The sequence below is a fragment of the Centruroides vittatus genome, unplaced genomic scaffold, assembly GCF_030686945.1.
Source record: "Centruroides vittatus isolate TY-2023 unplaced genomic scaffold, ASM3068694v2 contig_927, whole genome shotgun sequence".
NCBI classification, from domain to species: domain Eukaryota; kingdom Metazoa; phylum Arthropoda; class Arachnida; order Scorpiones; family Buthidae; genus Centruroides; species Centruroides vittatus.
In genome coordinates this window covers 1,633,372-1,705,460 of record NW_027122613.1, presented here as the reverse complement: position 1 = coordinate 1,705,460, position 72,089 = coordinate 1,633,372, and positions in this window count along the sequence as shown.

The following is a 72,089-nucleotide window of genomic DNA, read 5'->3' as shown; positions in this document are numbered from 1 at the left end:
GTGGTCATTATTGGAGATTGTACTGTATTTTGTTTTTTAACATTTAAAATAAAAATTTGCGAAAAATAAAGAATTAAATATATTTATACGTAAAAAAATACATTAAATTTTCTAAAATTATAAAACGTAATTTTATGCATTATTAAAAATATATTCATCTCATTTCTAAACTGAAATCACTTAAAAGCTATCATTTATTAATGCAGAGAATACCAAAAAAAATTATACAATTAGTAATATGATCCGTATTTTATTTATGTAACGAGATATTTCCACATCATCAATAATAAAATATATATATGTTAATGAGCAGCTTCATGAACAATGTAACAAAATGACTTTATCTCATTCCATTTTCTGAGAAGTGTTACTAAATGACTATTTTTAGAAATCGAATATAAATAACTAAAACCAATTTCATAATGGTTAATGTCGCCCATATCTACGTATGAAAAATTTAAACAAAAATTAAATTCGATTTAAATATTTATAAAAATTAAATTTCTAAATTTAGTAATCTTAATTAAAATTTATATCATTTCTTCTTTTCTGTAACACAAATGAAATATTAATGTTTATAGAAGTTTTCTATACAATTTGTGATGTTAATGATGTAAAGATATTATCCAATGTTTGAAAACTTTTAACTTTCCAACAAATTTGTTCATTGTTTACTGAACATAATTATCTTGTAAATATTAGAAAATGATTGCTTTTGTGAAGGATAAAACTATTATCATAACATAAAGTTATTTGTAGTTCTCAGTGGGATTCTAACAATTTTCTGTTGGAAAAAATTTATCATCATCAACACCTACTGGGATAAATGAACTAACATTAATTTGCTTGATTTATAATGTTATGATAAATATATTTTAACTAAATTAAAATTTTTATTTATTTCTTTTATCTATTTTTTTCAAAAAAACACTTAAACATAAATTTAGATTTAACATTTTTATTAAATGAAAATTTATCTTATATTAAGCAAAGACATAAACTAAAAATAATAATAATATGTTATTTAAAACATGAACTTTTATTTAATTAAATTACACTTTTATGTCAAAAAATTTTAAAGAAAATAAATGACAAAAGTCATAAAATATTTGTAAAATTAGTTTTTCTATGGAAAAAAAAATTGTCTCGTATATTTGTAATTTAAATTTTTACTCATCAAAGAAAGACTTTTAAATGTTTATAATATGGAATATGTTAAATAATAATCCATAAATTTGTTTGAAATTTGAATAATATTTATAAAGTACTTTACATAAAAAACATCAAATTGTCATTATGACATCAAATGTCATTAAAAATGTCTCCTGTCGACATTTTAATATTAAATAACAGCATAAATAAATAGACGAAAAGCTGAAGTTTAAATCAATTTAAATAGTTAAAAATTATTTTTAAAACTCAATTATTTTATTTTCCTATTTATTAACTATTCAATATTATTCACTCAAAAATATATCATTTAATTTTTATTTAAATAGTTAATTGTCGTAAAACATTTCACAGACACATTTAATAATAATAATAATTATTATTATTATTTATTTAAATTAAATTATATCGATAAAAGCATTTAAAAGTAAATTTTTATTTATTTTTTATTAAGAATAATTAAAAAACGTTTAAAATTAATTTCAATTATACTGTATATAAATTTATATAAGTTAAATTTAAATTAAGTAAATATGCATTGTAATTATAATAAATTAAAAATGAATGAATCGATTATTTTATATAAAAATAAATAAATAAATAAATAAATAATAAATTTTAAAAATCTAAAAATTCATCATCGATTTGAATGGATTCGATGAATTCACTCATTTCCATAAGAAAAATGAAGTGAAAAGTGAAATTCATTTTTTCAGGTTTGAATAAATTAAAGCTGTAGTGAAAGAAGATTTAAACAAATGCATCTTTAACCAATAAATCAACATATTCAAGCTAAGAAAATATCAATCAATAAATCATAAGTTGAAAATAAATTTGATAAACAAACTGACAAAACATATACAGTAAATTTATCTTCACTTTTGAAATTCTAATATAAATGTTAATATAAATTTCCAAGTGTTGAAAAATAAATAAATAAATATAATATAATATATTCTTTCCAAAAATCAAAAAATATATTGAAGAATGATATAATATAATTTATATAAAAACTTCATAAAGTTTTTTTTTCTAATTTTGTTTTATTAGATTTAGTATTAATGCTGTAACTCATTACTCAGCATTTTTATTGAGTAAAAACCATTAAACATACATCAAACTGTCTTACAACAAAGTGTTAGATTAATCACTCTAATCTTAACCTATTTAATATTTCTCTATTGTTCGCATATATACGTATATATATTTTAAATCTAAGATTATTTCTTGTAAAATTATATAATCTATCAACTAGTGAAATATTATAAAATCTATATCCTTTCATTGAATTAAAATTTTATCTTACTTAACTAAATTTCAATATTTATTTTAAAAAAAATAATAATACCGTGTATTCAATAAATTGTATATTAAACCAGGATATTTTTCACGAGATTGGACGGTAATTCTATTAAAATTCTGTATCTATTGTTACATTTTACTTTGATAACAAATGAATTATTTTTAATTGCTTGACTCACTTCATAAAATGAGTTCAATGCACTTTATACACTTTTTATTTTTTTTATAAATTTTTTTTCGGAAGTATCTCAGTAATCAGTTTAAAAAATGTCTACGTTTTATTTCATGAAAATTTGAAAAAAATTCAAATACAAATCGAATTGTAATCTATGTAATTGATTATGTTTTTAAAACATTATTTTCGAAGTAATTAAACAATTAAAAGTTCTAAATTGTAATAAAAACAAAATTGAAATTTTAAATCTTTATATAATTATTTCGTTGTGAAACAACAAATTTTACATTTTTTTAAATGTGTTTTTATGTATACAGTATTAACGCTATTGTTAATTCACGGATCTTATTTGTGATTTATTTAAGTGTAAAATATACTTATTGACGAAATGTTACACTGCCAAATATATTTGTCTGGTTACTGCAAACTCCGCATATGACTATGTCTTAGACATATACATATATGGTTACTGTTGCGACCGTATTGCTCGATAAGGAATGCCTTAAGGTAGCCTATAAAAAAGGTCACTACGTTAGAACTTTTATTGTGTCTGTTGTTTGAAGGTCCTCGGATGCCAGTCATGTCCATGAGAGATATTACATACAACTAACGGATTTTGAGAAAGGCAGCATCAATACTGTAGTTTGAGGGAAACAAGATGGCCGTTTTGCCTAATTTCCCAAAATCCAGACAGTTTTGACTTATTGTGAGATGTTGGTGGTAATGGATACATCAAAGCAAACATGCCCGACTGGCAGACTTTGGACGTCTCAGACAGATCATCAGGACAGATGATCGTGTGATTGTGAAACAACAATGAACAGTTTCAACGGCATCTTTGTCCATCATTCAAGGAGAGATGCAAGTCTCTTTACAGAACACTAGCTCTACCTGCATCATGTGCAGGAGGCTAGCAGAAACAAATTTGCACGCATGGCGATCGCTATGCGTCATGCCATTAGCACCCCAACATCATTGTCTCGTTTATAGTGGTACCGTGACAGAGAAGTATCAATTGCTGCGGCCGGCAGCATAATCCCGGCTCTGTTCGTAATTCCAGACGAATCCCAGTTCCATTTAAGAATGAACGACCACCGTGTATAGAGACCATTGGTGAGCGCTACAATTCTACCTTTATTGTTGAGAGGCACACTTCTCCCACTGCTAACCCGCTGGTCTGGGAAAATGTCTCGTATGACAGAGGAGGATATTGACAGTACAACGGTAGGTTCAGAAAATCCTGTGCCTTTATGTGTTGTATTTCATAGCAGAGCTGCAAACAGTCATTTTCTAACAAGATAATGCTCGGCTGCACACAGCTAGGATTTTCCAGAAGTGTCTCCGTGACGTTGCTACACCTCCTTGGATTGTTCGATCTCCGGTTTTGTAACCCAACGAGCATCTATGAGATTAGATTACAGCTTCGGTCATTCAGGAGTGAGGAGTAGTAGTTGTAACATCTACGGATAAATCTTTCGTAGGATAGCATACTGTGCCTGTATGCCTCCATGTCAACTGTATTCCTCCAGGTATCTAGGCAAGAGGATTTCTACAAGATATTAAACGCTGCTTTTAAATTGTATTGTTCTTCCACAGGAATTTGTTTCCCTGCTTTGAAATTGTAATTAGTTATTACCATCATGATAACGCTTACACTAATAAAGTTTCGTTCGATTTCAAGCCTCCTTCTTGGTGCCTAACCTTTTTGTTAATGAATGTATTTCGCATGATATATTAAAAAACAAACATACAGCAAATATTATTTTAAAAAATATTAAAAGTATTTTGATTATAGTTGGATTACTTTGAATTTTGACTTTTAAAGAGAAAATTTCAGAGAAAAGCAATGGCAATTAGAAGTAAATACAGTATAAACGAAGTTTTTTAAATATAAAATCATATATTAATAAAATTAAAAGAAGATATAAAATAAACAGAGACCCTAATTTCTTAAACAAGTTAAAGAGAGACTAAAATACCTCGAAATTAAGACGCACTTCCACTTTAAATTGGAAAAATTTCGGTAAAAAATATATTCTCTAAATTCAAAATAACGCAGTAATTTAATAAAATCTTCCGGTTCTATATTAGTTTACACACTTAAAAATTACCAAATTTTGTTTTGGATGACAGAAAAAAAAATACGCAAATTTATTTTTCCAGCAATTTAAGAGTTTCAAAATTTTTACAAAATTAAATAATTTAAAAATTTAATATCCTTAATTTAATAGTTTCCTTTTATATTTTGGCATCAATTTTAAAAAATTCTAATTGTGTTTTGGTTAAGTTTTAAGCAATTTTTCTTAAAATTTCTTTTGGAATTGCACAAAATTCGTTTTAATTTTTATCTTGTTAAATTACGATTACACATTACCCTACAAGTCTTTTTTAAGAAATAGAGTTACGAATATACTTTAGGAATAATTTTTAAAATTTCCAAAAGCAGAAATTAAAACTTAATTAAAATTTTATTTTATTTTATTATTCTAATTATATGTATATATATATATATATATATATATATATATATATTTTTTTTTTCTTTTTTTCTTTCTTTCGATTTAATTCAGTCATGCTTTATTAACTTGAAACTATGTTCTTAATAAGGAAGTAGTCAACATGATTATTTTAAAAATTAGGAAACTAATTTTATTAAAAGTGTAGTTGAAAAAGAAGGAAAAAAATAATAAAAAAGAAAATTACTTTTTTTTGCAATTTTTAACAATTTCTCACTATTAAATTTTTAAATGCATTTTATAAAACTTCTATACTTTAACAAAGATTTAATGTAAATCTTTTCAACAAGATTTATTTATTTTTTTTAAGTTTAAGATTAAATTTAATTCAAATTTAAATCAGATAGAATATAAAATGATAAAAAATTTATTTTAAAGAATATAGTTTGGAATAATAGTAAGATTAATGATAAAAATTTTCGTTTAGTAAACGCTTTCAAAGATTTCCTTCCTGTTTTTTTTTTTCTTGTTTTATTTTTTCCCTTCACTTTTCTATCAGGATGATGCTGTAGATGCAGTTGCTACAAATGTATTTTGTATGACTGCTAGGTCGGCAACAATGCAATATTTCTAACGTGGAGAAGAAAACTAAGGCAATTTAGCAAGTAGTCACGTGACTGGTGTCAGTTGACTTTATCTAATTTTAACAAATAACAAATAGTCGAGTGATTCGTGTCATTTTTAAAACCTCATCTGATAGCAATGAATAATGATAAAGTTTGGTTTATATATAATTATATATATAATAAAAGTTTATATATGTCACAGGTTTTCATTCCTTTACAAACTCTTTAAAGTGATATTTATGTTGTTGTTGTTTTTTTGTTGTTTCTTTTATAATTTATTTTGTATAAGGTAATCAAGCTTAACGTTGTTTAAAATAAATTAAGGATGAAAATTCGAATACAGAACAAATGGGTATTGTTATATTTAGAAGAGTAAATATGTTTTAATGTCTTATTTATTGTTTATTAAGTCATTTAAAACGTGGCAGGTATAATTCAGTTATAAAACGTGCACCCTTATTTACATATTTTATATACAACTTTAATAAATATCGCCTCCCCTAAAATTTTAAATTGCATTATTATACTACTGTAATAATTTTTTTTTTTTTTTTTTTTTGTGAGAGATTGCTTTAATGTTTTACTGTTTAGATAGAGAAACGTGTTGAACATTTGATAAACCTGTTTAGTGTTTTTCTTGAACATTTTTTGTGCTATTTTTCATAGTTTTAACGCTTAAAATAAGTTTTATTATGTTAAATAAATCGTTAGATAAGTCAAACATTTAAATAGTTTAAACGTTAATAAATATGAATAATTAGACTGAAATTTGCATCATGAAATGGTTTAAAAAACAATTCACGTCATTTTTAATTTTAATTAAAATTATACAGAATATTAATTTATTTATAGAAAAATTTGACGTATAACTGTTACTCGAATTAACTAATAACCTTTTAAACAATAAATTCTTTTTTATTTCACTACTTTTGTTTGCATACTTTTGATAATTAAATGAAATTATCTCTTTGAACTTTAATAGGTCCTTTGTGAGAAAGTTAAACTTTCATGCAAAGCATTAAACTCTTTAATTAGAAATCCTGTCTTGGGAACGAGTAGATGGAAATAGTGCATAGCGTTATACATCATTTTGATGATATATCGTTTCTACAGGTAGTACTAAAGCAACTGTAGCTGGTAAATTCGTGTTAATTATGCATGTTAATAAATTTGTAATTATTTAGTTATAATTGGTGTTACTGCTATGACCTATTTTCTAGTAATCTTCAGAAATTAAGAGAAGTTTCTTAAAAATTTTACAAGTTTTATTAACAATTAAATAAAATGTTTCATCATATTAAAATGAACACGTGTATATATATGCAAGAGTTTCAATTTAATTATGGTAAAATATGCATAAAAGATATTTAATTTCATTCCATAATTAAAATTCAAAATCTCTTCTAGCTAAAACTTTTCAGAGATTTTATTTATCAAAATGAAAACAAAGTGAAATTCATAATATCTTCTCATGAAATTCTAATTTGCTGCAATGAACTCTCACAAATCTTCCAGTAAAGAATATTTTACGAAAAATTGCTGAAACGATTAAAGACTATATTTTAGATTCAAAATAATAATATTAAATAAATAAAAAAAAGAAGCAAGGACAAAAAGAATATTTTATTTATTCTAATATTTTATTATTTATATGATTAATAAACTAAATAAATGTCTGCAGCGAGAACTGCAGAATGTTTTCTTCTAACGCTATCACATTTCCCTATTATCTTTCTTGTTTCATTTGGTAATCAAATTGCTAATATTTGTTTTCTTTGGATGGCAAACTAATTAATTTTTTATATAATTAGGAAAAACTGGGATTGCTTTCAATAATATTGAAAATGGAAAAGGAAAATTCTTTTTCTAATATTACAATTACATTTTTCTTCTTTTATTTATTTATTTTATAAATTTTTTAATGGCTTATTAGTTGAAGAGTTTGCATTTTAATACAGAAATCATTAAAGATTGTATTTTTTTTAGAATAAAATACAAATTAAAGAATAAAAATTTAAAAAAAAAAACCTGTAAAATTCGGTTAATAAAATTACAAAAGTTTTAGTTTGTATTTTTTCTTATATATTTCTAAAATATAAAATTAAACATTTATATTTGTTTAAATACGTATAAACTTATACATAAATTAGAAAAAAAAATTAAATTGTACTCTAAATAATAAGAAAATAAAAATTTTTAATTAGGTATAGATATGTTATAAATAATTTTGTAAATTATAACATTAAATTTTATAGAATTAATTTTTTTTATAAAATTTAATTTTTGAGAAAATATTAAAAAAATTTTAAAGTTTAATCGATTACAAAAATTTAAAAATAAACAAATAAAAGAGAATTTATTTTTATTTTTCACTTATTTATCTCTTTGGTTTTAATGAAGTCTGCATAATGTTCAATCTTGTGAAAGGAGAAATTGATCCAGGACTTGTAGAAAATCATTAAACACACTTTCATCTCTTCCTTTCTCATTATTCTCTTTACATTATTAAATATTATCCCTTTATTAATTGCTCGATATTCATACTTTAAAATATATATTTATATCCCGTACCCTTCTCTATCCTCTTAAAATCAATGATGAAGATATCTTCAATAAGAAGAATAGCTTAGTCATCATCAGAGTCTGAAACAATTGTTTCCAAGATATTTTATTACTATGTATTTAAACAAAGGTTATCTTTAAGAGCATATTTAATTTGAAAAATATTATTTTTTTAAAAAATTTATAAAACAATTTTAAAAAATCGAAATATATAAATTTATTTATATATTTATTTTTTAATTCACTAAAAAAAACAGAATATTGCTTACAATATTTTTATTTTTATATAAAGAAGTTGAATCGAAATTAAAATTTTTATTTTATTTAGTTATTTTTGCTTTTTTTTTTCTTTTACTTTACAGTATTCTATGCAACGAAAAGTGCACTCTAAGAAAATGAAAGTGGAGTTTTGAGTTCAGGCAGCAGAAATGCAGTTTCTAAGGGTTTTAGGTTTCTTCTTCAATCATTTCCGCACTGCTGTTTTAAACTATTCATCATTATGGAAATGCTTCCCATTTAAATCTTGTTTCAAAAGGCCAAACAAATCAGTCGAAGCAAGGTCTTCACTGAAGAATGAATGATGCAACTTCTAAATCGAAATTTCGAATTTCAACGCTTGAAGATACCTTTCGAAATGAGAATTGTCGCTTCGAAATTAATTTATATTCAGTGTATAAGGTCTTATATATCGATCAGACGAGAATATTTTTTTAAAATATATATATATATATATTACTAAATTTTATATATTGATTATATTTAATTGTAATAAAAGAATTTTCTAAATTTCTACATCTCGACGTTTTTCTTCCTCCTCCCACTAATTACACTTGTAATGTTAATAAATTATTCTGTAATATTATTTATTTTCTGTTTATAACGCTCTTTAAACTGTAGAATTAATTCAATTATCGCTAATAATTCTAAATAATTTGATTAATAGTTGAGTATAAATTAAATTTTCTTTTCAGAAATTTTTAATTACAAAAAAATATCCGAATGAATTATCACATTTTCAACTTTATCAATTTTAATCAGCTCAAGTTTTTTTATATTCTTTATATATTTTTTTTTCTTTAAGGACAAAAACTTCATTTTTCCTACATTTCTTCTCTTCTATACTTTTGTAGAGTAGATTATTATTTACTGCAGCCATTTTACATAACTTACTCTTGAAAATTCTACAATATTTCTTTGCTCTGACTATTTTTTGAACAAAAATACAGTTTGTAAATTTAACAAGGAATGAATAACGTGAAGAGAAGAATGAATATATGTAAAAGACCAAAAAGAAAAATAATAAAGTAGGAAAAAGTTCTAAACTAACTGAAATAAGTTTAATTTTAAATGAAAAACAAAAAAAAAATTACGTATGGAAAAATCCACAAAAACGAAAGAACAAATTAAATTTGAATTATTTATTAATATACTAAATTAAAAAAAAGTACATGTACTTGGAAACAAAGTTAAAAAAAAGAGGCATATGTTTTTCTAAAATAGCTTACTCGTAACTTGTATTTGAAAAATTGTGAGATGCATGTATATTAAATTCTTAAAAAACATACATTATGAAAAGGAATGTTAGCAAAATTTATGCTTTCACATTATTGAGACTAAAAAGAGCAGTTAGGTTTGAAAAAAGAGCAACTGTCTAGATGTTTTATAGTGCTTCACCTATCTAGAAACATTTATCATTCAGAATATATTTGTCTAAACTAAAATAACTTCATTTCAAGAAAACACATTTATAATATAAATTCAATTTCATATATTTGTGTGTCGTTTTTTTTAATTTAAAAGTTTTTTTATTCTCTTCTTAATCATGACTTAAATTTCTGTTTGTAAATATTTCATCCACCTTTCGTAGCATAAATGAACAAATTTTTCCCTATTAAATTATAATAAAGAAGAATGCTAATATAATAATACATCATAATTATCATTAACGAATAAAGGTTAATAATTTTTAAAAACTTAATAGTATTTATTACTTTACACAATAATCTTTGGGGAATAATAAGTATTTTATCTGTAACCATGCTCATAATTAAAACTTTTTCTAACTAATTAATATTATCAATTAACCTCTCTATACGATATAAATTAATATTGCAAAATTTGTTTCCACCCTTCATTAAACTTATTCTTTTAATAGGTTTGCAACTTAAGTGCTCTGCATACAAAATTAAAGTATCGAACTGTCAGTGACTGTTAGAAATTCTAACAAAATTTGTTACCTTTTACGCTGTTAAATTTTGAATATTTTTTTCCGAGAAACTGAAAATTGACTCTAACACGCTAACCAGTTGCCTCTACACTTCTTCATTTTATAAGAATGAAAAAAAGGGGAGGAAACCATCCAAAAACTCACTTTCGTGCCTAACAATGATAGAAGATTGTAGCATGCACTTAGCGACTAAATCATGGAGTATATGCACTCCATATATAGCATAAGTATTGTTCAGAAGATACAGATATTGTTGATTATCTTGTTGTAGCGTGTAGTCACGAACTGCGCTATGCACCATTGCAAAAGTACTTCAGATGCATTTAGTTCCAGCTATTTCATGGTGCGTGACGTTCGAGAATAGATTTTGCATTAGTTGCCTGAATATCGGTAAATCTTCTCCACTTATGTCACCCACTAATATTGCAAAGCAAATCAAGATATACAATCATGATTATGTGGTGCATACGTAAGACCACCATCATTTCATTTGCTTTTATGTGGAGAAATTTTTCGATTTTTCACTTTAATATTTAATTTAGCAGCTCAAATTTTCTAAATTTTTTCGTATAATACATTATATTCTTTTCTATTTTTTTAAAATCAAGTATTTTATTTTTGAAAATACCATTCTGTTTAATATGATTTCAAATAAACGTACAGCATCATTTCAATTAATTTTATATTTAATTTTAGGGTTTTAAAACGTAAGAAAATAATAAATATTTAAGCAAATGGTATAAAAACTTCAAGTTTTATTAATAATTATTATAAAAGTCATCAAAATAAATTGTCTAAAATAATGATCATCATCGGAAAAAAAATTGGTTAATGTTACCTATGGTTCCAAGATGGCGGCTCGTCTCTGATTCCAGCAAATAGAAAAAAGGAAACAGTGGAGACGCACGTTCTAACCTAACCTAACCTATTCTAATAATTTTGTTGGCAATAATTATGGTAATTTATTAGAATAGGTTAGGTTAGGTTAGAACGTGCGTCTCCACTGTTTCCTTTTTTTCTATTTGCTGGAATCAGAGACGAGCCGCCATCTTGAAACCATAGGTAACATTAACCAAAAAATTTAATATCGTCAGCTTTTTCTTAATAAATATAAAATTTAAATACTTTAAAATAAATTTTAAAACTAATATTTTAATTATACGATAATATACTTTTATCTATAAGAAAATCGAATTTTAATTAAATTTTTATAAAGCGATCTAACGTTTTGAATTAACGGAAAGACCACTACATCCTCCACAAAATTCAAAACAAAACAATTTCAGAATAACAAAAATTTCTATTAAAATTTAAATTTTAGGTAAATCTGAACATATTCTATATCAATCGATTCGTTTCCAGAAAAAAGAATCGAAATAAGGTTTTAAAAAATAGATTGAAATAACTGGAAACAACAAATAATTTTTTTTTAATCGAAAAGATTTTGCAAATATTCTACTTGGTCACTATATATTAGATCGATAAAAAAAGTAAATTATATTATAAGTTTAAATTTGACTTACACCTTCATAAATTTTAAATCTGGATCAATCATTTCGTAAGAGGACACAGAATCGAATCTACTATATTTAGTACTTTTTCGAAAATATTGGATATCCAAAGTGCGAGAAGCCAATCGGATGTTTACGCATATTTTTTGGATTTTGAAGAAATTCGACACCATTTAATATATCTAAAATCTACCAAAGGATCGTGTTGAATGGAATTCGAAAATTTAGTCTAGCTATTTTCGTATGTACGCAATTCGTTGACATACTTCAGACAACTTGATTTCCATGTAAATTATTATTATTAATATTATTGCATTGTAAGTTAATTAATATTTAAATATCAAGAGGATTTTTCTGTTTAATTAAAGAAGGGTGGATGCATTATAGAGTATATGTTATATATTTCGAAGAATGAGGTAAAAATTCAAACAGAAAAATGTGTATGATCTCAATGGGAATTGAATTCCCAATTTTTGAATATATGCCGAATTTATTGATCAGATATACAATTGAGATGTATTCGACCTCTTTCCGAATGAGTACATATACAAATATAGGAACATATTATTTAATTTATAGAATTTCTCTGAGAATATATTTTATAACTGTTAATACATTCTTAACAATATAACTTAGCTTCCAATAAATTGTAAATTCAGTTCTTTATCAGAATGATATCCATTTTTGCTCCTATTTATTTGTATATCTAATATTTAATAACCAAGTTGTTAAATTAACTAACATATTCTATATACGAAGTACATAAATACAATATTGTGTTACATCGCAACAAATAATTACACTTTTTACATGAATTTACAACAAATTTAAGTTATAGACGTATAAAATGTGCTAATTATTATTTGATTTTTATAACAATTTATTTCTTATTATAAATTTTTATATGTAGTGTAAACTAGTGTACCATGCAAAGGTGTAAAGGGAGTTAGATGCAAGGGAACAAAGACAGTCTCTCTGCTTATATGAAACATGTGTATACTGTTTATTAATTTATATTTAATTAACGCTTGCATCATGCAATCGCCATATTTTCTGTTTATCTTTTTCAAATTTCATCCTTTATGAAGCCCTCTAGATTGTGGTCTCAGTGAGGCACATCCAATGTGCACCCCTCATTTGCACAGATCCGGTATAGATTTAAAGTAAAATCATTAAGATTTGTTAATATTTTTAAAAGATATCATTATTTTTTGCTACATTTCATTATAGATATCAATCAATGTTGTTTAACACAAAAAATTTCTTTGCATATATTAAATTATTTGCATATTTGATAGGCCATTTTCTTTTAAAAATATGTTGATAGATACTGCAGCTTATACTTTTGGCGATAGATAAATTTAATGTACATGCCACAAGATATAAAATAGTTTTTGAAAAATGATATAATCTTCTACCGCATGAACAGCTGATAACATTGATGTTTTCTAGCGCAAACCAGATTTTTACCTATTTAATGTAACTGCTACCTTATCTTCTTTTATTCTAAATCCGAAGAGAATCCATTCATTAAAAATTTTTATCTGCAGGATAATATTTAAAAACGTATCCGACGGAACCATTTATTCGAAAAAAAAAGAAAGAAGATAGTTGGTCATCATTAACCTGCTAATAGATGAAGCCCAGATAGTTTCCATACATGACACAGCTGAAAAGAGAAAATATCTGTTCTGAAAGCAGAGAGAATGTTCAAATCGATAAGAACATCTAGTTGTACGGTATTCCATATATAAATAAAATAAAAACGATTCTTGGTAGAGGACCAAAATAATTACATATTCGAATGAAATCATTCGCGTGCAAGAATTTCTCAAAATGAAAATTTGTATATCCGATGCAACATATGTAATTCTATCATTAAAATAATTAATGTATTTCATTTTAGCTAATTTGCATACAACATTTATTACTTAATGGTTATAATGATCACTTCCTGAAAGGGGTCAGGACGATTTCCATTATTATAATGAGCCTTAATGTTTCCTGTTTTCTCAATATAATCTACAGAAGTAAATATTTAGCATTAGAAAAATTAATTTCTCATCATGGAGTATCGGGATTAAAGACGATCAAGTTTACCTTAGAATTAAAGATTTTCTGCTATTATCATTTCACTAATTCCACATTAGTAAAACAACACTCGTTTATTTTCTATTCAAAAGCTCAACATCACTACAATCATCATCATCATCATCATCATCATCATAAATTCGATGCAGTTTCAACTAGGTGAGATACCAATTTTTTTTCTTTTTTCTTAAAGAAAAAAACATCTCCATTTATCCGTCAACGTCTCTCAGTAATAAAGTCCTAAATATCTAGCAGGCATAATTTAATTATTGGTGCTTCTAGAAAGAAAATTCACCCAACTATAGTAAATAACCTGCAGTTATGTTTTACTGACAACTTTGTACCTGATAAAAACTTTAAGCACATAAAAGCAAACTGCTGTTTTGTCTTAGAATGTATCATCAAATGCTGTTCTTGGGATGTCAACCACGTAGACTCACTTCTATGTACTTCTGTAAGCTTAACGTAACCCTCAACAAATCCCAATGTTCCAAAAGTGCCAGTCTATCGTCAACTTAATAGACTAACACTGATCAAATTTACTTGAAATGCTAAAGCACATCTCAATATATTTGCTGTGGTTTGTTTAGTTTAACATTTAAAACACTCTAGCTTTATCCAATACTGTAAATGTAAACAATTTTCATTCAATTTTTAACCGGACATTATTCTCTTTTCGGTTACTTTTTTTGTAGCTAGGCGAGGGGAAAAAGAGAGGAAAAAAAATTATGTTTGATTACTGGTCTTTCCACCAAGAAGTTCACTACCACATCATGAAAGTAGAGTGAAATTCGATGTTCTTTCACTTTGTTCCCAATATAGACTAGTTGTCCATTTTCAGCTTCGTTAGATCGTTCCCGCAAACTTTCATACTCTGCAAAACACAAAAACGTCTCAAGGCTATTCTTAGAAAACTTTCAGATAATTCCTTTCCTCTTAAAAATACTTCTTTTAAACAACCTTAAACAAGAAAAACCAAAAAGTTTCTTTTAACATTTTGTGTTTCGACTTTAATTAATGCAAATAACCTTATAAAATAAACATTCGGAATATGATCATAAATCAAATTTTTTTTCTCCGTGTTTTATTAAATTAAAATTAGAAAGCATTGAATATTGTTTTCAGTTAAGAGTAAAGTTTAGCAATATCTGTAATGAATACTTAATTAATATTAATTGGTTCACTGTACTCTTAATGAAATTTCATGATTTCTTTGAGTTACTTATTGAACATCGATCAATATGATAATTATATTTTCTACAATTATATTTAATAATGTAAGAATCTAATAATTTTTTTGTGACGAGATACATTTTGAACTTTATGTATCAGGATGTAAGAATGTGTTACATAAAATGCTCTACAACTTATCGAAGTATCGAATTCTTACTAATAAATCAAGAGTGAAGAGATATTTATAAGAGAACCTCAATAAAATATAGAATGGAAATTTAAATTCCTTCTTCTGTACATTTTCCTTATAGAAAAAAAAAATTTTCCTTATCTTACAAGCTTGACATTCCCATGCTACTATAGTGACAATGCATGCGGAACAAGTGCAACGTAAGCGGAAGGTTTTAACAGTGAACCACCGACTTAAAACGCGTTAAACCCAATCATCCAGTCAACTTCAATCTGCCTCTCTCTTCACCTTCCAATTTTCACAAGACTACCATTTACGACAAAAGTCTTCCATAAAATAATCGTTAATACTAACTGCATCTTTAGGCATTGAAGCTACAACTGCATCTTCAATGTTCAGTAATGCGTAACACTAACGAGTTGATTTTTAAAATAAAATTTTCCAATTTTAAATTATTCTTCAGGATAATAAAAATTTATGGTAAAATCTTTAGGTATTTATATTATATATTATTATTATTATTATTAAATGTTTAGTAATGGATGTAAAACACAATGGAAGATCCGGTTAATACCATCTTTAAGTCTAATTTTTGAACAGTATTTTGCGATTATATAACTCAATTTTAAAAATATTAGAAGTTAATTTAGCTTAAACCGTATTTTTAAAGTATTTTTTAAGGTAATTAAGTTTTTATAAGTAACATAATTGAGTATAGAAAAGTGAAAAGTATAAAAGAAATTTCAGTCAGAAAAAAGTAAAATATAAAACAAAAAATAAAAAATTCTGCAGACATTTTGGAGTTTGTAATGATTTCAAAGATAATTTGAATGCTATAAGGTGGAAATTATCCTTTAAAAATCCGCAAATTGTTGAAATTTTAAACTTTATCCGTATACTTTTCACGCAATGGCTTAAGGTCCCAAGATAGCTTTAGAAGTGATACATATATTCATTTCCTTTCTACAATAAAAGAAACACAGTTTTTCGCTTTTATTAACACAGTAATTCATTTTTTCTTCTTTTCCGGGTATAAAGGCGACGACGAAATGACAGATAATACATCAAGACAATAATTGCTAGGAGGTAGACAATGGCAAAAGACCCATCACATCGGCAATCAAAGAAAGTGCCATGTCTCTAAAGCATCGAGAAAAACGTGAGATTTAACATCAGTGAGTAGGGAAAAAAAGATATCTGAGTGGATAAAACAAAGATGGCAAAAATACACCTTCTTAAAGGTGTCAGGTGGGGCTTAGAATTTACTTTGCGACATCAACCCTTGCTTGTAACAACAAAACAACTGCCAAACGGAGAAAAGGTAATAGTCCATGCAGTAAAAATGTCATAATGGAATATGAAAACTCACCGTTTTCTATATTCAAGTCAGTTATATTTTTTGAAAATTTCTTTAAAGCTTTACTTCTGCGGTAATTTAAGTGTGGGTGTATTTCTATTACGATTTTTAATACTATTTTATATTATTATTATTATCTTTTTTATATTTAAGACAAATAGAAATGTTTGTAGAGGTTGACCATTTTTATTTCCCAATGGGTTTCATTTCATTTGATTTTTTTTCTTTTTTTTGAAGCTGTAACGATAGCAACGATGAAAATCATATGACAGAAGCCTCTATATCATTATATACTTCTCGTATAAAATCGTTAATTTAATAAATAAAACAGTTACCTCTGCTAAGTAATTCAATTTATTTAATTTATATAATTCTTTCTATTAATTTTTATAACTTTTATATTACAAAAAAAGGAAACTTTAATACATCAAAAATATTTCTAATGATACTTCGCTATGAATTATTTTTTAATGAGACGAATTAATGAAATTAATTAAAAATAATGTTAGCGAAGGCTTTTAATTTTTACTTCTCGTATTTTTGTTACGTTTAATATTTTAAAAATTCCATAAAGAAGTAAGTTTCGTGGTAATGAACATGGAAATTTTAAAAATTTATACACGAAATTTGTTTTGAACATAAATATCTGGCAGCCTATAATACCGACTGCATTTGTTTTCACATTTGTAAAGTACTAAAGATTTTTCGCAGTCGCACATCTGTGAACGATAATGTTAAATCTGTGATTTAACATTATCGAATACAAGAAACTCCCCTTTGTATGTGACAGTCTCCAGTGTACGGCGGAGTATTCCTTATTGAATTTTCTCCAACTGAATTGCTAGATATCCTATCTAAGTGCATGAAATGGATCTACGCTTTTCTCTTGAGCTGGAGAATGTATTTTCAATGTTAGAAATACATTCCTCCACAAAACGGTTTCACATCCTAGAGGATAATGGGAATTCTATGATGTTTTCTATTTACTGTATGTTATTAAATTTATGGATGAAGATGATACTATACTTAGTAAAACCAATTACGTACGGTAAATCTGTATGCGCTACTTATTCGATTATTAATTCAAGTATTCCTGTATAAAAATAACAAAAAAAAGTGAAATTTAAACACGGTACGAATCTGTAGAACATTTGGATAAGTACATTTTTATTGGTTTGTATTCCTTGAAAAACTCTTTCACAAATGGATTATCGAAACTTTTGGAACTGTTTGCGATATTCAAAAATGGTAAACTTTGCAAATTTTCTTATTTTTTCGAGGCTGTTACACTGAACTGTACAATTTTAACTATTATAAATAACATGGATAATGTCACAGATACATTCAAATTCAATGAGAAAAATCGTATCCATCTATAATATATTAGAATTCGTTCTAAATTTCATCTTAATCTAACTTATATAACCCTATATATATGTGTGTGTATAGAGGTAGAATAAAAGATATATTTTATATATTTAAAATTTATACACTAAACTAGATTTATTAATAATTACTAAATTAATATAAAAAATGTAAACTTAATATTATATTTAGTAACATCTTTTTAAAATTGTAAGTGCTATTTAAATGCATATTTTACAGTTTTTCTATTTATAAAAAATAAAATATAAATTATATCTGTATTGATTTTTAATATTTAAAAAGATATAAAACATAGGTAATAAAATAAATGTAAACGTTTGAACAATTTCCATTTATTTTTTTTAAGTTTTATGAAGGTGTCATAAGCAGCTGCTATCTTTTATATATATATATATATATTTATTTGTATACATATGTATATTTATTTATATATATACCTTACGTATATTTTCTCATTACATTTACATATTGCGAAATTTTTTGTATATCAAAAAAGCCAAATTGTTTAAGATGATCGAAGGGGAAAAGAAAGTATACAATTTGTACTAAGTATGATGCTGTAAGGAGCAAATATATATATTTTAAATTTTCATGACTAGAGATAAATTGTGTAACAATAAAATCAGAACAGAAAAAATTTGCTTTTAGCTACTGTTAGAAAAAATCTTTTTATGATCGATGCATTTTCTGAAATTGCACAATATATTAAGTCAATTGCAAAATTTTTTTTTCTTCTCTCTCTCTTTTCTCTCTCTCTCTCTCTCTATTCTTCCTCTTGTATAATACCTTTCTTTCATTTATTTTCTAACTTTTTTACACAATTATTTAACGTTATCAATTACACAAACACGCTTGAGTTTAAGAAAGACAAATTTCGCTTTAAAATTTCAAATTTAATTTTATAATAATTTAATAATTAAGTTTTTCTAGAACAGGAGCAACAAACTTATGGACTTTATGCATTCAAGACTCATGGGATCCAGCATAATAAATACTTCATTTTTAGTGATTTAAAAGTCTTGTAGCAATCGTACTTATTAGAATATGATGATTTAAAAATTAAGTATAGAGTCTGGGCTCGTCATTATGTATAGAATTTGTACGTTTTGCATAATGGTCCAACCCTAAATTTCCCTTACAATTTATAAATTAATAAATTATAATAATTGATTAAAATTCTTTTTTAAAATAAAATATAGATTGAATTCTATTTATTTATTTAATATATTTAGTAGAAACTACCATTTTATATTCACTTTCAAGATACAATGGAATATTTTTGATCACGAAAATGTAACTTTTATAAAGAACTGTTATACAGAGTTTAGAAAATTGAATTTTCTTTATACTTTTTAAAATGTATTTTAACATTATATTCCCATTTATAAATTTTCAATTTTTAATTTATTTTTTTGCATAATTATCATATTAGTTTTATATAACGACGGTTGAATAATTTCTTTAGAAATTTATAATTTTCAATATAAAAAATATATATATAATAATTTTATACACGTATTTTAATAAATGGTTACTTGTTTAAAACATCTGTCCACGCGAATGAACAATACAAAATGCAGATTATTATGCAGTTTTTTTTTCATAAAACATTTATAGGAGTTAAGGAATATTTTCTAAATCATCCAGATGTTTTCAGAAAAAACATTTTAAAAGATTAAGGGAAAAAATTGAAAATATGAAAGAAGATAGAAGAATTTTGTGTAAATTATAGATTTTTTTTCTTATTCTAAAAATGAAAATTGAGAACTTTAAGAAATTTTCTAAGATTTTCCGATAATTTCGTCATTTCAATATCTTTGACTTGTGAAATGTAAAATCATTTTGAGTTTTTAAGAAACTCGACACTTGACGAAGTAAACGAAGAAATATGTAAATATATATATATATATATATATTATATATATTTCTACTACTAAACAGATATTTTTATATATAAATAATTTTTAGATTATAAATTTAATTAAAACAAGACTTTATGGAGGTTAACAACGAAAGAATGGATGTATGATTTGTTAAAGAGATAAGTCACCAATTCGACTTTTATGCAAATCGTGTTTTATCCTTTATGTAACCAGAATGTGTATATACACAATGAGATTTGGCATCGTTTCTTCCTCTTTTTCCTCCTTTAACTTTCTAAATATCCAATAGCACATTTACTCCATTGTTGAGATAGTTCTAAAGTTCTTCCTTCCAGAATTACTAGGCATGAAGGGAGACAAAAAAGAAAATGGGGAAACTAAAAAATAACAAACAAAGCAATAACGTTATCTATAAAAATAGCATGAGAAATAGCACTAGTTTTAGTATAGGCATTAGGTGATATAGAACGATATTCCCACCGAACGTATTTGCTCCATCATGCAAGAATGAACGACAAGAAAATAGAATTATTGATTTACGATTTATATTGTTGCGTTTGCAGAAAAAAATCACAAAAAAAGTATAAAAAAAAATCTTAAAATAAAATAAAAATCTAGTCAGACAGTTTCTCGTGAAAATCCAAATATTTCAAATGTATAACTGACTAGTTTTATTTTGAAAAATGTTGATTCATCAAAAGTCACTCTAAGTAGAGATCTATGAGTGAGACTCTATTTGTTTTTCAATAAATAACATTTGGGATGGTGAAGTTTAAAGTAAAAAAGAAGAAAAAAACTTTCTACTTCGTTTTTTCTTTGTATATTTAAAGTAAAATCCGATTGAGTAATCGAAACTGCATCGAATATGTTTTTCTACATTAGCATTTGTTTATAAAACTGTGTGCATTCTATTCTATTTTTCTAAAGATTTTTCTTTGTTACTTAATTACGTAGAGAGTTTCAAGTGTTAAAAAATGAGAAAACAGTACACAAGCGAATTAAACTCTTTCCTTTATTATTTACAATACTTTACTTCTAACATATATTTACTTGTTCCCCTAATTAAAAACATAAATAAGGAAAGTAATGCTGTTTAATAATTACATAGCATTACTCCTCTTTCATACTACGGCAATTGTTTAAAAGATTTTATAGTTTATTATTCTTGTAAATATTTTTCTAAATTACATGAAATCTATTTGTCCTTGTAAGTGGACATCTACTGTTCCTTTTTACAAGATTTTCAGAAATTTGCAGAAACTTTTAAAAATTTTACAAATAATTAAAAAAAGAAATATATTTTATATTAAATTGAAAAATAATTAAAAATATAAATGAGTGAAATATTTTGATATTTAAACCTCAATTTTTAAATATATTATCCAATCATTTACATATAAAAAATATTATAAATTTTATATCTTAAAATTTTCTTTTTTAAGAAAATATTTAATATATTTTTATTCATTTTATTATTATTATTTTTTGGTACATTAAAATATTTCAATCAGATTTCTCTCGAAGTTATGTACTTAAAAGGTCATTACAATTTCTCTAATCAACAAACTTCAATTAAATGAACGTATCATCAATTGTAACTAACTGATGATAATCTTTTCAATGGAATTCTTTAGTATTCAGATATTCGAGATGATATTCTGCGTATTATACAAAGTAAAAAATTTTTTAAAGATTAAAAACTGTAATTACTTATTATTAATGACTCTAAATTATATCAAATCGACGATTTTTAAATCAAGTTTTTAAAGTTCTCGTTACAACTTTCGTAGTAATTATTTTTAAATATATTTGATTTTCTTTATTTAAATTTAAACTGGGCTGTGTTATTTTGATAATTGTATCGCATCTTAATATCGTAAAATATGTTATTATTTATGAATTAGATCATGCTAATCATGTCTCTTATATATTGATATAAAAATTCTTCCTAGATCATTTTTTAAATGAAATTTAAGATGATAAGAAAGAAGGTGATGAAGATGATAATGATTAGTATAATACTTAAGAGAATATTTAATTATATATAAAAAAAACTTTTATAGATATAAAAATAACATCAGAATATGTAAAATAATAATTTTAAATAAGTTTTAACAAAAAAAAAATACATTGAATGTAAAATGTACTTTTTAAAAATATATATAAAAATATTTTCAACTCATAACATTCACAAATGAACGCTTTAATCAACATTTTATGATTTAAAATATCGTCAGATACTTGTAGTATGGAAATTTTATCGTAACCTTAATGTAAATGATTGGAATTAACTAGAACCTGTACACACAAAATCGACGAGATATGCTCAGCAAGCAGAATATCGTAACGACACGATAAAAATTATTCTCTTCATTTCCACTTCGAAACATCCTAAAATTAATTTCTATCTTTAGAGTTTGGTGATAAGGAGAGTAATTCTTTTCATTTGCCTTGGCACACCATCATTTATGAAGCAGTAGGAGGTTGCGAATAAAGAAAAAAAGAAAAAAAAAGAACTAACGGAACTGTTTTTGTGCGATATCCTCTATGACCATCATCTTAAGGGATAAATGGTTCTATCTCATGTCTAAAATATCAAGAAGTATTGCCGTGTCTTCTTAAATTTCGTGATATCAAGTATAAGAACCGTAAGAATTGTGATAATAGTTTGATAATCTAAACGCCCTACCGTTATATACTCTTGCATGAGTGAAAATGATGCTGATACTTTGTAACGGATACAAAAAAAAAAGAAAAAATTATCCTTACAAAATCTGATTTTCTTATAAATTATATCACTAAATAAATAAAGTTAAAAATGCACAGATACTGTTATTTAAAATAATAATTTTATTAAGTAATATTATTTTTCGATGATTTATTATTAATGAATAGAAAATTCAAAATAAACTTACATTCTAAATAAGTTTAAAGAATATATATATATATATATAAAATAAGATATAGTTGCAAAAATAGAAAAAAAATTTGTTTATTTAATTTTTTAATAATAAATAAATAAATAAATAATACGTATCCTGTACTTTAAACATGTACTGTACAGTTTATCCGAATCTCGGACCCATATAATCAATAATCCGTGTATAATATATTTATACGCGTGTAAATACTTTTAGTTTTAAGTAAAAATATATACATTAGTCAGTTAACAGTTGTAAATTAATCTTAATTTTTTTAAAATATATTCCTACCAGTTTTAAAACAGAAAACTCAATTTACGATTGTCATTCGTAAAGGCAAATAAAACAATTTATGGACCACCCTCTACGTATCAAATTTTACCGTATAAAAACACAAATTTATATAAACATAGAAGTATATTTTATATTAAAAATAAACTACAATTATGATATTATGGTGATTAAGGATATTATCGTAGAGAAAATTGCAGGAAAAAAAACCAGAATCATTAAGGAACTTAAATTGCACGATTTCAGACCAAATCATGCAATAAAACTAAATCAAAAATATAAAATAGAATAAAATAAACTTAGCTTTATTTTATTTGAAGCATTATAGTTATTATGGGGATGAATATTTTGTCAAATCAACCATCTTTCACTAAGTTTTCTATCGATCAGTGAATCCTTCTACATTCTATAATAAGATCTCGAGGGAGTTAATGGCTAAAAGGAAAAAGAATTGAAGAATCGAAAACAAAATAAAAATATATTAAATGAGTTATAAACATTGTTTTCTTTCTATTAACTATAATATTTGATGATGTATAGTCCTCCCCTTTTAATTTACTTTTAATTGTTTATTTATTTCTTCTTTCCTTAAGGTTAAAAAGAAAAAAATATAGTAAATAAACGTATTTTATTTTGTATAGTATCTTATAGTAAAATAATTTTATCTGTAGATTTTTCTGATACAGATATATATATATATATATATATATTTTACATGTATTTTTTAAAACTGTGTCATTGATTGATTGACGCATTGGATCAAAAAGCAAATTCTATTCACATTTTGAAAAGCCTGAAGTTACCAATTGAAGTCAATAAGTGGAGAGAGGAAAAAAACAGAGCAAATTTACAATACTCGAAATTCCAATGGATAAAATCTAACAAAAATCTTAACAAAGACATAAATAAGCTGGAGAAAAAACAAGTTTTTTTATTTATTAAAAAAGAAATCGAATTTCAAAATTTGTAAATATTATCAACGTAACAAGAATGTGTCGAGTGACTGTTTTTTCTTCCTGTTTCATTTTTTTAAAACTCTCTTCTACTTTCTGGTTCTTTTCTTACGACTTTCACTTTGTTATTCTTGTTATATATTATTTGAAATTATATATATAAAAAAAGAAACTCTAAATAATCGAATATATTTAATTTAAGAAAACATTTCTAGGTCAAACATAGTAGACATAGGTGTTACAATGGAAACCAATATATAAGTTCGTAACCGTTCAGGCAAGAATAGTTCATTATATACTACTTGCTTCTGTTTTCCTCTAAGGAATATTATTTACTGCAACCTATAATCTGGAAGTTGTTTTACAAACTTCTCCAAATATATTTATATATATATTTTTTTTGTTTTCCTTTTAAATAACATTTTTAAAAATAGAAACGTTGTTTCTTTAGTAATTTTTTGTTTTCGAATTTTATATTTATACATTAATTCAAAAAATAATATTTCTACTTGTAATAACTCATTTTGATCAATATTTACTAAGATCGTATAAAGTAAGTTATGGAAATAATTTAATATTTATATTCCTTCCGCATAAAATGTAAGCTGAAACACATATACCCACACAAATGACGAAATTAAGTACAGTTTGTCGTCGTGCCCCCTATAGAAATTGATGCTACTAGAGTATTATAGCACACTTGACTATTGTCTTGTGTGTAGAAAACGGAAGGCATTCGTCAACATAGCTTTTATTAAGAAAGGTAACAGTCAGTTTATGTTGTGATTAATATTTATGGAGATGGTGATATCGTTGTATTTTCTTGTCTGTGATGATAAGAGGCTGATAATGTTGCTATAATATCATCAAGCATGTGCATTCTTTTAAGAGAACTTCTCTATCTCTATAGTTTGGTCCATATCGTAAAAGTTAAGTTAATTCTATCAGATAAGACTCGAATAGCTTACACTTTTTAGTTTTTTTAAGATGTTTTCAAGGAATATTTTCACTCCTTATACTTAAAAAGATGAGAGCTTTCGATAATATAATACCATTTAATGTCTGTCTAATGGTTCAATTGGAGTTACTTCTATTAGAAAGTGAAGTAAGAACTATATATATATTTTTTAAAACTAATTCAGCTACAATATAACAATTCGACTTCTTTTTGTAGCTGTAGAGGTCTTACTAATGTCTCACTAAAGTAATAAATGTTTCATGAAAACTGACTATTGAAGTAATTGTTGTTGCTGCAGTAACACTCTATATAATTGTTATTTATACTAAAAGTTAATCAAACTTGTAAGCAATATTATTAAAACAGGTGTATAAACAAGATTGTTACAAGTTACGGGACACAATTAATAATATTAATTATATATAAACTTATATAAAATTCTTAATATAATTATATTTTATGGCCCGAAATTATTTTAATGCAATTCACTCGAGTTGTAATATTTAGTGGGAATTGCTATATTTATTACATTGTTAGCAAGATTATTAATGTAGAAGCATTAAAGATGTTAAATATAACGCACGAATTTTATTAATTTATTAATCTATAAATGAAATTTAGTAATATAACGGCACTTAAACTGTATCCAATATAGAAATTTTCGTATGTTTGCCCACAAGATCGACTCATTAATAGGCGTTTAAAAAAATAATAGAGTAATGAATTTTCGCAGTTTTCTACATCAAAATCGATAATTAAGATATTAAGGGAAAATGTAACAGTTTAAAGAATGACAAATAATCAGGAAATGGCTACAATAACCGATAACCAACACCAAATTTAATAAAGAGAAGATCCTAGAACATAACATAATTCATAGCTAATTAAATAATTCTGTGTAAGATATATAATAAATGGATTTAAAAAAAGAAGAAGAAGAAGACGAAACATGAAGATTATAAAGTATATACTTACGAAAGATAAACTTAATTTAGAATAATGCTGCTTTAAATAGAAATTTATTTGAAAATGAAGTAAAGTTTATTTTAAGGAAGCTAAGCGGGATAATGGATAATATAAAGCACAAAAGAATTGAGCAATTTAATTTTATGAGAAGCACATGTTTTAGCTTTTCTAGAAAATGAAGACAATCGACAGTTTAAACATAATTTTCTTTGATAACTTGAAAACCATTATTATTTTTTTACATTACTAAGAATAAAATTTGTAAAAGGAAATGGTTATTACAAAAAATACACTATATAATGTAGATTAAATAAATAATTACCTAATTTTATTTACTATACTATTAAAAAATGATGTTTTAAATAGTAAATGTGATGGTTTAGCCTTCATCGGGGAGACATAAAAAAGTATGGAATAAAAATCACATCATTAACCGTATCCTTTTATTTTATTCTCCAGTTATGTAAAGGTAAAGATAATTAAGTTTTGTATATTTTTTTATGTATTTTTCTTATTTATTACGCTCTAAATTATATCTATAATAGCATTATTTGTAATGATATACGCACAGACTTTGAAATAAATAAGTACGTGTTTGACATGGTTAGACGATTATAATAAATTGTAGGAGAAACAAAATGCTATTATGGTATCATTTTTATAATTACGAACGGATGTACCATTATTTTACTAGAAGAGAAAGTGATATTATTATTATTATTATTATTATTATTACAAAGCCAAAAATTTTATTTTTTTGTATTTTATTAACCTATTTTTAATAATAGAATTTTTATAGATAATTTTAATAAGTGGTATGATCATATATATTTATATAATCTATACTTTGAAATTATAGTTTTCAACTGGAGAAAATGTAACTATCTTTTGAATATTTTATTTTATTTTATTATATATATAATGATATGAATCATCTGAAGGAATTTTATTGAAAACATTAAAATTACATAATAAAATATTCAAAAGATATAGTTACATTTTCTCCAGTTAAAAACTATAAGATAATAAAATAAGAACGTTGAATAACATTGTTATTTTGCATTCTTCAAACGAATAATCGGGATATTAAACTTTGTCTGAGAAGTACGATTATTATTATCAATAAAGAGATCACGTAATGCAAACAGCGATATCTTTAACAATATTTCTGGTGAAAGAAGCATTTATATTATTAAATATTCTAGCTGAAATGATTATTACGAATTTATATTTAACTCGTTTTTATCCCTTAATAACTTTACTTGTCACGAGTTGTAATGTGTTTCAATAAAGCGAAACACGTAATTGTTGTAAAACTATTACGTCAACAATGGGGAAGATACGAAAAGTGAAAAGAATGAAACTTAACAACTATTGTTTTACGTTAAATAGATCGAGGGAAAATTTTCTACAAAACTTAAAAGACAGTAATTAATCATTTTGAATGATTGTCATGGGAAATGTTGCAAACTATGTAATTATGAAACGATAAAGATTAAACTAGATATTACAATTACTTCCATATTGTACAGTTGGTAGCACAGATTTGTGTTCTTCATTCAACCTTACATTTTATCTGAGTTTAGTTTATAATTTGGCTGTGAAATATTACTATTATCTACTAACACAATATGTAATTTATAATAAAATTTGTTAAATCTTAAACATTATACACACGCTTATAAACTTTTGTTTTCCTCGTAAGCGTTACGAGTAATTAGCGCTTTAAACTGTCACAACAAACATAATTTAGCTATTTTAGTTAACATTTCTTGCAGGGGGGAAAAAACTGAATTTAAATCGTATTTTTCGTTGTAATTAATTGTGTTTTTGGTATAATAAAATTAGATTTAATTTGCTAATGTTATAAAGGATAATAATGCGCTTTTATCCTCATAACATTTTTATATAAATTATTGCCACTATGTTAATTTAACAGAAGTTTTTCGTGAATGTAATATGAATAAATTGTGATTTCTTTATAAATATGTATGACGTATTGCATTATTACTCTGCCATGGGATTACTGGTACAGTCATAAATATAGAAATATGAAAACTTTCATCGTAAATGCATTTAATAGAAGAGAAATTGTGTGAAAATTATGAAGGATTGAGAAGCAATTTAATAAAATATCTTACGTGGAATATTTCATGAATGGAATAATTTTTTTACCTTACTCATGAGATACCTTTTCTCATGCTAAACGTTATACTGGAGTTTAACATAAGAAAATAAATAATCTACCTTATAATTTCTTATAAATATTTTAGTATAAATAATTCTTAATTAATTTATTAATACACAATTTAAACTGTTGCGTGATATATCGCTTATATGAATTAATATAAAGATATAAACTGATCCTATCCAATAATTATACAGATTTATGTTATAGACGTGTTACTGTATGAAACTCGGTATAACTTATTCATTAATAGATTTATATAATGCCTCATAAATAACAACTTTACAATTATTTATATATAAATCTCTGTAAGTTACATTTATGTATAGAAGACTGCATTCTTTAGTTAAACAGAAACGAAGAGAAAATATTGTCTCAATAGATTATTGGGTGGGTATCTTATGAATGTTTTATTACAAAGAGTTTGTTTGTGTGTTTAGCCATTTATCTGATATATATATAACATAAATAGTACCATCTAGATCTACCCTCATATATCTAAAAACATGATATTAATTCGTCTTCTGCTAAGAAGCCAATACAATAATGCCATCAGATACTAGTTATAAGTGATTTATCAAAATTCTTTACTACTTAAAACTTTCAATGTAATTATAATTTAATTACTTATAATAACTTAATAATTAAGCTGTAACGTACTAGAAGTTAAGGTCCAATTACAAGAATTTTCTCTTGTCGAATTTATTCTATAATATAGGGGAAAGTCGCCTAAGTTGTACCGGTGCTTAAATCGTACCTCAATGATTTCAAAAATACTTTATCCGCCATACAAATGGCAACAGTGTATAGTTATACGGCTCTGTTGTACTTATGCGCATCTGCTTTTCAAGGAATTAAGACTGTTTTTGGTAAACAAATTCATTTATAATCGTTTGAGTGTAATTTTCATCTGGTGTGTGGAAGCTCCTAAGGTAAGAAAACACTAGTTAAATACATTTTGCTTTTTTAGTATAAGTTATATATCTATTAGTGATTTGTTTGCCTATTGCAGTTTTGTGAAAGATTTTTTCAAAATAGTTTTGGGGCTTTATGAACTGACAAGCACGCTGTGTCTTATGTCGTACTCCTTTAAAGAAAATATGAAGCAAAATTCTGTTAAACGTAAATTACAAAAAGAAGAATGTAAAACGAAAAAAGTGAAGAATAGTAAAAACAACGATTGGTTTTGTAAAACATGCAACGATATCCGTGAAGAAAACATGATTCAATGTTTAAAATGCAAGTCTTGGATTCATGGTGTATGCGGCGGAGTTACAAAACAAACAAAAACATGTGTTTGTATTGACTGTACTGTACATTAAGATATAATTGTGTAGTTGTGTTAATAAAATATAATCGTTTAAACCATATATTTATTTAATTTTAGTTTGAGGTACGACTTAGGTAGTAGGCAGTACGACTTAAGATACTGGTTTCCTTAGTCGTACCGATTTTAATTTTTTTTTTAATTTTATGAGTTTAAAGATAATGTGCCCAGACTATTTAATTTTTTTTGTAATAAATAAAAGCAGGATTTTCTAAGGTTTCCAATGATACTCATAAGTATGTGTTTACTAATATATTCTCTGATTTCTGAGAACGTTTTTTTAAAGGGTACGACTTGGGCACCCTTACCCTATTAATTAAATTTTTTATTTCTATTGAAGTAAGAAGATTATACAGAAAGTTTCTAGAGTTTCAAAGCGTTATTTTATCTGAAATGAGAATATATATAAAGAGTTTACTCATTTTTTATCCATTGTTAACAATGTTGACGTTAAAAACTCGCTACAATGACTCGAGCAATCACAACTAAATTTGTCTTATAAATGAATAACTGTCAAGTATCTTTATTACCTTAGCTGAAAAATAACACAAAGAAAAAATTATATATATATATATATATATATAAAGAAAATTCAAGCAAGTTTAAAACTCATAAAAATAAAGGGTTTTTTTTCAATTTCTAAGACAGACTTTCGCGGATGAATAAGTTTAAGATTGCAAAGAAACAACTTTAATATTATTCTACAGACAAGAAGTAATCATCAACGATTTTTCCGCTGTTTAATTGTCCTGTCAACCGTAAGTTCGACTACGTTCCGGTTGAAAGGAATTGAAATTCCAGTGCTTTGTAGTATGTGTTGTCACTTCTGTTCATTTTATGTGACAGTCGACATAACAGCTTTCATCCATGTCTACTATAGAGCTACATTTCTACAAGGATCGTATCCGAAGGTAATAAAAATTGTAAGGAAAAAATATATATATAATGTGACATTTCTCACTGTCAGTTCATTCTTCTATCCAAGGTTACACGCTATTGTAATTTGCCAAGCCACTTCAATTTTAGGATGTCGGTGATGAATGAGAAAACAGAATAACTTTGGCTCTTCTTACCTTCCTCCGTTCAGTTTCAGTATTACAAGAAAAGAATGTTACTTGCTAAATGGTGCATAGCTTACGGTAATGCGATCTCCAATTACGAAAACTTTGATGTTGAGAAAAACACCGAGTTTTGTAGTTGTTTATCATGATGGAAGGATTTAATGAGGATAGCTTCTTGAAAACGTGACTAAGTATATAGCGTCGTTATATATAGGCTACGTTACGTATATAATTTTTTTTTTTATCATCTCCACTTTTTCATTTTTTAAATGATCGTAGACACGGTTTCTTTCTCCGTCAATTAATTAAAAGAAAATTTCTTTTGATAGTAATGTCATTTTTGATATATTTTCTTAGCTAAAGTATATTAAGATCCTTCAAAAAAATCATTATTTCGGTATTAACCGTATTAGTTTGTAAGAAACCACAAACTATCATTTTTCTGTTCTACAAAAAATAAAAAAATAAGTTCACTTAAAAGTGATGATGAATTTCCCACGACATAAGTATAAACAATCATTTATTTTTCTTAAATTTACACTGTTTATATCATATTACAAATGCTATATTTTCTGTTTGTTTATAATTATTAAAAATCTGATAACAATGATAGATACTGTTGCATCAGTTGACATATTAAGCCACTTATATATACATATATATATATATATTTCTAGCAAAAATTCTGTAAAAATTTTTAAATTAATTCTGGTAAAAATTTTTAAATTAATTTCTCATAAAGTTAAATATAGAAGTCATAAAAAATTATTGGTTCACATTTTTTGGATTCGAATCGATCTGTGTTCAGCTGTAGCTACAGTAACAAACAGAAATGTTCTACATTTCAAATTTCAAAGAACTGAATCCTTCGTTTTTACTTTAAACTAAAAAAAGTTCTTTCTGAACCTTAAAACATTTCTTCTTACAAGATATTTGCAACTGAAATTTACTTATTTCAAGTACAACAACATAAAAAATTTACAAGATAAAAAAAATATAATGATTTCTATACTTTCTTAATTAAAAAAATAGCATCCATTTAATATTTTGAATTAAATTTTTAACTAAAAACAAATTCATAATTAAATAAATAAAACTGTTGTAAATATTTAATTATAACTACCACAGGCTAAAAATTTATTTATTTATTTTTTTAATATCGATAACGATGCTCTTAAAGTTTATTAACCCTTAGAAATATGGACTAAAATTTAATTTTTTCCGTTTAGAATATTAGGAGTTACGCATTCATAATATTCATAAAAGTAACTTTGATCTTGCAACACGTTCCATTTTCATAAGCCTTTAATATAGCATATATATTCCTATGCTCTTGATGTAGGATTTACTTGAGAATCGATGTTGAAAAAGGGATTTAGTAGATGAATCAGCTACTCCATTATAAACTTCCTAAATTAATAAAACATTGTTTATAAAGCAATTTACATCTTCGACCGTATATTCAAACGTTAAATTTTATTTATTAGCATGATTTATAATTTAAGAGACTTCTTCAAAGGGGGAGGGAGAGAAAAAGAAAAAATGAAAAAGATAAGGATTACGTTGATGTTATAGAGTTTTATTACTTTTTTCTTAAAGATTTTTCTTAAATATAAAACCACGTTTATCCATTTTTAGTATGTAAAATGATTTATTATTGATTTCCTTCTACTTCAAATGTTACGTAACTTCACTAAGAGAACAATAAGCTACAACTCACCGGTCAAAAGAGTAAAACAAGTGTAATATGATGATTAATTGCTCTCTTTATTCTTTTCTCTCACAAGGCTGAGCAATAGTTGTTTTAGTTTCATATCGAGTTCTTTATGATGTGCTCCTTACAATTCAACGATGACGTTAAGCTGTAAAAACAGCTTCCGAATCAAGTGATGAATTGTAATTTGGAAAAGCTACAACAAAATCCCCATATTTACATGTGAAAATATACAAAAGAAAATGGAAATTTAGGCAATTTGTTTTATAACTTCACCATATTTTTGTTTCGAACAGATTTAAGTAACAATTTTGGCTTAACAGCAAATTCACAATTCATTTCTTTATACTGTATAATAATTACACTTTTCATCAATAATAATAAGTCATTTTCGTTAAGCGTATATAATATTTAATATTTACTAAAATTAGTTTTCTGTTTTCAGCTCGATTAGACATTGAACTTTTTTTAAAAAAAAGGTAAAACTCGATCAAACGTAACACTTTTTAAACTAGATGGAGCGATGCTGTCTTCATTAAAAGAAGATCCTGGAGAAACTTGAAAAGAACTACAAAGATACAATAGACATACAAAAAATGCAATAAATGAAAGAGCTTGCTAACATAGTTCCTAATTTTTTTTAAATTTTTTTTTAAGAGTTTAAACGAGTAATCGCCATTATTAGCATGCATTCTTTCTACATTTTTTCCATAATATACATAAAAAATAAGAAGAATAAATGAGTTTTGTGTATTTACTTATTGTAACATTTATTCCTTGACATAACTTCTTTATATACGTATAAATTTATACTGTATATTTATTACTTTTATACTTTATTTGCATTGTATGACATAAATGTACAGTATAAAGCTGAATTACTCTTCTTATGCTAGTGTATTACACTAAGGTAAACGTACAAAAAATATAGTAAGCATGGTAAATATTCGTTTGAAATACTTTATATATGAGGGAAAATATTCTTGTTTTTATTCCTATTTTATTATTTGTGTATATATACGCCAATACACTAAATACATAATAAAAAATATATTATATAAGTTAATAAAACATTATATTTGTTTTCTGCGTGATTTTCAATCTAAAATTACTTTAAAAATATGAATTTCTTCTTAGTAAATACATACATATATATATGTATTTATCTATTTTAATTATAAGTTAATAAAGTAATATAAATAAAACATATTTATACTTCCAGATAAGCATATTAAGTTTAAAATCTGTATCTCTATAACCATAAAATTTTATTAATAATTCTTTTGATAAACATAATAGGAAAGTTCTTTTAATATATTTATTATTTCAATAATATTTACATTTATGAAAATATAACTTAAAAAAGAAATAAATTTTTGATGTCATTTATTAAATTTTAAATGCAGGCAAGATGTAAAGGAAATAAATTTATTACATTTTTATTTACAAGAATAATATAAAAAATGTATTTCTGATTATATTAAATTAGTTTTATTCAAAAAATTAATATTTAATTAGTTTATATTATGTTTAAAAATATCAAAGTTTGCATTAGACAGTGTTTACTGAGTAAAATAATTAGTTTTGCCAGCATTTACTTAATTAACAAGATTAAAACTGCATAAAGTTTAAACATTGCATACAAAATCATAAAAGAAATTATCATTTTAAAATAAATACAAGTAAAAGATCTTATTTATAAAAATTTAGATGAATATAGAAATTAGCAGATTATCCTGTCACAGAGACATTACTATTATTAAACATATAATAAATAGCTCTATAGAGAATAATTCATTAGCAATTTAATTTCAAACAGGAATATTTTAAAACTTCTATCTTCTCTTAGGCTTGAATATAGTTTTATGAAATTGTTAAAAACTGTAAATTTCTAAATGTATAAATTTAAGTCCATTAGGGAATATTAAATTTCTAAAACAGAATTAGTATCACTCGGTAATTAACATGAATAATATTAAAGTAAATTAAGTTGATGTTTGAATTTGAATTTACTCTTGTATTTAAACTATAATTACTGCGAAGTATGCAAGCTCTCCCTACTTTCAAACTATTTCCTACATTAAAAATAGTTATTTTAATGCCAAAAATAAAAAAAAATTGTACTATTTTTATTATTTTATCGAGCTCACACTCATATATATATATATATATATATATATAGCCTATATGTCTGCATATATACATATATATACATAGAAAGAGCGAGTTATGTTTGTAAAACTGTACGTCTGCATATAATCAATAAGGAGAGCAACGAATCATTTGTTAATTTTTTAATGTTTCTACAAATATATTACTTTATTTAGCTTCTTCGAAGAGTTAACATTACTTGGAATGTTTAAAAATGTTAATATGAATCTCCAAATAAAGCAAGATTGTTCAATTTATAAAAAAATGGATTTAGCCTCGAGTGATTGCCATTATCGATCGCAATTTTAGAAAGAACAACGTTGCTTTAAGTAGTATATGATCGTTATAACATGACTAAAAGTTAACGTTTAATATTCGAGACTGTTGCTGTTTAAACTTAATATAAAAAGAAAGAAAATGCATGTTCTGTTCGAGAGTGATTTCAAAAATAAAAATTGATAGTAAATTTAAACGTGCGTATGCTGTATACGTTGTAAATGTAAATGTTATTAATGTAAATAGCTATAAATATTATATTACAAAAATTAAATGTGTAATTACTGTAAAATGAAACGTTTTAAATGATCTATGAAGATTTGAAAACGTTGTTAAAGTGAAATTTATGTGTAATTAATGTAAAAATTGTCGGGAAAATATTAACATACATCGTTAATTTTCATACCAAAATACTGTATAATAATCGTAAATATTATACGTTAATAATGTTGCAAATAATAAGTATTTTTAATAAAAAAATTCATAAAAAATCTATATTGTGACTTCTACATTAAATAAAACTATAATCATTTGTAATTAATTAATAACAAATGATTATAATTTTATTATTGCAATATAGTTCTTAATTAATTATAAATTATTAAGAACTTGTAGTATTTACAACTTCTATATTATTAAATTAATTATAATATTACAAATATAAAATTTTGTAATATATTATCCAGCAGCAGATTTGTAAAATTATAAAGTATCATGTAATAAACTTAAATATTATATACAAATTTAAAAAATTCGATATTAATTATTTTTTTAATTAGAATATTATAAACATTGCATATAAATTCACTCTTTAAATAACGAATTTAATTGTATAAATTATACTCGAAAACATTTCACTACTCTGATGGAACTCTCTTAGAAAAGTATTGATAAAAGGAAAAAACTAGCGTAAACAGTCATTTGTATTAGTGGACTGTCTCCTTTGATTCTCATCTTATGTATCAATCATTACTTTTTTTCTTTTCTCATGTCTCATATTAAGCACTTTAATCTCGGTAATGAAATAATTAAATTGAAGGTGAGTGCGAGCAAGATCATTTCGAAACTTGATAGTTTATACACTCCAGAGATTCTTATAGTAATTACCTGTTATTGTATTACTCGTTTGTTTAACTTTATTCTGTTACCGAAAAATTTTGACAAATTATCTAATTTCTTAAACATATCTCATCTGATGAAGGTAGCGTGATATAAGAAAAAGAGGAATAGGAAATTTTTCCCCTATTCCTCTTTCTTTAGAAGATTGGGAAAAAAAAATAAAGAAAACGCCAGTTTCACATCAAAAACGTGCGTGTGGAAGAAGAAAAAAAATATCTTCGACTAAAATTTCAGTTCACCAGAAATTCAATGACCATCAATTTTTCGCTCGACCAGCCTGATGATTGATTAGATTTCCAGAAAGTGAAAGACTCATCTCGTGTCGTATAGCATCTAAAATTATTTCGGTTAGAATCGTTAAATAAAAGAGAGAAAACTAAGAATAAAACTTTAATGAAACCAATCAGTGTCAGATGTCTTGATTTAAAAAAAAGGAAAAAAAATTGTCTCGATACTGTCAAACAATAAGTATGTTTCAATGGTAATCTCAAAATCATACTTAATAAGTTTCGAAATTTTTCCAGAGAAGTTATCAATTCAGAAATCATTCTATTTTGGACAAATCGAGTTTCATTCTATCTCATTTTCTAAAGGATATTGGATGATTTTCTACTTGTTTTTCGGTACAACAGTAACAGATTGGTCTTGATAGGACACATTCTTCTCCCATCATACATTCGTCCTTTTATCTGCTACGAGAATGACGTTGATACATACTCCTCTTGTAAGATGGCTTACAGGATAGCTAACACACTTTTGCCATTAGCGGCTTATGCTCTTCTATGTCTCCCGACTACAATAAGTAATATAAATGATTTGACCTTAACTGGTATTTCCTATCTCTTCGTCGGTGCAAATTCCGTCGGCATTTCGATGTCATTGAGTCGTTGTACATGGACGTCGACCTACACGTTATCTTGTCACACCACTATTGTTTCCAATCTCGTTGAGTACAGAGACTAAGTTTCTGCTGCCAACCAGACCGAAGATCAATAGAGAAAGTGGAAGGTCGTCACCTATAGATAGCTAAGATCGGATAAAAGAGATTTAAAATTTGTCGATATAACCCACACTGTTTTCAATTATCGAACCGATTTTCTAAATTTAAAGTGGCTGTACACTTTCCAACTTGACTAATGACTTTTAGAAATTAAATTTTTAACCGCATCGATGCGGTTTGTTTCTATTTTTATTCCCTTACATTCGTTTCTACAATAATAAGGAAATTATACAAAATATGATCCATAAATCTATATCTAACGTTATCTAAGCGCAGAAACACGCACTGATTTAGCTCCGAGCTATGTAAAATTGAAAAAAGGAAACATAAAAATATGAATAATTTTACATTCTTTCCATTCAAAACACGTAATCACTCGAGAGTTCATTCCGTCTACAATGTATTTTATAGTTTACAACTCCAATAATTGAAAGTGATATTTTTAAAACTAACATTATTCTACTCAGCAAAAATTAATTTCCTAGATCTTATCATCAGTATTTTTTATTAAAGCAGACTCATTTTATAAATTTTCTTCTTTTTTTTTAAAAAAAAAAACTTTTCCAATATATCGACAAAATGTCAAATGAATTATTGCATCATCTTTATCTCTTATTTTTCTATCTGGAAAAACATCCGTTATCAAGTAGGCAGAACAAAGAGAAAAACTTATTGAAAACTAACAAAATATATCTTCACTTCTCTAACAAAATATTAAAGAAAATACAAGTAATGAGAAGATCATTTTTCTTCTTGATGCGGTTTAATAAATGATGTCAATCAATACGTAAACTAGCAAACTAAGTATTAAATTTTTAACATTTCAAAAAGAAATCAATATTACTAAAATTTTATATTAAGAGGATATTATCTTTAAGAAAATGCTATTAAATTTAAAAAAAAAAATTATTCTTATTAAATTTATCACAAAATTAATATATATTGAGAAATGTGTTATAAAAATGATATTATTTATTTATTAAAGAATATTTTCTAACATAAAATTTTATTTTTATAATAAATAATAATAATAAAATTATATTAATAAAAATAGATAATGATATGTAGCTTAGTCTACAAAGCTTTAGTTTTAATCTTATGAAAGATTCTTTCTAAATTTTATCGCATTTCTTTATATCCGTGGCTTTTGTCTTCTTATCTATTCTCTTCTTCAAATTGAAAGTGATATATTTTAATTCCAGTATTTCTCGGGATTTATTCTTCTGATTTCGCATTCATACCTGGAATTTTTTTTATGCAAACTAATCTTATTGAAGCCTTTGAACAGATAACATCTTGAATTCTAATTTCTTCTTCGTGTCTCTGATTTTTTCTTATTCATTCTAGGTTTTGTATTTTAATTTTTTTATAGGAATTTAGAAAAAGGGGAAAAAATCTGTTAAAATTAAAGAATTCGGCTTACGATTCATTTTTAATTCGATTTATTTAATTAAAATTTATAGATTATCTATAGCTCTGTACTTTGTGACATAATATAACAATATTCAATTCATAAAAGAAATTGAGATTATCTCTAAGCCCGTTCAAAAGGAAATATTAATCAATCTAAATTGTGAAATAAAAAAAACAATTAAAATATATAAGAACCAAAAAGATCACGTGTAGTTGAATTTAATGGAAATTACTACGTACTTTTCAACGTGCATATAATATAATTGCTGTACTTTCATTTAATTTATCTTATTTACCATATATTCGCATAAAACTCTTTATTTTCCTCGATTAATACGGTTGATATAACATTAAACTATTAAAATTTATAAATCTTAGAAATAAAATAACAAAATTTTCATGTTTAAGAGATTTTAGCATGAAAATATAATAAAATGAAACAAAATATATTAAACAAATAAGGAAATTCCGAGTAAAAATTAATGAAACAAACAGATTAAGATTCAAGCTTTTAAAACAAATAAACAAAACAAATATTTTAAAATTAAATATTTAAATTTCTAAGCTCTCAAGCATTGTAATGAGAACGTTCTATTCTAAATGTTTAAATAGTTCGATTTAATATAATATTTTAATGCTTCAAATCGTATACGAAGAAATTATATAAGCGTTATTAGTGTTATAAAACCTGTTGTATAACTGTGAAAAAGTCAATATTTTCAAAAAATATTAAAGTTTGAAAATATCCACACATTATTACGCTATAGTTTATCATACGTCTCGATTTAACTTATAGTAACAGCGAGTTATAGTATAAGCTACTACAATATAACGCATCTGTTACACAACTGACTGATTTATACATTTGTTCCAGTTATTACTGTATATATATATCAAGTTTATTTGATGTTGATGTGTTTTAAGTTATAAATAAATTCGATAAAAATATATTTTGCTTTCTAAAAGTGTAGAATATAATATATTTTATTGTCAAATTATATAAAATAGCTTAAAGAATAATCTCTCAGCTCTCGACGTGGTTCACGAATTGTGAAATAATTGAAAAAGGAAATAATTGCTATAGAATATTCACTTTAAAATCTTTAAAAGGACAAATTCATAAAATCATTCAGCTCATTTATTTTTCACAGATTTTACTGTTACAAATACATAATCATTAATTCTGGATTAAATGTTTCTCGTCAAGATAAATTGCCTTAAATATGCGTGAATATTGATGCTATTAAATTTATAATAGTCATTATCGCGTAAGATATCTGACAGTATAATCTATAAATAAGTCAACGAATGTTCTAATTTAATGACCTCTTTCATTTTGTACAGTGAATCTATTTTAATACTTGATTCTAAAATTAAGCAAAGATGAGACAAATTATGTAATTGCCTATTCATGTTGTAAATAAGCGAAACATTTAAAAGATTAACTGTTAATTTTAGAAAATTTAATTATATATTTAAAAAATAATAATAATTAATTTGTTTATTTAGAGATGTTAGGTTAAGGAACCAAACTTTTATTTTTTATTGATTTAAAAAATAAAATATAAGCTTAATCTTAAGAGCTGAAAACTTTTTATATAGATGTTGGTGATTTATGTTTCTGTTACTGATTACTTTTAAAGAAGAAAAACTTCTTTAGATACTGATTACATATTCTATAAAGAAAAAAAGATGCTGATGTACAGTACAGTTTGGGTTTTATAAAAACGTTGACTGTTTTTTTCGGCTTCTCAATATCAAAATTTTAAAAAATCTACATTTTTTTCTTATTATATTTCATTTTAATAAATCGTTTAAACTGATTTTTTTACTCGAGGCTATAATATTCTCTTATATAGCAGACAATAACGCACAGAAATAATTTTTTTTAAAGAAAGAATAATCTAAGGTGCTCTTTTTTTTCTTTAGTGAGGTAGCAATAGTGATTGATGATTGAAGTTACCATTGCGTAACATGGTGAAGGAAGAAAATAGATACTTTTACCTTTGATGTATTTATTGTGTATGGATACTTTTATCCATTCTTTTATCTACTAAAGGCAGACAAAGAAAGTATTATTTATCCAATTTTATTTTCATTATAAATTTATGATTATAAAAATTATTCATGTTAAAATATAAGAGGACGTCACGTAATATATTATCATCTATTGTTGAAAGGGAAATTGATTTATCAAAATATAGCTGGGATTTTTTTCCATTTTAAAACATTTTATTATGAAATTCTACCTAAAGTTTAGCTTAGATAATAAATAACAGCACGAAATTTACATTCAATCCCAATTAAATATATTTTTTGTTTTTTTTTTATTTTCGGTATTCTCTCTGTTCAATATTCTTTTCGTATTGTGGAGAGCAGAAACTGAGAAACTTTGTTTGACTACTCAACTAGATTCAAGTAGGAAATTGTCTGAATAACAGACTTTTATATCCTAAAGAACACGTTAATGATTGAGTACAATTCTATTATCTTCTAACATAAGAACGTATTACTAAAGAGAGCCGGCTTCAAACGGATCTTATGAATATTATAATAATAAATAAATCTGACTCAGATATATTATAATAATATTGAATTTTATCTGTATTTTAGCGAAAAATTGTCAAAAATTTACTTTACACACTAACTGTTTTACTTATTAATGCTTAATTTAATAATTTGTAAATACAGAAACATGTTTATACTATCGCTTATAAAATAATTAAAATGTTTATTTATTTAATAATAATTTTTACATGGGTTTCTTCTTTCTGGCAAGAATATTACCATCAACTACAAAGACAAAAACTATATAAAGTATACAGTTAATATATTATTGTTACTAATTAAATAATTTATAAATTGAAAACAATCTTAAAATAAATTAAATCAAAATCACAAATTTCTTCATTAAATTTGTAATGAGAGATAAGTTAAATTTGTAAATTATGCAAAAATTGTAAAGCAATTTACAACTGATCAATAATTTCTAGTGTCAAAATGCAAATTTTTCAGCTAAAAACTAAGAAAAATGCAGTATTAAAATTTCTATAATATTAATTGGAAAGAATATGTTTAAATTATTTAATTATATTTATAAAATACTACGATTATTTCATCTATAAAAATAATTATTCGAATCTATAATACAGTATAACTATTTACATAAATTCATAAAAGATAATGTGTTGTAAGTATTTCGTGTCTATGAATCCTTCACCTTATTAAAATTTGGTGCGAATGAGCAATTAGTTGCTAGCAGAATAGTTTACGATTATTATCTTGCAGGAACTTTGATGATACACGAAATAACCTCAGTGATATTTATCATTTACTTTAAAGTCAAAACAAATCATTTAATGTAATCTAGATGGCATAGAATCACTGAATTATGACAAAATATCTAATTATACAAATCAACCGTGCTGTTATTATATATTTTGTAAAGTTTCTATGCATTAAATGTGAGAAGGAAAAGTCCTAGATAGATTGAAAAGAAAACAATTTTACACGCACTAGTTAACCAAAATATGAAGTTTTGTTATAATGTAGGATATCCTGTTCTGTTAAATCTTAATAGTAACATTTCCTGAGTCATGGGACGAAAAAAAAATAAAGCACTAAATGTACTTATTTTCATCGCGTGCATAATGCAAAGAACGTAAAGGATTTACAGCTAATTCCACATTTCACTACTGCAAATTATTCATTCAAAACTTTTCTAAAACTAATTATTATATCGAAATATCGTACTAAATTATTTTTCTTTTACCTATTACCATTTAGATATAACAACAACAACAATAATAATAGGTTGCAAGTAAAAACATATTTACTAATCTCCTAACCGAGGTATATAATTTATACGCATCTAGAGTTAATAATGCTAACCGCGACAAATATATATATTCAATCACGAATTTACATTCAACTGTAACGAATAACGATTTTCTGTCTTCAGCTCCAAATTTCAAATTAGTCATAACTGGATGTAGAAAATATCATATTTCACAATTTACCTCCCGTTCTAGTTTTGAAAAAAAAAGAAAATAGAAAAAAGATACAGCTCTAGAGAATCGCACAGAAGCATTCATGCGAGTTACAACATTTCCCTCCGTCTATTATTCAAATTATTGGGAAGTCAGCATTGCATGTAACTTCCCATACATTTTTGTTCGGATGACACATCACAGAGAAAGCAATATAAAAACAGGGGAAAAAAAGAAACTGCTGTCAATATTGCAACGTTACAAATTAGATGCATCTGCTCGAAACTGGAGATATATAAAAGAGATAGGGGAAACTTTGGCTTTTCAAATGAATGAATGAGGAAGAGGAGAGAAAGAGTGAGAGGAAAAAATAAACTTTTTCCTCTTACCTCTCTTCTCTTTTACTTTTTATTAACTTAATGGTGGCATTTTATGGCTTTATCATCAAAAATGAATATTGGAAAAAGATAGGCACAAAAACCGATCCGCAACTAGTGACAATTCGATACCGAATCATTTATCACTCCACAGTTAAATTTCATAGAATAAACTCGAAAGAATAACAGCAGCATAGAGAAAAAATATATTAAATAAGTTATTTTGGCAAAAATACAAAATTTCCAAGCGAATGTAGTTTGATTACATAGTACGAAGTAGCGTTTTGTAAAGATCGATTCTTTTTAAATTCGAAATTTGATTCCTAAAAATAGACTTTTTCTTTCCGTCTACGGTATAGGCTATGTCATATAGTAAAGTTTTGAAAGAAAAATTTTATTAAGTTTATCTTTTTTTTTAAAAAAAAATTCACCAAAAACTTCAATTTCGATCTCAGTAAGAGGTACTAAATCGATTTAAATCAAACCGAGCTAGTCACTATATAGGAAAAACAACTCGGTATAAATCGCCTAATTGAATTACACGAAGAAAATCATCAAGTAGTCATTAATCAGGAACCTTTTCTTCAGAGAGGATCTTCTTGTAAGTCCTGTTCAAGACAAAATAGTGCTATAAATAATTCTATCTACGTTGAAGAGATTGCTCTTGTTAAGTTGTTTAGAATCAATGAAAGAATTTTTCTTGTAAAGAAAAAAATTTTTCTACTCTACTCGAGTATGAAGAGTAACCATCATCTACTTCTTAACAAAGTGGTCTTGACCATCAGAAGAAAAAGTTTCTTCATAATGCCTTTTGTATAATAACAAAAACTATTTTAATCCCACATTATTAAAGTATTAAAATCCTTCTTTTGCACAAAAAAGGCTACTGTACAATTTAACAAATAATAAAAAAAACGAAAAAACAGTCAATACATAAACGTATAAGTTGAGTGAATTGAAACTTTTTTCGGTTTTCTGGACTTCAAGCTCTTTCAAATTTCCGTTTCCTTTGAGTAATTTTTTCTGGATTTCTGCCTTTCTTCAGTTCCCATATTGATTTTTCACACTTCAGTACATAGTTGAAATGAAATACGTGTAGCCAAAGGGAACAACCCTTTTCCTACCCTGACCTTTATTTTGCCTCAGGGTTAAATAGTTTCATCTCTCTTATAAGCATTAAGCTGGAATTGACAGCGAAATTTTTTAACTTATTCTTTTTCGTGAATATTTAAAAAAAAATACATAATTTTTTTCCTATTTAAATTGAACTGTTTGTGTAAAACATTGTGGAAATATTCTTCAATTAGAGAAATTAGTATTCAAGTTAATTTATTAAATGAAACATCTCCAAATATTTCATTAAAAATCTTTAAAAAATTACGAAAAATATTATTTAAATTATTATTAAGTAATTACTAATATACATTTCAAAATCAACAATATAAAGTGAATCATTCAATCATATTCAAGGATATAAGTGGAAAAAAATTCTGCTTATGAAACAAAAAATAACAGTTATAACCTTATAAATATTGCTTAAATTTATGTAAAATATTTTTATAATTAAATTTAAACGGAGGTTTATAATTTTTACACGCATCTAACACTATACGTAACGATTTATTAAGTATATAATACAAATTTTACAACGAAAATAATAATAAAATTAGAAGAAAATATAGAAACGTTAAATTTCCTATTTCGATGACCTATTTTATAATGGCATTCTTAAAATCCTAGAGGATCAAGTTTTTACTAGAAACATCTGATATCGGTAAATACCTAGAAAGGTTCTGTTAAAACTATAGAAGGGAGGGGGGAAAAAAGGAAATAAAATAAAAATACCTTGAATAGTATTCTTCATACGAAAATAGGCAATAAATATTTTAGTGGTAATACATAGAAATCGAAAACAAAGTTTGTTAGTAATTTATAAAGAAATAAAGAAAGAAAAAATATATATATTTTTTTATTAGAGAGACAGCTCGTGACTTGCAATTTCAATCAAATATATTTTATTTTCTCGTTTTTCTTTTGATACTATCGATTCAAAATGAACAAAAATAAAAACTGCTGTAAGTTTAAATTTCAGTTAAATTATTTCTTTATTTTTATATAAAATTTTTACTTATAAAATTTAGTTATATATTCAGCATATAAAAGAAAGAAAAAGAGGAATCTCTAAGTATATTTTTTTATTTGTAAAAATGAAAAAAATCATAGAAAAAAGAAGTATATTTTGCATAACTGAAAACTTGTTTTGGTTTATGAATTGTTATAAACATCCCAAATATTTTATAATATTTCTGGAACATTATGGAAATAGCTACATACAAGAATTCAATAGCTTCAACAGCATCGTGTCCTTCCCTCCAGGGAGTTATTTTCTCGTTTCTTATCTGCATTTACTCAAAATAATGCAGGAAATACCATGTTACGACAAAATAAACATAGAATTATATATATTATATAGAAGCAACTTAATGAAATGAAATGCTCTTCATACGAATTATCCCATTCTTATCCCTTTTCCATACCTTCAGTTGGATTTATAGTAAAATAGGATATTATAGAAAAATATTATACATGTTTTTCGGAAAAAAAACAACAATCTGTATATACAAAATTTACTATTTTTTCTACTACTAATAAAAAGAAATAGTAATATTAATTTTAAAAAATTGGTAAAATATTCAATTTGGTGAAAGAAACGTGTTTCAGTTGGGAATATTAAACGTTCTACTAAAATATTCTTATATGTATATATATTTTATAATTTTGTTTACATTTTGTTTGAATTGAATATTATGTAAAATAGAATGTTTCTATGTTATTTCGTTTGCTTTCTTTCCCTTCTACAAGAATTTTGGAACTTATAATGTTTAAAGGGGAAGATAACTTACTGGAAAAAAAGAAATTAAAATTTTTATATAATAAAAAAAATTTTTTAATTTAAAAATTTTAAATATTTAAAAAGTTTTTCTTTATTTGTTTTGCAAACGTTGCTTATTTTTAATAGAAAAATATTAGTTTTCTATACAATAATTGAATAAATATCATTTCTTTTGTAAGTTTAAATATTTAACGAATTCCTAAAAATAAAATTATTGTATTTTCGATTTTTAAAATCACTTTATCATTATTTCTTTCCTTTAATATATATTAAAATATATATATATATATAAAATTTTGTAAATAATTTTCGAAAAATTAATATAATTTATAATGAAGAAAAATAATCGATATATGTAATCGTTCGTAAAAATAATTTATTATCCGATAATACTGAGTAAATATTTATCATTTTCATCAGTAAAGTAGCTTATATCATTAATTTACGAATAATAAATTAACTTTCTGAAAATATTTAGGAAAACAAAATCATTACACGAGTGAATAGATTTAATCTTTGAATAAATATAGGTGAATATAATTCATGATAGAAATTTTTTCCTTTTTCAAATTTTCTGTAAATATACTGGTTAATACGCTCCAATGAAAAATCACACCATTACAGAAACACTAACAAAAATTGTTAAGAAGGTAGTTTACAAATATGATTAACTTTTACAGTACTTTTAAGTGATGCTTGCATGTAAATATACAAAAAAAAATTGTTTAAAAAGACAAATTTATAGTTAAAAATACTTAGAATATATTAATAAAAAACTTTATATATCAGTTTTTATGTATCAAAATTCATAAATGAAGAAATTATTTACATATTCCTAATAAATTCTCTGTTTTGTGTAGTTTACATATAAACTATTATTTCTGATTACATATCATTAACGAATTTTTAAATGAGTTAAGATAATAATTTAATAAACATAAATTAAGTATATATACATTTTCTATTATTATTTTCAAAGCGAATTGACGAAAATGAAACTCAATATAACTAATAATAGCAGCATTGTATAATTAGCTAAGCAAATAAGAATTAAAATTTACCGTCTAACATATTTAAGTATGCAAATAAATAAATCTAAATAAGCAAATGCCAGCGTAATTTCTTCTGTTAACGTAATTTTAGCGCCTTACATTAATTTTTTACAAATATTCTGACACATTAATTATTTTTAATGCAACAAATTTCATTGCTAAGAAAAAAATTGTGATGTAAGGAATCTTTATTTACTATATTAATTAGAATCATCATTCTTTAATCGAATAGAAAAATGTTATCTATCCAAGTTCGACCCGATTCACGAAAAATGCCTGGATAACGCAGCGCATAATTAAAAGTCTAGGTAATTAGAATGAAAAGGAAGAAAAATTAATATCTAGAAAATGTTTTCTTTCATTGTTGAGAGGAATATGAAACTTCTTCGGTCAAATGAAAGAAGTCTGTTTCTTTTTTTTCCCTCCTCTTTCTTTATTCTTCTATCAGGAAAAGTCTGATTGCTTTGAATACATTTGGGAATATGAAGAAAACACAAAACCGTTGTGAGACATTATAATAAAACTGCAAAGGTTGACAGCAGTATTTATATTACTAACCAAATGAGAAAAGAAAGATCTAATGGTTTCAAAACAAAACTGTTATTTTCTAAGTGGGCAAACTGAGTCTTTTTAACTTTTTTTTAAAAAGTACAAATGCTAATTTCTCCGTATGTCTCGGACGATTAATGAAGTTAATCAGAAGGAAGTTATTTTTACAGAACCGCTACTTTATGGTTAGCGGATGATTAAGTTTTACCCCACCGCATACATCTCAGATTGGTTTTCTTTTCATCTTGAAGGAGGCGATAGGAAATCGCGAGAGCTTAATCGCCATTTAGATAAAGTTTTACAGGAAGGAAATGATATAAGAATCATTCATCTTTGTCTCTTCGCTTCCACTCTGTAATATTTTGTAACCTGACTTGGAGTAAATCCGAAGATTTCGTCCATCAGTCTTACCTAAGCAAAGTATTGTACTTAAAACATAAATCTGACAAGGAACCACTCCGAAAAGGCCTGGATAGAACCGCATTGATGTCTTGCATGTTTGGTCCTTGTTGCTGTCTTTCTCTTTGCTGTACTCGATCGATTTTCTTTCACAAACTCTCCAATCTTTTCTTCTTTGCTGTGACCTCTATTAATACTGAATCCTCCTAGGGCAATCTTTTGACTCAGTCGAGAAATATGAGTTTTCAGCTCTTCTTTCATATTTTATTTAGACTAGTAATATCAATATATATAAACGCGACGTTTAAGCAAATATCCCATCAGAGTTCAAGCTTTTACGTCAGAGATAATTCATTCTAACATATCGATAAACAAACACATCTCCGTGGCCAAAATAAACATTCGCCAAATATTAAAATTAAAAATATACTGCCATTAAATTTAAATAATACCAGATAATACCATTAATTATTATTATTATAACGGTTAAATGCATCTTACAATTACAAGCACGAGTAACGATATCTTCATTATCGTAAGGTATTAGTTCCGAATATTAGTTCCACCAGCTTAATAATTAAGAAAATGGTATTAAACTAGCCAGGAAAGGTAGTTTTAAGTAGGTTAGAAGAAATAGCAAATGAAATATTCTCAGTAGCGTCGTTTTTATGGTTGCTTGAACACGAAAGGTTGACTGAAGTAGTGCGACTTTACCTCCATACGGGCGGTAAATATAGCTTTGCTTTCTCTTCACATCCGTTCTATTGAGTTTCCGCCTTCCGTGTAATATTTACTCCCAGGTGTCCTAAGAAAGGATGTTGGAATAAAGCTTTTCTTTCTCTTAGACATCTATTGAAGTGGACATTGGTGATTTTTCAACTGTGTATTGTCCTTTTTATCAATTGTATACCGAATATATTCTTTTGAATATATAACCGAAAATATCCGAATGAGAAATATTCGTGCCTCTTCTCAGAAATAAAACATTTCTCTTGATTTTTTTTTCAAATATAGCGATTTATAAAATAGAAACAGTTATTTTAAATTATAATTCTTTTTTTCATTTGTCTACAGTTATATATATATATACTTTAAATATTTATAAATATAGTTTCAATATATTAATGAAAAATTCTACTTACATATTTCTTAAAAATTACAACACATTTTTTAATTTATTTTAATTAAATGTACTTGTTTAAAAGTTAATCAATTTTAATTAATATATACCAAATTTTCTTTTTCCGTTATAACAATGAAAATTTAAATAATCGTTAATTCATATAATAAAAATAATTGGAAACTAAATTATAATGAGAATAAATTATTTGTTCTCTGTTAAATGCTTTGGGATTTGCAATATGCTTAAATATTTAAAATTAAATTCATAATATTTAATTTAAAAATACAAATTTAAAATCTATCTCCGTCTTTTATAAAAGAGCTTAAAAAAATTCTACCTTAAATTTTTCTCTTAAAATTTAATATTAGGAAATATTAGCATAAGATTTTTTACACTAATTTTAAATATATTTTAACGTATAAAAATATTATTGTGAAAATTACATTTTAAAAAAAACCATTTTACTAGACATATATTTAAATTAGAATTTAATTTTTTTATATTAGAAAAAATTTAGAAAATTTCTTTTTAAAATTATTTTTTAAAATGTCAATCTAAACTAAAAACATAAAAGTAAAAAATTCGAAATAAAAAAATATATATAAATAGAAAAAAATATTCCTAATATTTAAAAAACAGTCATTAATTAAAATTTATTTAAAAAATTTTAAATATAAGAAATAATATTTTCAAATGTAAAATATATTAATTTATTTTATTATATAGTATAAATTTTAAAAAATATTTACATTATTTCCAATCAAATTACTAAAAACACGCTTGAAAATAATATTTCAAAGTAGCATTTTTGAGTTGAAACGTTGATAAAAAATTTAAAATCATAACAAATATTTTATAGAACAACATAATTTATTTATTAAAATTAAATTTATTAATATCAAGTATTTAAAAAAAAAGGAAGAAAAAAAAATTATAGCGCAGGAATAAACACAGCAATTCCACGAAAATCTGAAATTATAAGGAAAATAAATGCAATGTATTTTCTTTGAAATTTTAAATAAATGATGCCACAACTACCTTCGACTTTCTAAATTTATTTAGGCATATTAAATGAGGGAGTTTAACATGAATTTACAACTACTTCTTGTGTATAGAAAACGATAATGAAATGCTATATTAAATATGCATCAGGACATCAATGGCATCTTCCTCGAAGAGTTAAACCTAATTATTAATGATTTCTCTTTTTCATTTCGGTAAAAAAAAATAATAATAAATAAAAAGCATGAAATGTTATTAATAGCTTTCCTGGAAAATTTTTCAACTAATTGGCAATATGATGTTTTTCTTTCCTTATCCATCAAGTAGCACTTCAATAATGAAACGTGAAAAATGGACCAATAAAAAAGAAATGATCATTGAAAATAAAAGAGTCTTTTTAACAGCAGTTACTGGTGAAGAAGAATTTTTTTATTATTATTATCTTTTTACAGATGAAACGAAATAACCGCAGAAAATCTTCACGTAACTCATAACGCTTTATTACTATAAACAGAAAACCGAAATATATATATATATATATATATATATCCTAACTTTAATATAGATATATTGACTTAAATAAGAGAGTGATACTGTAGGTCACGTAAAACACGTTTAAAGTTAAGAGATATTAAAAAATTAATAATAAATTTTAGAATTTCATCACTTATTAACGTTAATTAAATTTAAGAAATTCTTTAAAAAATTAAATGTTTAACATTGTTTTTTAAAACAGAATTTCGTGATGTTTTTAAGAAACAAATTTCGATTACTATGCACTATGTTGATTTAAGGTACACATGAATAAATTTTTTTTACTTGAATTATTCATTTTATATTTATTTATATAATTTTTTTTATTTGTAAATTAGCATTTGTAAAATATTCATATTTTATTTTACTTTTTTTTTAAAGAAAGTAGAGAAATTATTTAAAATATTTGCTATTACGACGACGACGACTGCAGCCAATATTTGCTATTAAACAGCATTTTTGCTTAAGAAAAAGTATTGGCATAATAATGAATGGAGACAAAATATTTTATTTATTTGCATTTATTTCATTAGTTACATTTAGTATAAATTCAAAACAAGACCTTTTAATTGATGTAATTTGCGCCTTTTCTACTTAAAATGTAAATTGTGTTTGTTGTAATGAAGGTTTCGATCTCAAAAGATGATATCTTTAATGATATGATGTTATTTAAAGTGTATATATATATATAATTCTTTATATATTCAACTCCGAATTCAAATTTTGTATTTAAATCTTAAATTTATATTACATTCTCATCTGAATTTATAAAAGAATGTAACATATTGATTTTGATAAAGTTATGACTAAAATTACTGCATTAATATTTGGATAGAATAATTATGGAGGGGAAAAAATAAAATAAAATATGTCATGAAAATTTCAAAAGGACAGGGGGGAAATTTGTGAATAAATTTTATTATGTCAGGAAGGAAAAAAACCTTCTAAACTTTTTAAAGGCAAAATTTATGTAAAAGTTAAAAAGTCCATGTAAGAAAAATTATAATAAATGAACACTTTTTAACGAAACAAAATAAAATATGAGGGAAACAACTATAAAATTTTTATTTAGCACACAGGTATTTGAATCGGTTATAAAAATAATCCCAAAAATAAATCATAAAAGAGTGAAATTTTTTTTAATATAAATAAATAAGTAGAGACAGTAATTTCTCTTTTCTAACCTTTTTATTCGTATCTACCTCATAAATAATTTAATACCACTTTATAAAACATTTATAAAGTTGATTTTTCATTATTATGTTTTTTTTCTTTACTTATCTGTATAAAGTTTAAGGTGATTTGCATCTCTCCGAAAGACTGCAATGAGCAATCATTTTTGCATATTAAAAATGTATTTCTGAAAACTAAAATTTCGATTAATTTTCTATTTAAAGGTTTAATTTTTATTGATTGTTCATAAAAAATATACTTAATCACTACATTTAACAACTCTTTCTAGTAAAGTACTAAAAGAAAATAAAGAACTAATATATGCTTCTTAATGGATGTTGTCATAAAAGTAACGTTTCAATATTTATCATTTTTTTTACATTTTAAATGTATTTATTATGATAATAACATTTAAAAAAATAAAATAGTACACCTTTTTCTTGTAAATATACAAGAGAAAATGTATTTTCTAACATATAAAATGAGTAAAGATGCATTATTTTTGGATAAAAGCTTAATAATTAGAAGTTATAAACTGTTATTAGAATATATATCGTAATAACAGCTATTAATAAAGTTTGAACTTCCAATACTATGCTCATAAATTATAATTTTGTCTAATGTTTATAACGTTTACACATGCTTCTGATGTTATACAAAGTTGTATATAACGAAACCAAACTAGCATGATAAGGAAACTTAGGCAATCAATTATTGTAACAGTAAATTATCCTTTCGTGCCTAAATAGTACTGTTATTTAGAGTAAACTTTAAAAAAATAAATCTTTATGAAAATTTCTTCTTAGTTTTAATGATATTCTTATTTTGTTTACTTATATCTAGTGAGATTTTCTTGGAATATCAATATGCCCTTTCAAAGTCTAAAAAATTCTGCAAACGTCAAAACTTGATTGTAAAAATGGTTATTTTAGAGAACTTCAATAATATTAAATAAAATTTGCATGGTCTTTCGGGAAGATAAGCGAAAATAAGCTTTAGTTTTCTACTTTTCTTCTTCATGTATGAAGGTTGCTGAATGTTCTTAACAAAAAAGAATGCTCTGTATGCGTACGGCTTTAGGAACAGATCTCATTTTAGTAGTAGAAAACTAGCATTCGTGGTAGAGTTTCGATGCTTAATGTAGTTTCTTAAGTATCTACCAATCTGTAATGATCCGCAACACTATCCAAAATGCGCTATATTACCTGTGATTTTCTTTTAGAAAAAACTTCCTAAATGAATATAAAATCTATTTACAAGAAAGATTTTTTCCCTATTTTTCCTAATATTAGAGATAATGATATTTTGTAAGGTTTTATTTTATTAATTTTCTTCTTTCTCAAACTTTTTTCTAGTAATATTTCCTTCAATTCTATTTTGAATACAAGCGACTATTAAAGATGAAGCAATCAAAAAAAGGTAAAATTTATAGCGTATAAGTAGTAAAAATATAAGATAAATAATTGAATTATATATAAGTAATTTATTATATAAGCATAATAATGTATGATATATTTTATATGTTAAGATTAATATATTATGGTAAATATAATTATAAATTTTCTGTGAATTATATGCCAATATAAATCAAACCTACACGCCATTTAGTTGAGAAAAACATTATAAATTTTACTAATTTTTTCTTAAAGCAAAGCTTAGTCTGGTTGATTTATTTATATAATTTTTCATGTGATGAAAATAAAATTATATATTAAAATTAATTTTTTATTGTTTCTATGATAAAAATATATCTAAAATATATTCGTGCATTAAATCACCGATTTTTAAAATATAAGTAAAGAAAAAATTCGTTTACTCTGCAATATTCTTTCAAAGAATATAAATAGTTCAAAAACCTTTGGCTGATATTTTTCTTCAGATATTTGCAATACGAGCCAAGAAATAACAAATATTATATCATAAAAATATCAAATATAAAAATAAATAAATATATATAAAAAAATTCTGTAAAAATCACAATAAAATGTATATAAAAACCTTACAGAAAAATGTATTTATTAATATGTATCGATTAATTTTTTAATCAAGCATTTTAAACATTATATTTAATTTAAATTGCTAATAAAATAATTTTATTTTATAGAAATTTTTAACAATTTTCTTTCAACAGGAAAGTGTTTTCTTAATTTCCTTTCTACCAAAACAAAGCTGGAGGGTAGAAACAAAACTTTCAAGAATTGCAATAATTGAATTGAAGTTTTTTACGAATTTCACCGCTTGTTTATTTTATTATTATTATTATTATTATTACTGTTATTAAAATAAGAATAATAATCTTATTAAGAAAAGCTGTTGTATCACATATCAAAATATTCTACGTGTCATTTTTTTTCCCTCCTTTCTCAAAATAGCAAATAATCTCGTTTATTTTCCAAGAAATATCATTAACATAAAGTAAGTAGATGTTGCTTATATAGTATCTAATGCAGCTACAATATAACTAACTCGTTTCGAAGTGGGAATGCTATTAACTTAGCTTTGTGTTCGAGTTATATGGCGAGTACCTTTACATTAATATTTCGAATACATTAAAGTCAAGTTTAACAGAAAATGAAGTGCTGCGTAACGTGACTATGACTATAATAAAGTATAAAGAAATGAAGATAATAATAATAATAAAATAAATAGAAGAAAAAAAAATAAATAGTAACATAACCGCATCAACTACTACTCAATATTTCATATATGTCTATTTTGGTAAAAGAATAGAAGAAATAAAATAGTCTTGTTAATGATTCTTTTATCATTTATATATTTATGATGATCATGAATAAAGTAGAAAGTGTAATACGCTATATCATCAGAAAAATACATTTATTGAACATTTGCCAAATTAATAAATTGAAGTTAGATTAATGATGTAACATTTTCTATTTTTATATTCAATATTCTATGTATATATATATATTATTGATAAACAGAAGTTAAATTAAAAATTTTATAAAATTATAAATATAAGAAAGAGAATATATTACTCGATATATAAAAGTAAATTTACTGTTTCGTTTATTGTAAATCCTTTACTAATGAGTATATTTATAACTATTACTTCATTAATTTTCGTCAGAATGTTTATCTGTAGCATTTGTATTTCCTTTAATTTTGAATTATCGATATTTCCATTGCAAATTGGTACTGATACTTCATTGCTGCTTTACACAGGAGGAATGTTATATTCCTTTGCATAATAAGTATAATTTTACTTTGACTGCTCCGCTATTTTAATTATTACAACTCATTAGTTATAAAGCGATAAAGTCGCCAGTTAAGAAATCTTATTTATATCTAAGTGATTCGGTTTCATTACTGCTAAGTATAATCATTTTTGAATTAAATATTAATTTTTGTGTTATTCTTTTCCTCCGTCTGTGGTATGCGGTTTAGCTAGAAAAATTTCTCTTTTCATTTTTTAAGTCAAAATTATTTTTCCCATTCTATAAAATGCTCTTTGTATAGATACATATTCGTATATTTTCGCATTGTGTTTTCGTGACATGAAGTGCTCTTTTCAACTTTCGATTCTCTGGTTTAGTTATAAAACTGACCCCCTTTTTTTATCAAGTGATTTTCAATACAAAATGCTCTTTTCAATTCTCAACCGAAGCTTTTGTACAAAATGCTCTTTTCACTATGGTTTCGTGTATTTTTTAAACAAACCTGCTCTTTTTGACACGTAATTCCTTTTTTGTAATGTTATTTTTCGATATATACTATGATTATACTGTAAAATACGTCATTGGTTTAATTTACAATCTTAAATTACTTAATTAAAACGTATTATTACAAAATATAATTAGAGATTTTATATACGTTGTTTTGTATACAAAAATTAATGAACAGAGTACAGTTACATCGTTATAGTATTTTTATAATAATATATATAAAAAAATTAGAAAATACTATAACGATGTAACATTACTCTGTTCAGGTTTTTTTCCAGGTTTTATCTATTCTTAATATTTATTAACGTTGATAAAAATCATGAAAATTTATTAAACTATTATCCAACATTATTATCAGATAAATTTTACTTCAATTATCCGAATTCAATTAAAATTTCTGCATCAGATTACACAATCATTAACGCTTTACTCAATATTAACAAAAACAAAAATTAAGAATTATTTTTGAAAAATCTTATATAAATAAATATAAATTAATTTAATTTAATCCACATGGAATTAATAAAGTAACATTTACATAATATAAATGTCAAAGTATATATTTATAATTATCGCAATAATTACCACATTAATCACCAAAAAGGAAATAAACATTATATACTTTTCTAAAATCTATAGGGTATATATCTAATTTACGAACTTGATTAAAATTACTTTACGCTTTCCTCAAGTTGTATGTTAATAATTATTCCAGATTATGATAATTTATCCTCTACTATGAGGTATACTCGTGAGGATAAATATAATTTATCACGAGTGTTTGTCGGCATTCTTTTGAAATTTTTCTATGTAAATAAGTATCAACCGAAAGAAAAATGTCGTCCTTTCTTTCCTTTTTTAAAATTGGGTTTAAAATAGGTAAAAGAAATGAAGCTCATTTCGTCACAAAATACCATTTTGCTTGATTACCGGTAAGAATTGGGGATTTTGGTCTTATTTTGCTTACGGTTAAGTCCGAAAGGGCGTTACAGTGCATTCAACTATTGCAATCAATTTCTAGATCACCACTGTGCAGTCTTCTTCTACTTTAACGTGATCTACACGTACACCTTGAGTAACAACTTCCATCGAAAGTCCATCATTCTCAGCACTATCGTTGGCAAAGCTTCTTCTCTCATTGAAGCCACCGTAAAATGATGCGGCCATACAAGACGCCTCCGAAGAATAAGAATCTCTTGGGAACTAACTTCTTTTTTTATATCATTCTGTACTCAATGCTCCGGAACAGACCAACTCGCTTTGGTGCAGTCGACATATCTCTGTCATATCTACACTGAGTGAGAATTACACAATGCTCCAATTCTACAAAATGTATATTTGTTTTTCGTTGATTCCCTCGTTTAATTGCTCGTTTATTTCAATTAATTTCTTTTAATTATTTTATATAATTACAAATAAATAAAATTATATTTTAAAAAAAATAAACAGATTTAAACAATGGTATGGATACTGTTAATATGATTTTATCTGCAAATTGCATTAGAAGGATTTTATTATAATCCTGTTGATTGGATTATGATAATCATATTTTACTTGACGTTTCGTTTTCAAGTATGTCACTTTTGTTTGGTTTATATGTTTTAATTATATATGATAGGAAGGAATAAGCAAAATTTTATTTAATTATTTAAGTGTCTTGTTTACCACATGTTTTATCTGCTTATTGATTTAAATTGAGAAATAAGATTCATAAAAAAAAAGTTAAATTATATAAAACTACGTTATTTTGCATATAACGTTTACTGATAGGATATTTATATATTAAGTTTTATAATATGATGGATTGTTACAAAAAATAAGCAAACTAACTACTATCCCTCACAATTTTATTATTATTGATAATATATAGGCTTTCACACACACACACACACACACACATATATATATATATATATATATATATATATATATATATATATACGTATATTATAATAGTAAACAGTAACTCAAAACTGGAAATTTGATTTTTAATATTTCTCGTCCTTTCTTTATCTTCTTATCCAAAAATTTCTAAAATCCAAGCTTATAAAAATATAAATCGATAAAAATGGCAGGACCTTTAACAAAATATTATATCCATTCTACTATTCAAAAGAAATACTTCACAAATCGATCAAAGTTTGTCTAGACTTGTTGGAAATGTTTATTAAAATATCCATCTCCTTAAGATATTTATCCTTTTCTGTAGGATATGCATCAGTAACGTATAAAAGATAGAAAAGAATGATTACCGTACAGAAATCTACCTAAATATATATATATATATATGAAATTTTGACATTTTCAGTAATAAATATGATGTATCCGACTACTACATTATGTCAAAAATATGAATTTAATACGCAATCAATAAGTACAAATTTTATTTTTAGATAATAAACAGAAACAAAGAACATCGAATGGATGCAATTTTCATTCTGCTGAAATCACATTAGTTGTTAAATCTGTCTAGTTAATAGTTGCTTCAGTAATTTGTAATCAATTGTAAATTTACAAGATTGAAAACTTATTTGGACAGATTCTGTAATAAATTGCAAAATAAGAAATAAAATATGAAACAGTTTTATTCTCTTTTTTCTTTCTATCTATTCTAATTGATGGTGAGTATGTAAATTAAATCTTATCAAGACTTTAGCGTGTAGTATGTATTTTCTTACATTATTTTTTCTTAATTTTCTGTAAAAAATTACTTATTGTTTTTATTGGAGATTTTATAACGAGATTCACTTTTTATCTTTAATATATTTACCATTATATGAATCGAATATTAAACTGTATAAAGCATAAGTTTGGGTAAAAATATTATTTAATGAAACCACATTAGACTATATTTTTTAAAATTTTTTCTTATACTTTTGGGATTAAATACCGTAATCTTAAAATAAAAAAATAATAAAGTATACGTATTTTTTCTTTCTCGTTCATAAAGTTTCTAAATATAAATATTTAATACATTACTAATTTTTTTTTTAATTTAATAAATATTCATGACAGAGTATACAGGGAACAAATATACTTTTTTTAAATATCTAATTTAATATTAATGCAAAAAGTAGAATTTTAAAATGTTCTAAATTTGTTTTTTGAACATTTTTTAAAAGAAATAATGCTTAAGTATATAAACATATGTATAAAATTAGAAACAAAAAATTGCATACTTGAATTAATAACTTTATTTTATTTAACATTTGATTTAATTGGTATCTTTTTAAAATGTAATATTTTATAATATCATAAATTTAGGGGGCGCTCCAGGCGTTTAACCATGAATATATTTATATGAACTTAATAATGTATAACTTATGAGACACATTATTTAATTATTTAAATTGTTATATTCAGATAATTAGTTTTCAGTATTTAAAAAATTAAGTAAATATGACTTGAATAATTTAATTAGAATATAAGTGATTAATTTTAAAATTTTAAGTTGAAATATAATCATAAATAAACGAATATAAATTCAATTTATATTTAAAATTAATAAGACGACACATAAAAAGCATTTAAGTTCAGAATTAAATTTTAAAATATTAATTGATTGTTAGTAACTTTTGTCATACTCATAAATTGTTTAGTAAAAACTTTTCGTAATTTAAAATTTTTTAAACTAATTTCCTTTAAATTCTATTTGTTGTTGTTGTTGTTGTTTTTTATAAAAGATAAACATTGAAAGTACAACTTTAATTATTTATTAGGAACTTTATAAAGTTTATTTTAAAATAATTTTTAATAGGAATGAAATTTTGTCTTACAGAAAACATTAATGATACAGAAAAGTTGAGATTAAAATCTTATATTAAAAAGTTTAAAGGATATATTACAGTAAAAATGAGATGGAAAAGTTAAGGACTTTTGACAAATCGTGACATTCCGAATTTTGCTTAAGGCTAACAATAGTAAGCTTTCTGTCAATCAAATTATAATAAGGTCAACACAAAGTCATGTAATATAACCTTATGAAACACTTTAAATACTTTTCCAAAACATATTTAAGGAATAAAAAGAAAGAGAAAAGAAAACAAAGAACTATTTCTGGTTATTAGAAACTGTGAGAAAGCATCAATACGTTCTTTTCACTGACAAAAAAAAGAAAAAGAAGTAGAGTTCAATCTAGATGGTTTTGATAGTTGGACATATTATTGGCACAATTTGCGCAAAGAAGAAACAGTTTGTCAAGAAGGATCCAGAGAAAAAGGTTTTGTTATGGAGTGGGCAGAGTTTGGTTTTAATGGAAAAACAGAAATTGTGTTTGTGGATCATCGTTTAACTTCGAACGATATGTGAGGATATACACTTTATATACACTTACAGCTATTTGGTCCAATAACCGAAGGTGCATCCTAGACATTTCAGCAAGATAATGCTGCGTGTCATCGATCTAAAGGTATCAAAAACTTTGTTTGGTTCACACAATATCCCTTTTTGCACTGACCATCAACGAATATCGGATTTAAACACAATCGACTTCTAGAACATTCTAGTTCTGTAACTTTCAATGGTAAAAAAGTAAGGAGAGATAAACAAAATACATTAAAAATTTTCTTATGACTCTTCCTAACACACACACATAAAATTGTAAATGTTCTATATTTTATTTAAAAAATAACGCATTATATTTATTTACAAGTAAACAAAAAAATTGATTTTAATCTTGAAGAAAGTATGTAATCAACCGTTTTAGAATCGATTTTGGAGTATAAAAAATATATTTTCATAACCGAATGTTTCTTACGGATATTAAATCAATATTTTTCATCACAATATATATATAATATATAAATTCAATATAAATATATGCATTTATTATTTTCTATTCTGTTAGTAACTTTTATAGAAAACAATTTTTATAATCTCTTCATTAATTACAAGAAAAATAATTTAATAAACATATTTATGTTATTTTGAAAATGAAGACAAATGAAAAGAAAACAGCAAATCTGCCATTCGACAATATTTATCTTCTCTGTTAGTAGAAAGAATAAAATTGTCAAAAATAGAAAAGCTAACGAGACAGGAAAATGTCAGTTTTCTCAATAACAGACAAATAGGATGTTTATGAAAATTTTAACGATTATCAGTCACGTGAACAATGACCTAAATGTCAAACTATATTCGAATGTTTTGTTCTACAACAGTATCGAATATCATTAGCGTTTTTGAAATCGGATGATTGATCTTGTTCCAAGTTTTTATTATTTTTTTTTCTTCCTCGATTAAATTGAGAATACGTTTCTTTTAAAAAATAAAAATTAATTTAAAATAAATTAATATTACTTATTTAAACTTGGCGTCGAAGAATTTAATTATTAAACTAGCGAATCTCGATCGATCACTCAAATATAATGAATTATAAAATGATTCACTTCAACGGCAAAACGGTGTAAAATAGGAAAGAAAAAAAAAGTTTTTTTTATCAATATCTTAAGCTAAAAAGTCGCTAGAATAGAATTTTAAAAATGAAATTCATTTTAAAATTTGATTTTGCTGCTTTTTTGCACCATGCATTTCTATAAATTGAGGAAAATACGTTAGACTTTTTTCTCATTTATAAACATTTTCGATTTTACTCCATTCATAAACATTTTACGCCATTGATAAATATGCTTTATTTTTCGTCATTTACAAATATGGTTCATTTTTATTCATTTGTAAGTAAGTTTCGTTTCACTACGCTATAATTTCTCTTCATTCATAAAAAAACATTATTTCTATTCCCATTCATAAATGTGTTCTATTTACTCATTCGTAATTATGTCTATTTCACTTCATTCATAAATACGTTTCATTCAATCATAAAATTTCTCAATTTCACGCTGTTTGTAAACATGGTCAATTTCACTCCATTCATAAAAATATTTTTATTTATTTCTTTCAAAAATTATTCGATTTCACTCATTCATAAATAGATGCATAAAACAATAAAAAAATATCATCAGATACGTTTGTCTTTCTTCTATGTTCTTATTTAAATATTAAAATTTTAATAAAATCGTTGTAAAATTTACCAAACTCAACTAATTTGCAGTAAAAGCGCATGTAGATAACCACCAACAGTATAGTGTTTAATTTATAATTAACTAACTTGCGTCTATGCATCAACTTGCATCGATCGTTCCTTTAAATTTAAAGGTATATTATATCGTTCATAAATGTGTTCAACGCATTCAACTTCTTATTATTAAATGTGATAATTTAATAGCATATAATCCATTATGACTTATCTGATTTATATAATTACTTTACTTTATACTAAAGAGTATTCGTGAATTATTTTAAGAATAGAATTAGATAATGAATAATCATAAAATGATCTCGTGCGATCGTAATATTTATATAAATAATTACAAAAAGATAGCTAACGTGTAAATGAATTTAAAGTATCTTATTTATTATACACTTTCTTTCTTTTTATATATATAAATATGTTTAGCGATATGTTCTATTTTTATTTAATTAGCATATTTCAATTAAATCTGTATTTCAAAGTAAATATTTATAAAAGTTAAATTAACATTTTGTATCTACGAAAAAATAAAATAAAATATTAAATTAAAGTAAGGAATATTTACGCTTGTATTGATTTGTATTTAAGTATATATTAATTTAATTTTTTTTCATGTTTACTTTCTTATTAATATGAGAATATATTTATAATTAATTTTGTTCTATTTATATTATACAGTAGTATAAGATATAACTTTATATAAAGCATTAATAACTCGTATAATGATAGCTTAGAGTAAAGTATATAAAGTAAATCATAATGTATGTCATCTATATACTTCTACTATACGAAAATAGTTGCTATGTAATAAATTACTACCATCTTTACAACCCTTTCAATTACTAAATTCGAACAAAACTAGAAAGTAATGCAATCAATGTCGATGAGTAAAATATATCCAGAAATAGTATATTGTTATGTAATAATTCAGTTTTAAATTATCCGCTTTCAAATTTAGAATATACATATACATAAGCCATACAATTCTATTGTTTAACATTTTATGCGTTAATAATTACGAACGAGAATGCATATTTGTAAATGAATACTAATAAAGAGAGTGTACGAATATGATACATACAATCAAAGACGGTTATCATTTCTTTTTATTTGTAAAAAAAAAATAGAGTAAAGGACTTACCTCCTAGAGCCCCAGTACACAAAAAGAGAAAGAAGTCCCAGACTAAGTAGACTAACATACTGTCCGACCGTCTGCAGATTGGAAATCAGCACGGTGCAGAGTAGCTCTCCGCAGCCTCGTAGATGTCAAACAACCGTCGAGTTCTCATCTTTAACTCCACCTTTCTCAATTCTCTCACACGTTAAGAAGAAAATGCTCATCTTATGCCGAACAGTTTGGTTTTCATTTAACAATCCTCTTCCTAAACATTATCGTAGGAGAAGGGGGAAAGAAAAAACGTGATTAAGTTAAAAACTGATGTTTGGTTTCTCTAAACCTTTCTGCGCGTCTGACTATCGACACACTTATTCAACTCCACCGTCACGTGGTGTGTTGTATGTGTGTGTGTGTGCGTTGTGTGTATGAGCATGTGTGCCTCGACCGCACTGCTCACTCGGATCGCTGGCAGTCTGGCGACACACAGTGGCGCTGCAGGGAAGCATCTTCTGCACCTTTACTTCGTTCTCGACATAAAATCAGTTAAATACGTTTAGTGATACTACTACATCAATGTATTTACAATCGAAAACAAAAATAATTGTATCTTTCCGTTATTTCATATTAATTAACGGTGTAAAAGCATTTTCTTAATTTGCATAAAATATAAAAGGACTGATTTTCCCCCTATTCTAATAATTCTTAAATCAAATAAAACGTATTTTATTATTTTATAAAATTAATCACATAAACAATAAGAACAACAACAACAAATTTTTGGCTTATAAATATGTATTTTTATCTGGAATATTTTAAAAAAATTATACAATTAATTATATCTATTGAGATTTTATTCAAAATGTTTATTCATTAAAAAATTATTTAATTAGCTATTATAAAACCCGCATTTTAATTACTTATATACATATAATAATAAATTAAAAGCAAATATATATATATATATATATAGTTGTGTTGTTGTGTGTGTGTGTGTGTGTTGTTTTTAATTTATAACATAATTTTTATTTTACAGTTTAAAGTATATTTAATTACTACTTTAAAAAATTCCAAATATTTAATTTATATAACCATATATCAGGAAAAAGTCTCCTAATTACATTTTTTTCCGTGCACATTTAATTACGGTTGTAATCTATATAAAGACATAAATTATCATTATATCATTATATAGACATATTTTCTAATTAATAAACGATAAAAAATATTGCTCGTGACATATACAACGACATTTATTCCTGGATAAGATCAAACTAACTAACACGATTTAGTTGTAAATGTCACAATACAGATATTAAACGTTGTGCTGACTATCGTTTCTCTAGAGTATAACGCACTCGAGATTAGGAAATTAGTGATCTCTGGCTTTCACAAGAAGTCTCCCAAGGTACACAACATTGAATACACTAACAAGACTGACTACGTGACAATTAAGAGATTAAAGAAAGCAAAAATATACAAGTTCAATTTAAAGAACAGAATTAAAAATTTGTATAGTACAAATATACATTTTAAGGATATTAATCTTGATTGTTCATTAACGAAGTCAATATAATAACAATAATAATAAGAATTTTATTTATTTTAAAAAGTAGATAATTAAATAATTAATGTACGATTTAATTATGAAAACAATTACAAAGCTTAATTATATAAATTAATATTGTCTAATTGTAATTATTCTAAGAGAAATTTTGTTACATTGTAATCAAAATTTCACGTTTCATTAATTGGAACAATACAAAAATGGAAACATTTTTAAAAGAAGTTTCATTAGGAAAAAAAAAGATAAAGAAATTTTAAATTTCCATTAAAATTTAAAAAAGAAAAGAAATTTCAATCGATACCAAAATTAGTATAAAACGAAAAAAATACCGATCGTTATCAAAATCCAATAAAAATTCAGCTTTAATATTTAAAATTAAAGAAAATTATAGATTTTTTTTTCCTTTAGAAAAATAATCGAAAGTTATTATACGAGTTTCGTTAAAGTCATTCATACATCATAAATATCGTTCTTTTAAAACTAACTACACTTATAATATCAAATTATACTTTACTTTTCCAACAATGTTAAACAAATAACTCGAAAATGAAAAATGAAACGCGTACACCATTACAAAAATACAATATCTGAGAATAGCTAGCAGATCAATCAAGCTTTAAAAATAGCTATTCAGTAATGTTTTGTATTAGTAGCGTAGGATTACTTTTTTTTCCCTGGTATAAAAAGATCAGAGAGGTAAATTGAGTTTCGCTGTTGATTGTTTTCCCTCTATTCAACTCCTCTACGCGTTATAAAGAATGTGATACCAAGTTAACGCTAGTTCATTTACTGTCAAATCGAAGTTGTGTATTTTAGAAGTCGCCCAGGCATCTAATATTATAAAACTAAAGATGCAATCAAACATTTCATTGTCGAGAATCTTTTATAGATCGACATAGTGACATTGCTCGACTCATTCTTGGTTAAAAAAAAAAGTAGATAACGACATCATCAGAAATCTTTGAAGGAGTAATGGCAAGTGAAAGCTATCTCAATTATCCTCTCTGAGCTATGACAAATAAGTAGCCATCGCTTTTGCTGGAAATGATATCAGACGATGAAACTAAGCACGGACAAAAAGTCCAAATACAATGTATCCCATAAATTGTATAACTCTATGTACAAAGATAGTTCATAGACCACAATAAATCCAATAAACCTTTTGTTTCTGAAAGATTGCTTCTGGACACGAAAATCCAAGGTGAAAGTTTCCTTTTCATTAAAGTAGTAAAACCTATCTGTAAAATTCCTTTGAACTACATCTTTGTAACGTTCTTCGGCTTGTTTAATCTTTGCTTGATAAATCCGCCAAGAGATGATAAACATATGAAAATTACTGTATTATTTTCTTATTTTAAGATGTTTTCCAAAATTTATGAATAAATATAAAATATAAAAGTAAATTGTTTAAGATTTAATAGTGCAGGTTATTAAGATAAAACCTTTACAGAAATTATAGAGAAATTTTGGAAAAATATATCGATTTTTCTCTTGTTTATTGAATTAACTTATATTTTATTTCATTTTTTTACATACGGATATAAAAATATAATTAATTGTTTATGGGAAATGTAGACATATAATATTTCAAACTGTAATTTATACTTATTATTCTAACCTTCACGTATTGATTAAACATTAAATGGCGAAAGATTCTCTCCCGGTTGAAAAAAGAAATCAGCAATGTCAATAATTTTTTAGATAGAATTGTGTTTTATTGCAAACATATTATTTATATCATTAAGAACTTTTTTAGCTCTTTACTAGACTACTTTTTTTACGATGCTTCTTCAATCTAACACATTTTATTTATTTTCTCTCTTTTTTTAACTTTGTTTACCATTTTTCGTTATGTTATATATATATATATATATATATTTTTTTCAAAATCCCGATCATATGGGAATTTTTTTATTTATTCTTTCCTTCAATAACCTTAATGTCCTATCTGTTTTGTATATTCTGCATCTGTAAGATGATTCTATAATGGTGTACTTGAGTGCTACATTTTCCATTACTTCCTTGTTGAATATTTTACAGAGAATATATGATTGTAAAAGCTCACCTTAAAATACGAACATGATGTGCCATGTACTGTACATTGCAATAGCTAAAATTTATATCTACGAACAGTTCTATGTGTACATTTTATAGCTCAATACATTATATACTCTCATATAAGTTAGGTTCCTAGAATTATGTATATTTTTATTATATATTGTTTATGTGAATAACTTTTTGAGATCTTGCATTATGAAAGCTACAGTCTTACAAAAATGTTCAATGTTATGTGGTCTTATTCATAGCAATGCGTTATATCGATATAATATCTCGTTGATACGGTTTATAAGAGGAAGAGTTTTAAATTTTTATCTATCTATAAATATCTCATTATTCAATGGACGTTAATTAAATTTCCTCCGTTAAAATGCTTATTGTGATCGATGTTTATACAATCAAAAATTTAATTTTACAGAACAATATATACAGCTATAATTTAAGAAAATTGTTCCAGTAGATTATAAAAGATAATTGTAATAAATTTTTAATATAATTTTATTGTATTATATTCGAAATAATTACAATAATATAAATACAAAATGAAATTAATGGTCAGTGAAACAAGTACAATTGCCATAAATATTATTTATATAAATGAATGGATTAATTTTTCGTATTTTATTCAATTTAATTCTTATTTACGATACAATAAAATTTTAAATATTTTTCTAGGACAAATAACAGACGTTACGTTTTCTTTTAATTGCAAATTTTACTCATTGTAATTGCGTTAAAAAAATGTATACAGAAGTTAAAAATATAATTTACCCAACACAAAATACAATGCCGTATTTAGATATAATATTTTATTATTTAGTTTGGGGAAAATAAATAAATAAATTCTTTAAAAAAAATACGACAAATAAGTTATCTTATTTTTATCATAAAAGTTTAAATGGTTGAAGCCAATATGTTATAAAAATTAAATATAGTGCACATTTGTCTGTCTGTCCATCACATTTATCCCGTCTTTTTGTAGATATCTTATCGTGAAAGATATTTTTCTGTATATAGTATCTTCTCTATTTCTGTAGATAAATAAAAAATGCCCTATCAAAATCAGGTGACTGAAGTTTATTTTTTCGTACGTTTCCTGTTATCTAAAGCAGTATTTTTCAAACTGTATAAACCTCAATCCCATTTTCTCTTAACAGGGCCATATTTCTCTCTTTGTGCCCCAAAGGATGTAAATTATAAATATTTCAAAATATTTCAATATTTCTCTAATATTTCAAAGGTGTCTTCTACATAAGTTTTCTTATTGTAACAAACTCTTACCATAAAATTTTTATGAAAAATCTTATATTAAATTTACAATATTTTTCCTTTCTTTTCCGTCCGAAGAAGACATTCAGTAAATTGGTCTTTTAACAATTTCCATACCATTAACAATATACTTTTCTAGTTACTTCGACATAAAGTATTATTATTTAATCCATGATTATTATTGCTTTTTTCCCCTCTCTTCGATTCTCGTAACTAAATTTTTGTAAATCTGCCATATTCACCTTAAAATTCTTAACATAGTCGAACTAACTTATAATAAATGATTTACTGTACCGTTTATTTTAATCAATCCCACAAGTAACATTACGGATATCGTTAAAGTTTGTCCTGTAAACTTCGATTTATGTGCTAGTTCATTTAGAACGTCCGCAGCATTAGTTTTAAACGACACGAAGGTGAACGACGTTATCGTAACATCCACTAACTCTATCTATACCCGAGAAACTCTACACCCGCCATTTTATTTTCCAACTTTTATATCAGAAAATACTTTTCTCCCCCTCTTTAAATGTTTAAGGTTTAAATAAAATGTTAGATTTTGATGGCTTTCTGCTGTTGCAACACCTTCAATTCGGATGTTTGATTCTCTATCATCTATCGAATTCGAATAAAAAGAAATCTGCAAGTGGCAGTGAGACCAAGTATCCCAAAGCTATTTAGTTTATCCGTCCGGCTTTGTTGTCATGAAGCGACATGTCCGTTTGCAGCTGTTGAATAATTCTCTGGCAGACAGCTCACGTTGCTCTTATTCTCCTCTCTCTCTCTTGATATATCGTCTATCTTCCGATGCTATCCGTAACACTTTGAAATGGTCGCTTATATGATATTTCAGATCTGAAACTTTATTTTATTTCTTATTTTTATTTTTTAATTTATTCACTTTCCTAAAAAATTTGTGTGGAGTATCGTCATCAAATATTAAATTCTTCATTTCTACTCGAAAGAAATAAAATTAAAGGTCCTCTTCCATCCTGTATAAAATCAAATTTTCAAATTTTCTTTAAATTCAATTTTATTCGATAGTTTAAATTTGAATTCACCAATCACCGAACTCGAAACTTTTTGCTTATTTTTATTTATTTATTTATTTATTTATTTTCGGTTTAAGTATATCAAATTACTATTTTTTTATTTTTCTAATATGTGGCTAACGTTAAACAAACATAAAATTCATACATGTGTATGTTAATTTAACTGATTTTCACACTTTTAGATTTTCTTTGGTGCTGACTTTATACATTACAGCACACATCAATAAATATTCATTAATATAAAATAAATAATTATTTTAAATTTTAAATATATTTTTCTTCTCCATTTCTTATTTAAATATATTTTATAAAAACAACTTTTAATGTATTTTATATCATACTCTATGCATTTATAATAATACGATATATAAATAATGTAACCAATACTTTACTGTTATAAAGTAATAATTTATAACAAAAATAACTTTATTACATATAATTAAAATTTAAATACATATATCTTTATTTTAAATAAATATATTATATACGGATTTATGTTTATATCTGTATAACATCAAAACGTTTATTTATTAAATGTTAAAAATAATTTTTTTTCTAAATAAATAAGTAAACTCTACGCTACTAAATCATACGTGAGATGTCTCGACCCTAAAAAAATTGTGCCTGTATGTTTAATACATAAGTTAATAAAAAGTTAATTAAATATGAGCTTCATTACTTACTTTAAAACAGAAAAAAATCGATAAAATTTAAAATTCGTAAAGCAAACAACTGTTTATTTATTTAAAAACGTAGAAAGTATGATAAGTTAGTTTCGGTGTTGTATAACTTTGATGTGTGTATAAATGGAACTAATGCAAATGTATATAAGATTGTGTTGTTATATACACGTAGATATTACATGTTTTAATAAATAAATAATATATTAACCCTCTTCCCTAAAATTAAAAGAAAAAATTGATTTGCTTCAATGATCTTAATGTGATAAAGCTAGGATCAGTTTGTTAAGTATTTTAACTGGAAAGTTAAACCGTTTGTTACAGTTCGACAGATATTAATCGGTTGCTTAACCTAAACACTACCTTAAAATCGTGATTGATTAGGTGTGAACGTCTATTTTTTTCAAGAAAAGTAAGTTAATGTTGGTTCCAATGAATATCGAGCCAAACATTACTTTCTTTTCTTTACTTTCCATTACTCTAATTGTAGTATAGCATCATCAACGTTGTGCAAGTAACTAAACAAAAATATATTAAGTTAAACTAAATTTTAAACTATTATAATATTCAACACAACAAAAAATATATATATTATCGAGATATTAAATATTGAAATATTCATCAAAAAAATTTATCATTTTAAAGTTAATTTTTATAATGTAACATATGAAAATTTCATCTCGCATAATTCAATACGCGCGATAAAAAACCAGAATATTTTTCCTATATTAATATAATAGAGTAGTCGAGTGACTGTTATTCACCAGCGTCACAATAATAGGATTCGATTCTGTTTCGTAATATATTCCAGGCGCAATAGTTTACTCCAACTTCCTTGACTACTAATGGATATGGAGTTTGTAACGGATGAAATGGAAACCTAGTCTGGTGAAGACCTGCATAGAATTGTTTTAATACCGAATTCAATGCATAAACTATAACCCATATATCTGTATTATTACGATCCTGAATTATATAATATAATTATACATAATTATTAGATATAAACATTAACATAAAATATTTATAATTACTACAAATTTCGGGATTTGAAGGCGGAAAAAATCTAAATATTTAAGCAATTTTGTATCCGAAATGGCTCCTGTTAATATTCTGTAGCTTCTTATCATTGTTAACAATTGTCTTTAATGGTATAAATGTTAGTTAGAACGTCGATGTCAACACAACTAGCAATTCGTACTATCCACTCTTAAGCGGTCGATTTTGTCATCAAATTTAACCATCCACTTAACATTTAGTTATTCTATAACCGCGGATTATTCTACAAATATATATATATATTAAAAATATTTTACGAATAATTATTTTTAACGATCGTAAATGCAGTTGTTAAGAACTATTTTTAGTATAAACAGTAATGATTTATCGATTCGTATAATCGTATAAAATGTTTTGAATAATGATATTATAACAAATCCGATTTGCACACGTCTACGAATGAAAATTTCTAAAAAAAAAAGAAAAAAATATATTTAAATATTCCAATTTCTACCACGTCAAATTTCTATCATTACATCTATATTCAAAGATAAATGTTATACAATAGAAATGATTTTTATTAAGTTACAAGCAGATAAAATTTAAAATATATATATATATATATATATATATTTATATATATCTGCTTCCTAAAGTAATTTTTATTATGCAAAATTCGTGACAAAATATTGTAGAAAAAAAATCTATATTTTATTTATATATTAATTAAATTTATATGTTATTATATAACATTAATTAATACAAAAAATTCTTTATTTATTTTCTGTAGCATTTTATTTTCTTCAAAGGTATGTATGGTATTTAAATATCTGACAAGAATCTGTTACGGTTGCATATTGGTTGGTTTTAATTAGGATGACGATGACAAACTTCAGTAATTAAAAACACTCGTGTGACTTTTCTTCTTTTCTAAATTTGGCAATTTTTTTTTTTTAATATCATTAAAATCCAAATTACTTGCAAAATTGTTTCTACTGGAATATACAGAAATAAAAAAATGGGAAAAAAATTTTAAATCGGATTTAAATTTTTGTAAAACCTTTATATTTTTTTCTAACTCTCTTCGTAATTTGTATACAATTTATTTATTTAATTTTATCAATAAAATAATAACATTTAAATAAATGAATCAAAGAAAAAGAAAACAATTTAACGAGGAATTAATTGCTGAATTCATCTTCTTAATTTGCAATTTTTGGTAAGGAAAAATAGGGAAAATGTTTTATACTTTTGCGGACATTTAGCAATACATTTAAAGGAACAAATTTCATTATACTGTATTTGCCTCCTATCCATTTTATTACTATCGTTTATGGCTTATTTAGACTTCTGCGTTAATGTAACATTTCTAATAACATTAATCAAATGCATTATTGTATGGTTGTTTATTCTATTGTCAGAAATAAACTTATTAACTCTGACCGATAACGAAAATCAGTTTAATTAACGATATAATAAGTAAACACAATAATACATAGTAGAAGATTGTAAGCAACAGTGATACGAAACAAACATGGAAAGTTTGGTACTTAATTAATTATGGAAAAAAATGAAGAAATATTGAAGAAATTTATCATGTTAAAACTTGCTTACTAGTGTATAAATATAGGAATTAGTAGTGATGAGGCGTTTAGGAGAGATTACAATAGAAAAGAATCATGGCATGAATCATTTTGCAAGCTGAGATTTCGTTACGAAATGGTCCGGCATATCTAAGATCGTTTTGAATCTTCATACGGTCATTGATCGCGTCTTAATTTCTCCACATACACTTCCGGTAACAATAAAGTATTTTTGGTCCATTTAACACCAAATAGTCGGGGTGATGAATCTGTCTTTCAAACACTATCTTAACGGAGTTTGTTCAATGGTCTTAAGTAAGGTTGCCAACAGCGATGAAACAAGCTAATTTAATGTTTCTTTTCTGAGATTAAGAAAAGAGAAACATTTATTGTTTGCTCAAATGTCTCAAATCTATAGTCTGAATCAATCAAACCGGATGTTTATACAGCTTCGATTTCAATACAGTCAATGGTGTTCTGCATTGCCAAATTGGCTCCAATACAACAAATTGCTGGAT